The sequence below is a fragment of the Cherax quadricarinatus genome, chromosome 16 (assembly GCF_038502225.1).
Source record: "Cherax quadricarinatus isolate ZL_2023a chromosome 16, ASM3850222v1, whole genome shotgun sequence".
NCBI lineage: Eukaryota > Metazoa > Arthropoda > Malacostraca > Decapoda > Parastacidae > Cherax > Cherax quadricarinatus.
This window is the reverse complement of record NC_091307.1, coordinates 23,809,522-23,881,610: the sequence shown is the minus strand read 5'-3', so window position 1 is coordinate 23,881,610 and position 72,089 is coordinate 23,809,522. Positions and strand designations below refer to the sequence as shown.

General features: G+C 40.0%; 2 protein-coding genes across 3 annotated transcripts in view; one reads left to right on the top strand and one right to left on the bottom strand.

The window, feature by feature from the left end:
- SmD1 (small ribonucleoprotein particle protein SmD1) overlaps window positions 1-6,049 on the bottom strand; it is a 16,232-nt gene extending 10,183 nt beyond the window's left edge. The window contains exons 1-3 of the mRNA XM_053776893.1: window positions 5,946-6,049; window positions 3,292-3,368; window positions 1,538-1,735 (exon numbers count right to left, since the gene is read on the bottom strand). Coding sequence (XP_053632868.1) covers window positions 1,538-1,735; window positions 3,292-3,368; window positions 5,946-5,959 — 289 coding nt within the window. The 5' untranslated portion in view covers window positions 5,960-6,049. The remainder of the gene's footprint in view (window positions 1-1,537; window positions 1,736-3,291; window positions 3,369-5,945) is intronic.
- Window positions 6,050-13,188: 7,139 nt separating this feature from the next.
- On the top strand, window positions 13,189-70,759 carry LOC128688878 (RING-type E3 ubiquitin-protein ligase PPIL2). Of its 2 annotated transcripts, XM_070085479.1 has the most exons (12): window positions 13,189-13,343; window positions 15,289-15,508; window positions 15,635-15,778; window positions 17,582-17,747; window positions 42,162-42,310; window positions 46,533-46,656; window positions 51,300-51,448; window positions 51,830-51,981; window positions 57,894-58,083; window positions 69,262-69,413; window positions 70,235-70,326; window positions 70,735-70,759. In XM_070085479.1, the coding sequence occupies exons 1-11, from the start codon at window positions 13,312-13,314 to the stop codon at window positions 70,317-70,319; spliced, it is 1,563 nt and encodes a 520-aa protein (XP_069941580.1). In that variant the 5' UTR covers window positions 13,189-13,311; the 3' UTR covers window positions 70,320-70,326; window positions 70,735-70,759. The 2 variants fall into 2 exon arrangements, with proteins under 2 accessions (XP_069941580.1, XP_069941579.1); XM_070085478.1 differs by lacking the exon at window positions 70,735-70,759 and having other exon boundaries at window positions 70,235-70,416.
- Window positions 70,760-72,089: the final 1,330 nt, after the last annotated feature.

Genomic DNA, 72,089 nt, shown 5'->3' with positions numbered 1-72,089 from the left:
ATAGCACTTTGTCTGGATTTTTTTGGGTTATCCTAGGTAATTTATAATATGTATAACTTGACTTACGTGTACAAGTGAGAGAGAGAGAGAGATACAGAGACAGCCATATTCGGTCAGCCAGTCAGCCAACTACCCACCCACCCATCCAGCCACCCGCCCGCCCGCCCATCCAGCCACCCGCCTGCCCGCCCATCCAGCCACCCGCCTGCCCACCCATCCAGCCACCCGCCTGCCCACCCATCCAGCCACCCACCCATTATCCAGCCACCCAACCACCCATCCAGCCAGACACCCACTCACCCAGCCAACCACAGACCCGGCCACCCAGCCAGATATGTATTACACATGTTCCAGAGTTGCTTCTCTTTACTTAGGGTATAGGGTATACTACATTCTGGCAGGACAACACTACCAGTGGTATTCTCCCATTCCACTGTGTCGACAATACATAAAGATAATAGTAACATATGATACTGTATGCGATGTAAAATTTACAATACATATCACTACCATGTATACATTATATACAGTACATAAATAATTAAAATACAACAATAGAAGTAAATTATGGTATAAAGAATGAAATAATTATTGTACATTACATTACAGTATTATGTAGGTAGTTTATATAGGAAAGTTTTGACATTATGCCCTACCCAATATGTCGGCAATTTTCAAAGGTTCAACTTACGTCCATTTCGACTTACGACCGGTTGGTCGGAACCAAGCTTGATCGTAAGTCGGATGGTAGGTGTAGATGATGTGAATAATGAAGAATAAAAATTCAACCAAATTCAATTATTATGAATTTGAAATGTTCTTTAAAATTCAAAATTTCCCATTCCAAAAAATTCTTTAATATTTTAATGCAGATTTTAGACATGCTTGAAATGCTTTCTAGTAAGTAAATACTTCCCAAATATTTAAATTCAGGATGTTAGCCAACATTTGCATAGTTTTCCAATGTTCAACAAAAATTATACGAGCTGATTCGCGTTTTCGAGCAGCCTGACATTTTTTTATGAATATGAGAGAAAGCTTCCTGAATGCATGGAACCTAAAAATTACTTTCCATGGCCAGTGGAACTGTAACTGCCACTATTTCACAAGGCAAATATTACTATTATTATTCTCTGAACCAATTTATATATGCAACTGACCATTTGTTATTTGCAACCTATATTATACTTGTGATTGTAGTTAACTGCACAAGAAGTCTTACATAATATGCTATGTCTAGTTTTTAATAGCAAGTAAGTCTTATGATTAGTTGCCCAAAATGCCCTGCATATTTAGTGACTTTCTTTGTGCCCACTTTTGTCCTAATTCATGTATACCTACTGCATTCCTTGTTTGGCTCTAAGAAATAAAAATTATCACTTTCATTATTATTAATGGTATAATTAATCTAAGAGCTAAACCCTAAGGGTCATACAGCACTGATAAATACTAATACCGTGTCACAAATGGAGCTAATGCACTATGAATCATATTATTATTACAAAATAATGAAATCCTGAGATAACGATGAGCTTACCACGTCCACGATCTGACCGACCCCTCCTTGCTCTGGGACCATCATCAATCAGCAGATTTTCCAGTGGGAGAGACTCTGGTAAGATGAAGTAACGGATGTTGTTGCCTCGTATGGTTAGTGTATCATAACTAACTGGGTCATGATTCTTTAGTGTCATTTTTACACTTTTTAAATGAGTGTTCATTGCCACATCCACACCTGTTGGAAGTGTAAGCTTAGTTAGTAAAATAAAGTAACAGTATTTTATCCTCATTAATGTCTTTAACTAGTGAGGTATAATTTGTACACAACACAATTTATAATGTTGTTCTAGCTGCATGCTCCAAATTATAAAAATATAAAGTATTTGTGTTTCTTTTTATTACTGTACTCCAATCATTCCACTACTTTAACTCTTAAACTGTCCAAAGGTAGATCTATGTTTGTACAGCTGGCGCTCCAAACGTAGATCTATGTTTTATTTTTCCTGCCTCCGGACTCACTGATGTCATGTAGTATTAACACTCCCCTTTTCAGAGGTGATGGACGTGGCCACAAGTGGTCAAGGAAATATAAAAAAAAACTCGATAATAACTCACGTGTAACGTTTGCCCAACATCCTTTCATTTTTGATACCACTGGCTGTCTCTCTGTCTGTGTATATCTCTGTCTCTCTCTCACATGTACACATAAGTACAATTATTATATAGTATAAATTACCTAGGATAACCCAAAAATTCCAGGCAAGGCGCTATACAGTGCTTGTAGATATAAGACATAATAAGCATGACTGGCAACCCAGTGGCAAGTAATACGCATATTCACTTCATGAGGAATCAGACGTAACTACTGCATCGTGTGTAATACCTGTTGGTTTACGAGCCGCCCTCTAAGACTAAGAGACAAGCAGACGGAAGCGCAAACACACAGACAGACAGAAAGACCGCGACACATAAGCAGACAGAAAGACCGAGACACACAGGCAGACAAAGACAGATAAGCAGAGCTAGACAGATATACAGACAGACATACATGTTTGTATGTAACAGTCATCACCAAGTGTCACATCACTGCTTACCCTGTCAGCAGTTTAGTGACACTCATCATAAACGCCATGCTTCAAGAAGTTTCATATATACTCCAGCATGTCTAAAACATTGCTGAGACCTATAAATACTTTCTATATATTTCTAGACAATAGTAAATGACCAAGGCAGGTGAAAATGTACACCTGTTGGTGTGATTGTGACTATTTGAGTACCTAATATTAGTGTCAGAACAAAGATTGGCTATGAAATCACAAGAACTATTATAAATTGTAATTATCAGAACATAATGTTGCCGTCAGGTGAGCATCCAGCGCCAACTTCGTGGTCTTATATCTTGGTAATTACTGGTCCTATTTTTTCTTCTTGGTCTTATAACACAGAGAAAATTGCCCTCTTTAATTAAATTTTTTTTTTTCAAAATATTTGGAGCACTGCGCGAGTGAACATAGATCTACGTTTGGACAGTTTAAGGGTTAATACTTAACCAATTATGATATTGTTGATCTTAAAGTTCATAACTACCATTACTGTATTGTACTCCTAAATAAACTTACCCACATGTTATTATAATTATTATTATACTGTACTACTCTGAAGAAATTTTATCTACACATTTTACGGGATCATCACAGACACCTAGTCACAATATGCCAAACTTTTTTTTTTTTTTTTTCCCCATTGAGGCCTCTATCAGAATTTTAAGCAAAAGTTCAACATCACACCCACCTGTGATTGTTCCCTGAACTTGGGTGCCATTCTTTAACTCAATGGTCACCGTCTCATGACTGAGCTTCATAAGAAACCTGTGCAAGGAGAAAATATGTCAGTCTTTCACTTATTTTATCAGGTATACAAGTAATTACATTATGTAATACAAAAACTACTATTACTTATCAACCTGTGTCTTAAGATTTGCCAAGGCACTGGTGCTCTCAGACATCACACACAATTTGTGGTTAAGAATAAATTTTAATTTAATGTAACTTAGCATAACCTAAAATAATAAATAATCTATGCAGGAAATGTTAAAAAAAAAAAAAAAAAAAAAAGTCATGGTTGAACTTGCCGACAAATGTGGTAAAAAAAAAAACAAAAAAAAAACACTATGGGTAGACTTTATGCAGGTAAGTTTGACTTACTAAAGCTCTAATTATAACAAATCATTATCTGTTATTAAAAAACTTGCTCAGAAGTGTCTATTGTGCATTTTATTCAACAAATATTTTATGTGCCTCAAAATATATTATGGTGAGCCCTCGATTTAACTAATAGTTTAATCCTGGGAAAAACTGAGATGCATGAGTACTCTTAACACCTGCTTCCCATTTACTTGGCAATAAATTAGTACCAAGGTTAGTTGGTTGTTCTGGGTGAAACCCTTGGGAAGAGGAGTGAAGGACCCCCAATCATCCTTGGGTTATTCTACATTAACAGCACTACTGGGTTAACTATATGAAGAGAGCCTCAAACTACATGAGTGGGTGTGTGTAGGACTTGCATAAGAACATAAGAATATTGGAGCACTAAACTAGGCCTACTGGCCCATGCTAGGCAAAGTCATCTCACGTAGGTCATAATCACATTATTCATGGGGAAGAACTAAACCTACAGGAGTCATACAGCACCTGGGGTATGGACAAACAGGTTATATCTGAGGAAAGGGGGAGGGAAGAATTTTACATGTATTTCTTTCAATAGAGGCACACAAACAACTTTTTTTCTATAAAGTATAAGTAAGTTCATTTGGGTACAGGTACACACAAATACTAAGATAAGATTTTGTTCAGATTTTTAACCCTGAAGGGTTAGCCAAGAAAAGCAGTGCATCATTGAGGGACTATCTGTCTTATTTCCACTGGGGTCCTCAAATTTGTCTCCCAGGACGTAACCCACACCAGTTGACTAACATCCAGGTACCTACTTGCTAGATGAACAGGACAACAGGGGTAAGGAAACATGTCCTAAGTTTCCACCCCTGCCAGGAATCAAATGTGGGCCCTTAGTGTGTGTAGCGAGAGCTTTGCCAGCCAGGCCACAGGACACCGTAAGTCACTGATATGATTTTATATATAGTTCCTTGTTATGCAGAGCATTACAAGCAGCCTTAAAATTAACTAATACCTACTGGGCAATAAAACAATTATGTCAGTTTACCAGAATCCTGTCAGTTGAAAAAAAAAATTAAACAGTATAATGTAACAATTTGGTTTATGATTTGTGAATTATGAAATACAAGGACCCCAATGAAAATACAAGGGCCCCAATGGAAATACAAGGGCCCCAATGGAAATACAAGGACCCCAATGAAAATACAAGGGCCCCAATGGAAATACAAGGGCCCCAATGGAAATACAAGGGCCCCAATGGAAATACAAGGGCCCCAATGGAAATACAAGGGCCCCAATGGAAATACAAGGGCCCCAATGGAAATACAAGGGCCCCAATGAAAATACAAGGGCCCCAATGGAAATACAAGGGCCCCAATGGAAATACAAGGGCCCCAATGGAAATACAAGGGCCCCAATGGAAATACAAGGGCCCCAATGGAAATACAAGGGCCCCAATGGAAATACAAGGGCCCCAATGGAAATACAAGGGCCCCAATGAAAATACAAGGGCCCCAATGGAAATACAAGGGCCCCAATGGAAATACAAGGGCCCCAATGGAAATACAAGGGCCCCAATGGAAATACAAGGGCCCCAATGGAAATACAAGGGCCCCAATGAAAATACAAGGGCCCCAATGGAAATACAAGGGCCCCAATGGAAATACAAGGGCCCCAATGGAAATACAAGGGCCCCAATGGAAATACAAGGGCCCCAATGGAAATAAGTCGCTTGACTTTTTTTTTTATTACCTTAAGTAATTTACACGTTAATACGTATTATTGTACTTATCTGTACCTGTACCTAAATAAACTTACTAACACTTTGGTATAACATTTGCATTGTTGAAAACTTGAGATAGAACTTAGTATCAAGGCAATTTCATTCAAGATGATGGGTCACTAGGCCTACAACATGTTTCATTCAAATTTTAAAATCTACTTTAAAATATAACTTGAGGTAATATTTTATGTTTAATAACTTGAGGTGCCTCCCGCCAAGTTATTAAGTGAGATATATCCACAACCATACTATTTCCTTATATAACAATTAAAATGATGTAGTTATTTAATGCCCTTCTTAATTCATGTACAAAAATATTCAATATTCTTACGTAAAATTAACACACAAATGACGAAGAACAAAACTGCCGGGAAAAAAATTTGTATTAAATACTATTAAGAGAATGTTCTACATCTCCACATGAATTAATCCTAAAATTAGCATTTGCTGACACAAATAAACATTCCAGGCCGTGTGTAAGAAGCACTAACCTTACGAGTTTCATGATGTTTAAGGATAAATACAATACTTTCAAGGTAGGAGAGGCAGCCCGGGTGACGCCAAACGTTCCTTTCAAAACAAACACTTGTCCATAAAATTCATGGTACTTAGAAAATATATACCGTCCTCATATGCACATTAGATTAATTCTCTATTTTCAAAAATATGATATAAAAAAACAAATAATTTTTATTTACTTGCCACAGAAGTGTGGCTTAAAATAATAATTAATGCGTTTTAATTATTTACTCGATTGTTTTTGGATTTCTCAGGAAAAAAAAACAGATATTTTCCCTCAAGGCCTATTTATATATTTCTCCGAGATTATGGGTCCCTAAAATACACTATAGGTGAACTCCATAAAAAAAAAAAATTTTTTTTGGTTGGGGGTGGGGTTATCCTAGGTAATTTACACATATGTTACTACGTAGTATTTATTTATTTATTTATTTTGTCTTTGCAAACAGTACATTGAGATTTTGTATTTACAATAGTGGGTTGCAATACAAAGATCCTCTATTATGCCGAGGCATTATGGGCCAACTTAACATTATTGGCTTACAGACTACTTAACACTAAGAATTATATCATAGTTGTACAGTAGATTATTAATTGTAAGTGAATCAAAATTTGTATAAGACTGTGGAAAATTACATTTATCTGAATGTAACTAATTATGTACATAACAGTAAATGATAACAAAGATAATTATTATTTATCAATGTTACATAGACAAGTAGGAATTTGGGACACCTAGGTCGCAAAAAATGTCCCCCTTCGATACCTACCACTGTCATAACCACAAGTTGCTCTAGACCTATTAATTAAATGAAATATACATACACCAGGAATACTGGTAAATATATAAATTTGTGGACTGTATATTAAAAATAATAAATTGTTATATATATATATATATATATATATATATATATATATATATATATATATATATATATATATATATATATATATATATATATATATATATATATATATATATATATATATATATATAATTTTTTTTTTCAACAAGTCGGCCGTCTCCCACCGAGGCAGGGTGACCCAAAAAAGAAAGAAAATCCCCAAAAAGAAAATACTTTCATCATCATTCAACACTTTCACCACACTCGCACATTATCACTGTTTTTGCAGAGGTGCTCAGAATACAACAGTCTAGAAGCATACACATATAAAGATACACAACATATTCCTCCAAACTGCCAATATCCCAAACCCCTCCTTTAAAGTGCAGGCATTGTACTTCCCATTTCCAGGACTCAAGTCCGACTATATGAAAATAACCGGTTTCCCTGAATCCCTTCACTAAATATTACCCTGCTCACACTCCAACAGATCGTCAGGTCCCAAGTACCATTCGTCTCCATTCACTCCTATCTAACACGCTCACGCACGCTTGCTGGAAGTCCAAGCCCCTTGCCCACAAAACCTCCTTTACCCCCTCTCTCCAACCCTTTCGAGGACGACCCCTACCCCGCCTTCCTTCCCCTATAGATTTATATGCTTTCCATGTCATTCTACTTTGATCCATTCTCTCTAAATGACCAAACCACCTCAACAACCCCTCTTCTGCCCTCTGACTAATACTTTTATTAACTCCACACCTTCTCCTAATTTCCACACTCCGAATTTTCTGCATAATATTTACACCACACATTGCCCTTAAACAGGACATCTCCACTGCCTCCAACCGTCTCCTCGCTGCTGCATTTACCACCCAAGCTTCACACCCATATAAGAGTGTTGGTACTACTATACTTTCATACATTCCCTTCTTTGCCTCCATAGATAACGTTTTTTGACTCCACATATACCTCAACGCACCACTCACCTTTTTTCCCTCATCAATTCTATGATTAACCTCATCCTTCATAAATCCATCCGCCGACACGTCAACTCCCAAGTATCTGAAAACATTCACTTCTTCCATACTCCTCCTCCCCAATTTGATATCCAATTTTTCTTTATCTAAATCATTTGACACCCTCATCACCTTACTCTTTTCTATGTTCACTTTCAACTTTCTACCTTTACACACATTCCCAAACTCATCCACTAACCTTTGCAATTTTTCTTTAGAATCTCCCATAAGCACAGTATCATCAGCAAAAAGTAACTGTGTCAATTCCCATTTTGAATTTGATTCCCCAAAATTTATATATATATATATATATATATATATATATATATATATATAATATATATATATATATATATATATATATATATATATATATATATATATATATATATATATATATATATACACACAATTACGTAACAGAAGGAAAATATATCTTAATATCACTCACCAATTTGACTGGAAATTAATGTGTATCATACTCAGAAAACCTCACTCTAACTAAATCTATGAAAATAATGCTGGCCAGAATTACACACAAATCTAGAGAGCTTATGTGAGGTTCCTGGAGCTGTCTTGTCCAGTCGTCTGATATCTCAAGTTATGCAGGAATGCACATCCACCAATTTCGCCTCCTATTTGAGAGGTGTCAACACAATTTTAACCTCTAGAGCACGAAAAATTCTTCCCCATTACACCAACGTTTGTACAAAATTCAAAACCAAGATGGCGAGTCTCGTCTGCGCAGACATAAATATTATTAAATACAGTATGGCCATCTATTTACATATAAATACTGAATTTCTGGAAAATATATACAGTATTTTCCACAAAGACAAAAGATATATTTATATATTAAAAAATGCTTTTTGTGAAAACAATGATTCAATTATATTGCTCTCAACAATGGATAAAAGGTTCAAAGTGATTGTTGGTTATGATGTGAGTGTACATAGGTGAGTGTGTACTGAGTATTTAGCATTTAGTCTACGGTGATTAAGTGACTTTTGAGAAGAGTCTTAAACTGATTTTCAGACTGGGTTACTTTAATTTCTTTTGGTAATGAACTCCATATTTTGGGGCCGTTTGTATGCATAGAATTTTTACACAGTGTGATATGGACACGAGGTATATCAAAAAGAGATCTGTGTCTTGTGTTGTGGTCATGTGTCCTGTTTAGGTTGGTTAGGAGAAGTTTGAGTGGGGGGCTTATATTTGTATTGTTCTGTGTATGTAGTAGGCACATGAATAAGTATGGATGTTCTTAATGGTGAGCAGATTCAGACTTTTGAAAATTGGTGGAGTATGCTGGCGGGAGTGGGAATTTGTTATCATTCTGACTGCTGCCTTTTGCTGGGTTATTAGAGGTTTTACGTGACTGAATGTTGTTGATCCCCATGCACAAATTCCATATATAAGATAAGGGTATAATCACGAACGAGCGAAAAAAAAAGATGCAAATTAGCCACAGGGGGAGCTGAATGATAGCTCTAGGTCTTTCGTGTTGCAATCAACACATCAGTAGCTTGCAATGTTGCAGAAATTAGTAGGAAGCGCAGAGATTGCAACACGAAAGGTCTAGAGCTGTCATTCAACTCCCCATGTGATTATTTTGCATGTATTAGTATGTATGACATTTTGATGTTCATCTTGTCAGACACTGCAACACATGGCATCTTGGTACAGAAAACACCTTGGATAACCTTTTCAAGTGAGAATTGTTGGATCTGAGAGGGACATGACCTCTCAGTGGCTACATTCTCACTACTACTACTACTACTCTGCACCTCTCCTTCCGACAGTATTTAAGTCTCCGCACTGTCGCTTGATCTTCAGATAGTTCCTGACTATGGAGCTGAACTTCTCCAGGCTGAGGGACTGACAACCTCAAATTCTACGACTTCAAGGGTGATGGACTGATTACATCGTCTTCACATCTCTACTGTTCCTGCTACTTTCTGTATTCGACTGAAGAAGCCTACTGTGTAGGCGAAACGTTTCGGAATAAAGTTGCCTAACTGTTGCCTATGTGTCTTACCTACCATTCCTCAATAAGGAGGGGCGTCACGAGTACACTGAGAGACAACACAAGATTTTTAGATTTTGCCATCGAAGTGGCTAGTTTATTGTGCACCCCATATCCATCCTGTGGACGGTAGCGCCAGAGCATATGGATACACAAAAGGCCTAGGAACTAGGCCCCAAAGGGTTAACAGGAATACATATGGATTTATATCTACATATCTATAGTTCACTTATCTGTTACAAGCAAATTTGGGAAATTTGCTTAGTATATCTGGTATCTTATTTTCATTAATAAGATATCTTGACATGTCACATAGGTTATTATACTGTCTGTCTCTGTATTCAGGGGCCCAAAACTATTCAACTGCCTCCCAGCATACATAAGGGGGATTACCAATAGACCCCTGGCTGTCTTCAAGAAGGCATTGGACAGGCACCTAAAGTCAGTACCTGACCAGCCTGCCTGTGGTTCGTACGTCGGTTTGCGTGCTGCCAGCTGTAACAGACTGGTTGATCAGACCCTGATCCACCACGAGGCCTAGTCTGAGACCGAGCTGCGGGCGGGGGCGTTGACCCCCGAAACCCTGTCCAGGTAAACCTGTATCTGAATAAACTTACTGACCTGTACCTGAATAAACTTACTTTACGGTGGTCCGTGGCTTGTGGCAAAAGCTCTCGCTGTACATTAACATCTCCATTCAAAGCAGGTGAAATCGCAGATCTAGAGAGTGTACAGTGATCCTTTACTGCACGTATAAGCACTGTCAAGCACCTTAACTACTGGGAACGCTTGGAAGCACTTGACTTGTACTTGTTGGAACGCAGTTTTAGTTTAATATGTTTATTATGCACCCCATACCCATCCTGTGGGCGGTAGTCAAACGATTACAGAGGTACATAATGGGTCCAGGGACTGGGCCTCAAAGTTTTGATAGCTGAGCAAGTTACAGAGGTAATGAATTCACAATTTACAAAGGTAATGAACTCACAATTTACAAAGGTAATGAACTCCAGGTAGGTCTAGTCACAATCATGACAAGTTACAAAGGTATTTACAGATTACAGAGGTACATAATGGGTCCAGGGACTGGGCCCCAAAGTTTTGATGGCTGAACTAGGTACAAGGTAATGAACTCACAAGTTACAAAGGTAATGAATACTGTAAGAATGGTTACTTACGTTTATACATGGCTACAATCATGAACAAATTATAGAGTAATGAGCAATTCACACTTCCACACCCGGTCACAACTGTAGTGAGTTATTGGTGCAAATATTGATTGTTGAGTCACACACACACACACACACACACACACACACACACACACACACACACACACACACACACACACACACACACACACACACACACACACACACACACACACACAAACACACACACCCAGAGCTAAGAGGTATGTCCTACGAGGAGAGGTTAAGGGAAATCAACCTGACGACACTGGAGGACAGGAGAGATAGGGGGGACATGATAACGACATACAAAATACTGAGAGGAATTGACAAGGTGGACAAAGACAGGATGTTCCAGAGATTGGACACAGTAACAAGGGGACACAGTTGGAAGCTGAAGACACAGATGAATCACAGGGATGTTAGGAAGTATTTCTTCAGCCACAGAGTAGTCAGTAAGTGGAATAGTTTGGGAAGCGATGTAGTGGAGGCAGGATCCATACATAGCTTTAAGCAGAGGTATGATAAAGCTCAAGGCTCAGGGAGAGTGACCTAGTAGCGATCAGTGAAGAGGCGGGGCCAGGAGCTCGGACTCGACCCCCGCAACCTCAACTAGGTGAGTACAACTAGGTGAGTACACACACACACAGCACCAGTCTGGAACCCACACCTGGTCAAGCACGTCAAGAAGTTAGAGAAAGTACAAAGGTTTGCAACAAGGCTAGTCCCAGAGCTCAAGGAAATGTCGTACGAGGAAAGGTTAAGGGAAATCGGACTGACGACACTGGAGGACAGAAGGGTCAGGGGAGACATGATAATGACATACAAGATACTGCGGGGAATAGACAAGGTGGACAGAGATAGGATGTTCCAGAGAGGGGACACAGGGACAAGGGGTCACAACTGGAAGCTGAAGACTCAGACGAGTCACAGGGACTTTAGGAAGTATTTCTTCAGTCATAGAGTTGTCAGCAAGTGGAATAGCCTAGCAAGTGAAGTAGTGGAGGCAGGAACTATACATAGTTTTAAGAAGAGGTATGACAAAGCTCAGGAAGCAGAGAGAGGACCCAGTAGCGATCAGTGAAGAGGCGGGGCCAGGAGCTGAGTCTCGACCCCTGCAACCACAATTAGGTGAGTACACACACACACACACACACACACACACATACACAAACTCATACACACACACGCACACACACTCATACACACACACACACGGGAACGCAGGAGGGAGAGATATATCATAATCTACACTTGGAAAATCCTGGAAGGAATGGTCCCAAATCTGCACACAGATATCACTCCCTATGAAAGTAAAAGACTGGGCAGGCGATGCAAAATACCCCCAATTAAAAGTAGGGGCGTCATTGGTACACTAAGGGAAAACACCATAAGTGCCCGGGGCCCAAGACTGTTCAACAGCCTCCCATCAAGCATTAGGGGAATTACCAATAAACCCCTGGCTGCCTTCAAGAGAGAGCTGGACAGATACCTAAAGTCAGTGCCGGATCAGCCAGGCTGTGGCTCGTACGTTGGACTGCGTGCGGCCAGCAGTAACAGCTTGGTTGATCAGGCACTGATCCACCGGGAGGCCTGGTCATGGACCGGGCCGCGGGGGCGTTGATCCCCGGAATAACCTCCAGGTAAACTCCAGGTACCCGGTGAGTGTCTGGGTTCGATTCCCAGCGAGGGTAGAAACACTGGGTGTGTTTCCTTACACCGGTTGTCTATGTTCACCCATCAATAAAACGGGTACCTGGGTATCAGTCGACTGGTGTGGATCACATCCTGGGACAAAATTGACTTAATTCGCCCGAAATGCCCTGCATAACAAGCAGCTTTATGTTAAATTAGACACATGTGCAACTCTTGGGTATCTTTATTGAGGAAACGTTTCGCCACACAGTGGCTTCATCAGTCCATACAAAGGATAAACTTGAAGAACAGGAGGAGAATGAGGTAATCAGTCCCTCAGCCTTGAGTCGATGTGGTCAGTCCATCAATCTATTCAAGATTGATGGACTGACCACATTGACTCAAGGCCTACTTTTTGTATTCGACTGAAGAAGCCTACTGTGTAGGCGAAACGTTTCGGAATAAAGTTGCCTAACTGTTGGCTATGTGTCTTACCTACCAACCTGAATAAAGGTACGTAACAAGAGGTGGACACAGCGTAAGCCGTCATTGTACCTTACAAACCCAACAACAACAACAAGAGGAGGCAATAATACATAACAGGTTTTCTCTCAGTCATCAAAATGGGGAAAAGACAGCATCAGAAGGATAAAATGTATGTGTAATTACTAGTTCGTTTTATATTGTTATATGTGCTGCTAAATTCTCGTGAATATTTATGTGGCTAGCTTGTTGTAAGTTTAATCTGAAATCTGAATTGCTTTGCATAACTCTGGGGGTTTTTCCATGCAAAATAAAAAAATTATTTTTGAAAAACTTGTGTAATACCATGGAAAAAATGAAAAATAAACTTTATTTGCTTGTGATTATTAAACATTAAATTGGCATCAACGACCCCAGCGGAAATAAGTCACTTTGATTTTATTGGGTTATTCTAGGTTAACTTCGATATAATTTGCTATATAAAATCATGAAAAAATCATATAATTATGTATGAGCCCTAAATAAAAACTAGACTAGACGAAAGTCTCTGTAATGTATGAAATACTCTAAATGTAATATAATTTTTAATAATTTTTAACCTTTTTGTAAATACAGTTTATTTATTCATTATTACTCACGTCTAATCACGTCTCATTCATGAAGCATTATGTGACACTTACTGCTTTGATGCTTCCAAGTCAATATATAATGATAATAATTATAATAGCCACTAATGCTATTTATACTGTGTCTCTGCAATAATTATAATAAAATCGAATTGTTAAAGTATCTGGAAATTTATTCTGAATAAAGAGGCACAAAAGAAAAAAAGTTTTATTGGAAAAAAGAAAGACAAGAGGGGGACATAAGTTTTATTTAATAAGATATAAATAAAAATTGCATATAAAGAGAATGAGGTACTAGGTACGTACTAGTATACTGAATAATAATAATAATAATAATAATATCTTTGTTTCTACAAGTACATGTACAATGTATACAGGCCTAGCTGACATCAATGACATACTACTCTATAGACAGCCCCTTGTTATAGGGTAATACACTATCAAATACGTACAGGAAAATTGAAGGAAATGAGAATTTTTAATGCCAAACTATGCAAAGAGGTAAGACTAGACATAGATTCAACTTAGGTAAACCTCAAGCAGTATTTGGAATGTCAGAAGCAGCCATCAAGTTAACAGATGGTACTGATTTACTGTATAGATTAATTTTTGACAAAGTAATTGTACTGTGTTATGTTTGATTGTTTATGTACTGTATTTAATTTAATTTCAAAAGATTTTATTTATGGAATAATTGAAAATGTAAATGAAAATGTTTATTTCCTTGCAAAGCTTACAATGTGTAGTTTACATATTATAAAATATTAATTACAAGGAAGGCCTCTAGCATGCCTAGGCATTTTGGGGAGACTAATCCTAATTTTTACTCTCTATTGACACAGGTTATGGAGCAGTACATTTTAATATACCTTATTGCATATTAGGTAACTGAAGTGATTAATTAGGTTTATAATAATGAGGTAGTACAAAACATATAACAATATTACAGTTAGTAAATTTAGTAATGTATGCACAGTGGATTGTATGTATTCATATATCCCATTTGTGTGTATATACAATACTGTACATGTATATATGTTGGTGTCTCAACCTATCGAGGCATCTTAGAGCTCAGTGGTGGTATTTTTATTGCCTTACACTTGCTGTGACTGTTCACCTAGCAGGAAGTAGGCGGATTGCATCCTGGGCATGAGGACTAGAGGACTCTTTTTTGGGTTATCCTAGGTAATTTAAACATGTGGTACTTATGTATGATATTTTGTGTAACTGTATTTATATGTACCTATGCCTAAATAAACTTACTTATCCACTGATTGTCTTTCTAGGGTTACTAATTCTTCAGAGCTAATAATCTTAATACAGTCTTGTTATGTATGTATGTATGTTCAGTTGTTTCTTAGTCAGAATCACTACCAATAAGCTATGAGGCCCTGGGGCCATGCCTATCAGAGATATTGCATAATTCTTCACAAACTGTGTTTGCTAATTTATTGTAAAAATACTTGGGTAGCAATTTGTTAAAAATTCCAGGTATCTGACCTCCACTGAGTGGTCAACATTATACGGTGGGTATAAGGCCTCCTCCCACTCAGGATCAAAAGCAGACTTCCGAAGACTTCCCCTCACCCATTGTGCGGTCTCTTTATTGCCATTCAGTCATCCATACATTGATCCAGAGGGAAATGTTTATGATCTTGAAGCTATTCTTCCATTTTTGCACAAGTTCAAGGTGAATCCTGTTACTGGCAAGGTAAGTTTTCTGATTTGGTTGAAATGTGTTAAATTTTGTCTGATCTGAGAAAACATGTAATATATATACATGCTACAAATATTAAGTTCAACAATAATACAGTATATCTTTACATTTTATTTTCAGCCTCTAAGTGAAAAACAATTGATAAAGTTAACTTTTCACCGTGCCAGCACAGGAGAGTATCATTGTCCTGTGTTGTACAAACCTCTCACCAACACTTCTCATGTTGTTGCTCTCAAAACTACTGGCAATGTTTTTTCATATGAGGTATGTTGAAAACATATTTTCAAAATGCATGCATGCACTAGATTTCACATCACTTGAGAAAGGCAAATCAAGAGGAGACAAATGAGGACATTATAAATACTGTACTCTGGAGTGTAGACAGGGTAGGCAAGGTGAGAGACTTAAATATGGGAGAGTCAAGAATTAGTAGACACATGAAAACTGTACTATACTCAAATAAACTAAAACATGTTAAAAAACACTTATATAGTACAAAAGTAGCATAGAAATAAAATTAGTAGACAAATACTATGTGGTAAAAATAGGAATAAATATGGATAGACTGCACATGGATTATGAAATATTATATGTAATATAGTACTGTACTGTATTAAATTGGCCATAGAAGGAAAAAATACTGAGGTGCATATAAGCAGAATAACTTGACTCACGAAATCGTAATGACACGATTGCAAACAAACCATACCATGGGCGGGGATAGATCCCGCGATCAGAGAGCCTCAAAACTCCAGACCGTCGCGTTAGCCACTGGACCAGCTAGCCACAATAAGATTCGTCCAACTAGGTATATTTCTACACCATAGGAAGGTTAGCATAGGCACCACTGTGACCACAAACGCAAGTTTTTACAGACGAATCTCCAGCTAGCGTGGCTGTGGCGAACTCTAGCTCAAGTCCCCTCAAAGCCGTTAACATGACTCACGAAATCGTAATGACACGATTGCAAACAAACCATACCACAGGCTAGCTGGTCCAGTGGCTAACGCGACGGTCTGGAGTTTTGAGGCTCTCTGATCGCGGGTTCTATCCCCGCCCGTGGTATGGTTTTTTTAAGCGGAATAACATCAGTAGGAGAGGCTGAGCTTTCAAACATTAGAGCAGTGTTTAGGAATCTACGCAAAATCTTGTTCAAAACGCATTTTTATATCTCGTACACGTGATCCATTTTTTATTTTTTAGCACTGGTGTGGTACCCCTAGCTTAGTAGAACAAAGTGAAATATGAAAGAGCACATAGGAGAGACTCAAGACCCGTGTTTGAGCTATCAGAGCAACCGCAAAGGATGTATATTAGAATTAGGCCTTATGTCACTGGATTAGCTAATTACAAAAGGGAATATGACCATGGCATGCAAATACTATGGGATATAGAGAGCACAGACAAGGATAGATTCTTTACCAGAGAAGCAACAAGAACAAACAAGCCATAGCTGCATTAGAAAGTTTCTTTAGTGTAATAGTGGTAAATAAGTAAAATAAGCTGAGGAATAATACAGTGGAATCAAACTATCCAAAGTGTTCCAAAATAGTTATACTATAAGCATTCATTCAGGTCAGTCACTTGAAAGCTAATGGGATGGGCCAGGCACTGATGCTCAACCCCCTTTAAGCTCTAATAGGTAGTTACACAAGCAGTAATTATGTGGATGTTCACACAAATGGTTTACATATTGCATTTAAGTCATTATTGCTGGTGCAGTTATAAAAATTAACAACTGAATGATATTGAATTTACAAAAGGAATCTTGTTTGCAATATAGTGTATTGTACTCCTGATCGAATTGACTGTACAGCATTTTAGATTGAACAGAAATTTATTTGAGACTTAATAATTATCTTGTATTATCAAAATGTGGGCTTGTCAATAGATTGACTCATTTGCAACTTTCATATTTTACATCATTTTAGGTTATACTCAATAAATACATTAAATTATGCTCTACATAAGGACATCATAGATATTAACTATTAAAAACAAAGTAATATAAGAAATTATTAACTTACAAATATTTTCCTGTTGCATAGTTGTCTTCTTTATTAACAGGCAGTGGAGCAGTTGAATATTAAGGTGAACAACTGGAGAGATCTTCTTACTGACAAGGAATTCACCCGAGCAGATCTTATCATCATTCAGGACCCACAAGACCTAAGCAAGTATAACATCAGCAGATTTCATCACATCAGAAACAACCTTAAGGTAGAGAGTGAGGGTAAGTTAAACCTAAAGTAAGAGTAGACCTTAGATAGGCATGTATGATGTCACTGTGCTCTAATATATTGATAGATTGGTCTGTAGAAGTAAATGATAGTGTTGGGGAGAAATGTTGTATTAAAAGATGATGAATCTGATATGAAGTGGGACTAACAGTCTTTTTTTTTTTTTATAAATGACATGGTTCATACTTGTTCTGAAGATAAGTTGCAAAGGTTGGTGGATGAGATTAAGAGGGTGTGTAAAAGAGAAGGAAATTGCAAATATAATCAGAAAATAGTAAAATGACGAGAGTAACAGATCAGGGGGGAGGGAGTTTGGAAGAAGTGAATATATTTATATATTTGGGAGTGGACATTTTAGGAGAGGTGAATCATAGAATAAATAAAGGGAAGGAAAAAGCTAGGTGGTGTGTTGAGGCATCCTTGTAGATGAGGAAATTAATCTATGGAGGCAAAAATGGAGGAATATATCAGAGTATAGGGGTACTAACCTTCTTATATTAGTATAATTTTTTTTTTCAACAAAGAAAGCCATTTTCCACTGAGGAAGGGTGACCCCCCCCCCCCAAAAAAAAAAAGACTTTCCCCATCATTTACTTCAACAAACTTCCTCAGGTGTGGGTTCCATACTGGTGTTGCATATTTCAAGATGGGCCTGACATATGTTGTATAAACTGCTCAGAAAGACAGTTGAGATCCTTTAAGGCCTCTCTTAGAATTACCAGGCAAGCATTGGCTGCAGAGGGTATTCACTTCATATGAGTCTGACAAAATTCTAGGCTCTGTGTTCACCCCTAGGTCTTTCTCATTGAGTGAGGTCTGCATCCTTTGTTTCCCGAAATTATACATTGTGTTGGTTTAGTGTTGGGGTAGGTGCGTCACTGTGTTTGCTGTGCATGTACAGTAGGGCCCCACCTTACAGCATTTTCCTTAGGGCGGTCTGCTAATACAGACGTTTCAAATTATGACCAAAACTCGCTATATGGCTCACCCCACCTGACTTTCTAATACAGTCACTGCACCCCTCCCAGCCAGTTTGTTTACATTCTCCGTCAGCTCTTTGAGCACCGCGTCTCTTCATTATGTCATGAAACTTTCCAAAATTTCAAGTATTTTAAAGTTATTTCATGTTTTATATACATATTTTTTTATAAAACTGGGATGCTTGAATGTGCGTGGATGTAGTGCGGATGACAAGAAACAGATGATTGCTGATGTTATGAATGAAAAGAAGTTGGATGTCCTGGCCCTAAGCGAAACAAAGCTGAAGGGGGTAGGGGAGTTTTGGTGGGGGGAAATAAATGGAATTAAATCTGGAGTATCTGAAAGAGTTAGAGCAAAGGAAGGGGTAGCAGTAATGTTGAAGGATCAGTTATGGAAGGAGAAAAGAGAATATGAATGTGTAAATTCAAGAATTATGTGGATTAAAGTAAAGGTTGGATGCGAAAAGTGGGTCATAATAAGCGTGTATGCACCTGGAGAAGAGAGGAATGTAGAGGAGAGAGAGAGATTTTGGGAGATGTTAAGTGAATGTATAGGAGCCTTTGAACCAAGTGAGAGAGTAATTGTGGTAGGGGACCTGAATGCTAAAGTAGGAGAAACTTTTAGAGAGGGTGTGGTAGGTAAGTTTGGGGTGCCAGGTGTAAATGATAATGGGAGCCCTTTGATTGAACTTTGTATAGAAAGGGGTTTAGTTATAGGTAATACATATTTTAAGAAAAAAAGGATAAATAAGTATACAAGATATGATGTAGGGCGAAATGACAGTACAGTGGACCCCCGGTTAACGATATTTTTTCACTCCAGAAGTATGTTCAGGTGCCAGTACTGACCGAATTTGTTCCCATAAGAAATATTGTGAAGTAGATTAGTCCATTTCAGACCCCCAAACATACACGTACAAACGCACTTACATAAATACACTTACATAATTGGTCACATTCGGAGGTAATCGTTATGCGGGGGTCCACTGTAGTTTGTTGGATTATGTATTGGTAGATAAAAGACTGTTGAGTAGACTTCAGAATGTACATGTTTATAGAGGGGCCACAGATATATCAGATCACTTTCTAGTTGTAGCTACACTGAGAGTAAAAGGTAGATGGGATACAAGGAGAATAGAAGCATCAGGGAAGAGAGAGGTGAAGGTTTATAAACTAAAAGAGGAGGCAGTTAGGGTAAGATATAAACAGGTATTGGAGGATAGATGGGCTAATGAGAGCATAGGCAGTGGGGTCGAAGAGGTATGGGGTAGGTTTAAAAATGTAATGTTAAAGTGTTCAGCAGAAGTTTGTGGTTACAGGAAAGTGGGTGCGGGAGGGAAGAGGAGCGATTGGTGGAATGATGATGTAAAAAGGGTAGTAAGGGAGAAAAAGTTAGCATATGAGAAGTTTTTACAAAGTAGAAGTGATGCAAGGAGGGAAGAGTATATGGAGAAAGAGAGAGAGGTTAAGAGAGTGGTGAAGCAATGTAAAAAGAGAGCAAATGAGAGAGTGGGTGAGATGTTATCAACAAATTTTGTTGAAAATAAGAAAAAGTTTTGGAGTGAGATTAACAAGTTAAGGAAGCCTAGAGAATAAATGGATTTGTCAGTTAAAAATAGGAGAGGAGAGTTATTAAATGGAGAGTTAGAGGTATTGGGAAGATGGAGGGAATATTTTGAGGAATTGTTAAATGTTGATGAAGATAGGGAAGCTGTGATTTCGTGTATAGGGCAAGGAGGAATAACATCTTGTAGGAGTGAGGAAGAGCCAGTTGTGAGTGTGGGGGAAGTTCGTGAGGCAGTAGGTAAAATGAAAGGGGGTAAGGCAGCCGGGATTGATGGGATAAAGATAGAAATGTTAAAAGCAGGTGAGGATATAGTTTTGGAGTGGTTGGTGCAATTATTTAATAAATGCATGGATGAGGGTAAGGTACCTAGGGATTGGCAGAGGGCATGCATAGTTCCTTTGTATAAAGGCAAAGGGGACAAAAGAGAGTGCATAAATTATAGGGGGATAAGTCTGTTGAGTATACCTGGTAAAGTGTATGGTAGAGTTATTATTGAAAGAAATAAGAGTAAGACGGAGAATAGGATAGCAGATGAACAAGGAGGCTTTAGGAAAGGTAGGGGGTGTGTGGACCAGGTGTTTACAGTGAAACATATAAGTGAACAGTATTTAGATAAGGCTAAAGAGGTCTTTGTGGCATTAATGGATTTGGAAAAGGCGTGTGACAGGGTGGATAGGGGGGGCAATGTGGCAGATGTTGCAGGTGTATGGTATAGGAGGTAGGTTACTGAAAGCAGTGAAGAGTTTTTACGAGGATAGTGAGGCTCAAGTTAGAGTATGTAGGAAAGAGGGAAATTATTTCCCAGTAAAAGTAGGCCTTAGACAAGGATGTGTGATGTCACCGTGGTAGTTTAATATATTTATAGATGGGGTTGTAAGAGAAGTAAATGTGAGGGTCTTGGCAAGAGGCGTGGAGTTAAAAGATAAAGAATCACACATAAAGTGGGAGTTGTCACAGTTGCTCTTTGCTGATGACACTGTGCTCTTGGGAGATTCTGAAGAGAAGTTGCAGAGATTGGTGGATGAATTTGGTAGGGTATGCAAAAGAAGAAAATTAAAAGTGAATACAGGAAAGAGTAAGGTTATGAGGATAACAAAAAGATTAGGTGATGAAAGATTGGATATCAGATTGGAAGGAGAGAGTATGGAGGAGGTGAATGTATTCAGATATTTGGGAGTGGACGTGTCAGCGGATGGGTCTATGAAAGATGAGGTGAATCATAGAATTGATGAGGGGAAAAGGGTGAGTGGTGCACTTAGGAGTCTGTGGAGACAAAGAACTTTGTCCTTGGAGGCAAAGAGGGGAATGCATGAGAGTATAGTTTTACCAACACTCTTATATGGGTGTGAAGCATGGGTGATGAATGTTGCAGAGAGGAGAAGGCTGGAGGCAGTGGAGATGTCATGTCTGAGGGCAATGTGTGGTGTGAATATAATGCAGAGAATTCGTAGTTTGGAAGTTAGGAAGAGGTGCGGTATTGCCAAAACTGTTGTCCAGAGGGCTGGGGAAGGGTTGTTGAGGTGGTTCGGACATGTAGAGAGAATGGAGCGAAACAGAGTGACTTCAAGAGTGTATCAGTCTGTAGTGGAAGGAAGGCGGGGTAGGGGTCGGCCTAGGGAAGGTTGGAGGGAGGGGGTAAAGGAGGTTTTGTGTGCGAGGGGCTTGGACTTCCAGCAGGGATGCGTGAGCGTGTTTGATAGGAGTGAATGGAGACAAATGGTTTTTAATACTAGATGTGCTGTTGGAGTGTGAGCAAAGTAACATTTATGAAGGGGTTCAGGGAAACCGGCAGGCCGGACTTGAGTCCTGGAGATGGGAAGTACAGTGCCTGCACTCTGAAGGAGGGGTGTTAATGTTGCAGTTTAAAAACTGTAATGCAAAGCACCCTTCTGGCAAGACAGTGATGGAGTGAATGATGGTGAAAGTTTTTCTTTTTCGGGCCACCCTGCCTTGGTGGGAATCGGCCAGTGTGATAATAATAATAATAATATTCCCAGAAATTTGGCATAAAAAACACGGTTGTAAGTCGAGTGGTCGTAAGTCGAGCAGGTCATAAGTCGGATGGTAGGTGTGTATATATATATATACATATATATTTTTTTTTTTTTCAACAAGTCGGCCGTCTCCTACCGAGGCAGGGTGACCCAAAAAAGAAAGAAAATCCCCAAAAAGAAAATACTTTTATCATCATTCAACACTTTCACCACACTCACACATTATCACTGTTTTTGCAGAGGTGCTCAGGATACAACAGTTTAGAAGCATATACATATAAAGATACACAACATATCCCTCCAAACTGCCAATATCCCAAACCCCTCCTTTAAAGTGCAGGCATTGTACTTCCCATTTCCAGGACTCAAGTCCGACTATATGAAAATAACCGGTTTCCCTGAATTTTTTTTTTTTTTTTTTTTTTTTTTTTTTTTCAACAAGTCGGCCGTCTCCCACCGAGGCAGGGTGACCCAAAAAAGAAAGAAAATCCCCAAAAAGAAAATACTTTCATCATCATTCAACACTTTCACCACACTCGCACATTATCACTGTTTTTGCAGAGGTGCTCAGAATACAACAGTCTAGAAGCATAAACATATAAAGATACACAACATATCCCTCCAAACTGCCAATATCCCAAACCCCTCCTTTAAAGTGCAGGCATTGTACTTCCCATTTCCAGGACTCAAGTCCGACTATATGAAAATAACCGGTTTCCCTGAATCCCTTCACTAAATATTACCCTGCTCACACTCCAACAGATCGTCAGGTCCCAAGTACCATTCGTCTCCATTCACTCCTATCTAACACGCTCACGCACGCTTGCTGGAAGTCCAAGCCCCTTACCCACAAAACCTCCTTTACCCCCTCTCTCCAACCCTTTCGAGGACGACCCCTACCCCGCCTTCCTTCCCCTATAGATTTATATGCTTTCCATGTCATTCTACTGTGATCCATTCTCTCTAAATGACCAAACCACCTCAACAACCCCTCTTCTGCCCTCTGACTAATACTTTTATTAACTCCACACCTTCTCCTAATTTCCACACTCCGAATTTTCTGCATAATATTTACACCACACATTGCCCTTAAACAGGACATCTCCGCTGCCTCCAACCGTCTCCTCGCTGCTGCATTTACCACCCAAGCTTCACACCCATATAAGAGTGTTGGTACTACTATACTTTCATACATTCCCTTCTTTGCCTCCATAGATAACGTTTTTTGACTCCACATATACCTCAACGCACCACTCACCTTTTTTCCCTCATCAATTCTATGATTAACCTCATCCTTCATAAATCCATCCGCCGACACGTCAACTCCCAAGTATCTGAAAACATTCACTTCTTCCATACTCCTCCTCCCCAATTTGATATCCAATTTTTCTTTATCTAAATCATTTGACACCCTCATCACCTTACTCTTTTCTATGTTCACTTTCAACTTTCTACCTTTACACACATTCCCAAACTCATCCACTAACCTTTGCAATTTTTCTTTAGAATCTCCCATAAGCACAGTATCATCAGCAAAAAGTAACTGTGTCAATTCCCATTTTGAATTTGATTCCCCATAATTTAATCCCACCCCTCTCCCAAACACCCTAGCATTTACTTCCTTTACAACCCCATCTATAAATATATTAAACAACCATGGTGACATTACACATCCCTGTCTAAGACCTACTTTTACCGGGAAGTAGTCTCCCTCTCTTCTACACACCCTAACCTGAGCCTCACTATCCTCATAAAAACTCTTTACAGCATTTAATAACTTACCACCTATTCCATATACTTGCAACATCTGCCACATTGCTCCTCTATCCACTCTATCATATGCCTTTTCTAAATCCATAAATGCAATAAAAACTTCCCTATCTTTATCTAAATACTGTTCACATATATGCTTCAATGTAAACACCTGATCTACACATCCCCTACCCACTCTAAAACCTCCTTGCTCATCCGCAATCCTACATTCTGTCTTACCTCTAATTCTTTCAATTATAACCCTACCGTACACTTTTCCTGGTATACTCAGTAAGCTTATTCCTCTATAATTTTTACAGTCTCTTTTGTCCCCTTTCCCTTTATATAAAGGGACTATACATGCTCTCTGCCAATCCCTAGGTACCTTCCCCTCTTTCATACATTTATTAAACAAAAGTACCAACCACTCCAACACTATATCCCCCCCTGCTTTTAACATTTCTGTCATGATCCCATCAGTTCCAGCTGCTTTACCCCCTTTCATTTTACGTAATGCCTCACGTACCTCCCCCACACTTACATTCTGCTCTTCTTCACTCCTAAAAGATGGTATACCTCCCTGACCAGTGCATGAAATTACTGCCTCCCTTTCTTCCTTAACATTTAAAAGTTCCTCAAAATATTCTCGCCATCTACCCAATACCTCCATCTCCCCATCTACTAACTCCCCTACTCTGTTTTTAACTGACAAATCCATATTTTCCCTAGGCTTTCTTAACTTGTTTAACTCACTCCAAAATTTTTTCTTATTTTCATTAAAATTTCTTGACAGTGCCTCTCCCACTCTATCATCTGCTCTCCTTTTGCACTCTCTCACCACTCTCTTTACCTTTCTTTTACTCTCCATATACTCTGCTCTTCTTATAACACTTCTGCTTTGTAAAAACCTCTCATAAGCTACCTTTTTCTCTTTTATCACACCCTTTACTTCATCATTCCACCAATCACTCCTCTTTCCTCCTGCCCCCACCCTCCTATAACCACAAACTTCTGCCCCACATTCTAATACTGCATTTTTAAAACTATTCCAACCCTCTTCAACCCCCCCACTACTCATCTTTGCACTAGCCCACCTTTCTGCCAATAGTCGCTTATATCTCACCCGAACTTCCTCCTCCCTTAGTTTATACACTTTCACTTCCCTCTTACTTGTTGTTGCCACCTTCCTCTTTTCCCATCTACCTCTTACTCTAACTGTAGCTACAACTAAATAATGATCCGATATATCAGTTGCCCCTCTATAAACATGTACATCCTGGAGCCTACCCATCAACCTTTTATCCACCAATACATAATCTAATAAACTACTTTCATTACGTGCTACATCATACCTTGTATATTTATTTATCCTCTTTTTCATAAAATATGTATTACTTATTACCAAATTTCTTTCTACACATAGCTCAATTAAAGGCTCCCCATTTACATTTACCCCTGGCACCCCAAATTTACCTACTACTCCCTCCATAACATTTTTACCCACTTTAGCATTAAAATCCCCAACCACCATTACTCTCACACTTGATTCAAAACTCCCCACGCATTCACTCAACATTTCCCAAAATCTCTCTCTCTCCTCTACACTTCTCTCTTCTCCAGGTGCATACACGCTTATTATAACCCACTTTTCACATCCAATCTTTATTTTACTCCACATAATCCTTGAATTAATACATTTATAGTCCCTCTTTTCCTGCCATAGCTTATCCTTCAACATTATTGCTACTCCTTCTTTAGCTCTAACTCTATTTGAAACCCCTGACCTAATCCCATTTATTCCTCTCCACTGAAACTCTCCCACCCCCTTCAGCTTTGTTTCACTTAAAGCCAGGACATCCAGCTTCTTCTCATTCATAACATCCACAATCATCTCTTTCTTATCATCTGCACAACATCCACGCACATTCAGACTTCCCACTTTGACAATTTTCTTCTTCTTATTCTTTTTAGTAATCTTTACAGGAAAAGGGGTTACTAGCCCATTGTTCCCGGCATTTTAGTTGACTTTTACAACACGCATGGCTTACGGAGGAAAGATTCTTATTCCACTTCCCCATGGATATAAAAGGAAAATTAATAAGACCAAGAACTATTAAGATAAAATCAAAGAAAACTCAGATGAGTGTGTATAAATAAATGTGTACATGTATGTGTAGTGTGACCTAAGTGTAAGTAGAAGTAGCAAGACATGCCTGTAATCTTGCATATTTATGAGACAGACAAAAGACATCAGCAATCCTACCATCATGTAAAACAATCACAGGCTTCGTTTTACACTCACTTGGCAGGACGGTAGTACCTCCCTGGGTGGTTGCTGTCTACCAACCTACTACTGAATCCCTTCACTAAATATTACCCTGCTCACACTCCAACAGATCGTCAGGTCCCAAGTACCATTCGTCTCCATTCACTCCTATCTAACACGCTCATGCACGCTTGCTGGAAGTCCAAGCCCCTCGCCCACAAAACCTCCTTTACCCCCTCTCTCCAACCCTTTCGAGGACGACCCCTACCCCGCCTTCCTTCCCCTATAGATTTATATGCTTTCCATGTCATTCTACTTTGATCCATTCTCTCTAAATGACTAAACCACCTCAACAACACCTCTTCTACCCTCTGACTAATACTTTTATTAACCCTTTGAGGGTTTCGGCCGTACTAGTACGGCTTAATACCCAGGGTTTTTGACATACTAGTACGCCTAAATTCTAGCGCCCTCAAATCTAGTGGGAGAAAGCTGGTAGGCCTACATATGAAAGAATGGGTCTATGTGGTCAGTGTGCACAGTATAAAAAAAATCCTGCAGCACACAGTGCATAATGAGAAAAAAAAAATTTTGACCGTTTTTTTTTAATAAAACAGCGACTTTGCACTGTATTTTCATATGGTATTTATTGTTGTATTCTAGTTTTCTTGGTCTCATTTTATAGAATGGAAGACATATTACAGAAATTGAGATGATTTTGACTGGTTTTACAATGAAAAGTACCTTGAAATTGAGCTCAAAGTAGCAGAAATGTTCGATTTTTACCAAAGTTCAAAAGTAAAGAAATCATGCCAAACGTCCAATACAGGTCAACTGGTGAGTCTCATATTCTTTTGCAAGTGCGCCAATATTATTTATACCATTTTTTACACTAATGCAGTAGTCTGCATAACAGTAAATCTTTTATTTTTTGTGAGAATAAAAATTCAAAGTGGAAAGCAAAAGAATGTAAGAGGGGCCTTGAGACGTGACTAATGAACAGAGGAAATGTCATTTTAGTGCCAGGAATGTCTTTCTTGTTTATTCTGGACCCTATTCGGAAATTGGCATCTTTTGAAATTTGTGTGAAATTGGCAAAATTGCTAAATTCTGACCACTGTACTGGATAGTTGAAATCAGTAAATGGGTGGTTTCTTGCACTCATTCGATAGAAAAAAATGGAGTTCTAGTGAAATATTCATGTTTTTTGTCGACTAGTACAGTGGAATTGGCTGAAAATGGGGCTCAAAGTGGGCAAAATCGCCGATGCGTAAACATCACCGAGACCGCTAACTTCGCGAGAGCATAATTCCGTAAGTTTTCCATCAAATTTTATACTTTTGGTGTCATTGTGATCGGGAAAAGATTCTCTATCTTTTCATAAGAATTTTTTTTTTTTTTTTTTTTTAAATTTGGCTGACCCTGAGAACGAGTCTCGGAGAGGGCCCGTCGGCCCTCAAAGGGTTAACTCCACACCTTTTCCTAATTGCCACACTCCGAATTTTCTGCATAATATTTACACCACACATTGCCCTTAGACAGGACATCTCCACTGCCTCCAACCGTCTCCTCGCTGCTGCATTTACCACCCAAGCTTCACATCCATATAAGAGTGTTGGTACTACTATACTTTCATACATTCCCATCTTTGCCTCCATAGATAACGTTTTTTGATTCCACATATACCTCAACGCACCACTCACCTTTTTTCCCTCATCAATTCTATGATTAACCTCATCCTTCATAAATCCATCCGCCGACACGTCAACTCCCAAGTATCTGAAAACATTCACTTCTTCCATACTCCTCCTCCCCAATTTGATATCCAATTTTTCTTTATATAAATCATTTGATACCCTCATCACCTTACTCTTTTCTATGTTCACTTTCAACTTTCTACCTTTACACACATTCCCAAACTCATCCACTAATCTTTGCAATTTTTCTTTAGAATCTCCCATAAGCACGGTACCATCAGCAAAAAGTAACTGTGTCAATTCCCATTTTGAATTTGATTCCCCATAATTTAATCCCACCCCTCTCCCAAATACCCTAGCATTTACTTCTTTTACAACCCCATCTATAAATATATTAAACAACCATGGTGACATTACACATCCCTGTCTAAGACCTACTTTTACTGGGAAGTACTCTCTCTCTCTTCTACACACCCTAACCTGAGCCTCACTATCCTCATAAAAACTCTTTACAGCATTTACTAACTTACCACCTATTCCATATACTTGCAACATCTGCCACATTGCTCCTCTATCCACTCTATCATATGCCTTTTCTAAATCCATAAATGCAATAAAAACTTCCCTACCTTTATCTAAATACTGTTCACATATATGCTTCAATGTAAACACTTGATCTACACATCCCCTACCCACTCTGAAACCTCCTTGCTCATCCGCAATCCTACATTCAGTCTTACCTCTAATTCTTTCAATTATAACCCTACCATACACTTTTCCTGGTATACTCAGTAAACTTATTCCTCTATAATTTTTACAATCTCTCTTGTCCCCTTTCCCTTTATATAAAGGGACTATACATGCTCTCTGCCAATCCCTAGGTACCTTCCCCTCTTTCATACATTTATTAAACAGAAGTACCAACCAGTAAAACACTATATCCCCCCCTGCTTTTAACATTTCTGTCATGATCCCATCAGTTCCAGCTGCTTTACCCCCTTTCATTCTACGTAATGCCTCACGTACCTCCCCCACACTTACATTCTGCTCTTCTTCACTCCTAAAAGATGGTATACCTCCCTGGTCAGTGCATGAAATTACTGCCTCCCTTCCTTCCTCGACATTTAAAAGTTCCTCAAAATATTCTCGCCATCTACCTAATACCTCCCTCTCCCCATCTACTAACTCCCCTACTCTGTTTTTAACTGACAAATCCATACTTTCCCTAGGCTTTCTTAACTTCTTTAACTCACTCCAAAATTTTTTCATATTTTCATTAAAATTTCTTGACAGTGCCTCTCCCACTCTATCATCTGCTCTCCTTTTGCACTCTCTCACATCTCATATTTATGTTAATTTATTCTACTGTGGGGTGTAATTAGATGGATTAAGCAAAATGTCTATATTAACATTTTATACGATATTTAATGCTCCTTATTATTGTGTTATTATTATTATTAATATGGCATCTTCAAGACTAATAAGACACTCTTAGTGATTTTAGTGTGTACCTGCATGCTAGCACAGTGTGTAAGTTTACTTAGGTACAGGTACACATAATTGTCAGTTATAATAATAATGTAGGCATGTAGTCTGCCTGGGCTACATACCTACACCTAGCTACATAGCTACACAATATTTAATGTGGCCCAGAGCCATATTATTACCATTGCCATACCACGTTCACTGAGTTTAATTGTTTCTATCAACTACCTTTAGATGCCATCATAAACAAATGGAGAGGTAATGAATAATTCATGCCGAGAATTGTAAACAAAAGCGTTATGTATTAAGGGGAGTGACGTAATGTTTTTCCTCTGCCCGGCTACCACACCTCCTTAGTATATAAACATAAAATGTTTATATGTTATGTAACGTTTTTCTTATATAATTTTGAAGAAAATATAATAGATGAATTACTGAAAATGTCTATATTAGCGTAAAATAAGACATTTAATGTGCCTGAGAGTGATTATTATTAGTATTTATTTATTTATTTATTTATTTATTTACAATTTGAGCTTTCCTTCCACCTGGCACCCACACCTCCATAGCATTAAAACAGCATGTTTATATACTATGTAATGTGTTTCTTATATAATTTTGAAGAAAATATCATAGATGGATTAATGAAAATGTCTATACAGTGGACCCTCGCCTAACGCTATTAATCCGTTCCTGAGAGCTCTACGTTAGGCGAAATTCTTGTTAGGCGAATTAATTTTCCCCATAAGAAATAATGGAAATCAAATTAATCCGTTCCTGACACCCCAAAGTATGCACAAAAAAAAACTTTTACCACACGAAATATTAATTTTAATACACACAAACTGAAGAAGACATGCACAGTTACATGACACTTACCTTTATTGAAGATCTGGTGATGATTGATGGGATGGAAGGAGGGGAGAGTGTTGATGGTGTTAGTGTTTAGAAGGGGAATCCCCTTCCATTAGGACTTGAGGTGGCAAGTCCTTTTCCGGGGTTACTTCCCTTCTTCTTTTAATGCCACTAGGACCAGCTGGACCTCTGTCGCACAACATATCTGTCCATAGAGGCCTGTACCTCCCGTTCCTTTATGACATTCCTAAAGTGTTTCACAACATTGTCAGTGTACAGGTTGCCAACATGGCTTGCAATAGCTGTGTGAGGGTGATTTTCATCAAAAAAGGTTTGCACTTTAAGCCACATTGCACACATTTCCTTAATCTTTGAAGTAGGTAACTTCCTCAATTTCTCTATCCCCTCCTCCGAAGCAGTTTCCTCAGGTGTGGCCTCTTGCTGTTGAAGATGATCTAGCAGCTCATCAGTGGTTAGTTCTTCATTGTCCTCCTCCACCAACTCTTCCACACCCTCCCCACTAACCTCCAACCCCAAGGACTTCCCCAATGCCACAATGGATTCCTCAACTGGCATAGGATTCCCAGGGTTAGCCTCAAACCCTTCAAAATCCCTTTTGTCTACACATTCTGGCCACAGTTTCTTTCAAGCAGAGTTCAAGGTCCTCTTAGTCACTTCCTCCTAAGCCTTACCTATAATGTTTACACAATTGAGGATGCTAAAGTGATCTCTCCAAAACTCTCTTAGAGTCAATTGAGTTTCTGAGGTCACTACAAAGCACCTTTCAAACATAGCTTTTGTGTACAGTTTCTTGAAGTTGGAAATGACCTGCTGGTCCATGGGCTGCAGGAGAGGAGTGGTATTAGGAGGCAAAAACTTGGCCTTCATGAAGCTCATTTCGGCAGAAAGTCGCTCTGCCACGTCTGAAGGATGACAAGGAGCATTGTCTAGTACCAGGAGGCACTTAAGGTCTAATTTCTTTTCAATTAGGTAATTTTTCACAGTTGGGGCAAATGCATGGTGTAACCAGTCATAGAAAAAGTCCCTAGTGACCCATGCCTTACTGTTTGCCCTCCACAGCACACGCAAATTAGCCTTGAGGACAAATTTTTTTCCTGAACACTCTGGGAGTTTCAGAGTGATACACCAATAAAGGCTTCACTTTGTAATCACCACTAGGATTGGCACACATCAACAGAGTAAGCCTGTCTTTCATAGGCTTATGTCCTGGGAGTGCCTTTTCCTCCTGAGTAATGTAGGTCCTGCTTGGCATTTTCTTCCAAAACAGGCCTGTTTCGTCACAATTAAACACTTGTTCAGATTTCAGTCCTTCACTGTCTATGTACTCCTTGAATTCCTGCACATATTAGGAGTCTGTGGAGACAAAGAACTTTGTCCTTGGAGGCAAAGAGGGGAATGTATGAGAGTATAGTTTTACCAACGCTCTTATATGTGTGTGAAGCATGGGTGATGGATGTTGCAGTGAGGAGAAGGCTGGAGGCAGTGGAAATTTCATGTCTGAGGGCAATGTGTGGTGTGAATATAATGCAGAGAATTCGTAGTTTGGAAGTTAGGAGGAGGTGCGGGATTACCAAAACTGTTGTCCAGAGGGCTGAGGAAGGGTTGTTGAGGTGGTTCGGACATGTAGAGAGAATGGAGCGAAACAGAGTGACTTCAAGAGTGTATCAGTCTCTAGTGGAAGGAAGGCGGGGTAGGGGTCGGCCTAGGAAAGGTTGGAGGGAGGGGGTAAAGGAGGTTTTGTGTGCGAGGGGCTTGGACTTCCAGCAGGCATGCGTGAGCGTGTTTGATAGGAGTGAATGGAGACAAATGGTTTTTAATACTTGACGTGCTGTTGGAGTGTGAGCAAAGTGACATTTATGAAGGGGTTCAGGGAAACCGGCAGGCCGGACTTGAGTCCTGGAGATGGGAAGTACAGTGCCTGCACTCTGAAGGAGGGGTGTTAATGTTGCAGTTTAAAAACTGTAGTGTAAAGCACCCTTCTGGCAAGACAGTGATGGAGTGAATGATGGTGAAAGTTTTTCTTTTTCGGGCCACCCTGCCTTGGTGGGAATCGGACAGTGTGATAATAAAAAAAAAAAAATTCAGCCGCTTTGTGGTCCGAACTGGCAGCCTCACCATGCCTTATCACACTATGTATGCCACTACGATTCTTAAATCTCTCAAACCAACCTTTGGTGGCCTTAAGTTCACTCACATCATCACTAGTTGCAGGCATTTTTCTAATTTTAATCGTCATGCAACTTCCTAGCCTTTTCACATATGATCGCTTGAGAGATGCTATCTCACTCTTTTTGCTGTAGGGTTGGCACTAGAAGCTTTCTTGGGGCCCATGGTGACTAATTTTGCAGGTGCAATCACTAAAAAGGCTAAGATAATATGAAATGTTCCAATTGCATGCTTGGAAGCGACCGCGGTGGCTGGCTTGTAAACACTGGCACCCATGGAACAAGTGAGGCGGGCTCAGGACGCACGTGGACGCGTCTCGAATGAACCGCGTTGAGTGAGTTTTTTAGCGCTAGCCGAGGCAAAATTTTTGCGTTAAAATGTATCGCTAGCTGGATTTAACGTTATGTGATGTGTTCGTTAGGCGAGGTTCCACTGTATTAACATAAAATTAGACATTTAATGTACCCAAGAGTGATTATTATTACATAATAGAGAGATGTGCTCAAGGAGAATGTAAGCAAATCGTGTGGCGTGCACCGTATTTGAAAGACCACTTGCCATATAGAAAGTTTTGGTCATAATTTGAGATCGCCGTATTAGTGGAACACCATAAGGTGAAACACTGAAAAGTGGGGCCCTACTGTATATATGTACAGTGGAACCTCAAATGTCAAACTGCTCCCAACTCAACCAATTATGTAAGTGTATTTTTGTAAGTACTTTTTTAAGTGTATTTTTGAGGGTCTGAAATGAACTAATCTAATTTACATTATTCCTGATGGGAATAAATTCATTCGGTAATAGCACTCGAACAACCGTCTGGAATGACGAAAGTTCAATATTTGAGGTTCCACTGTATATTTTTAACACATTGGCCGTTTTCCACCGAGGCAGGGTGACCCAGAAAGAAAGAAAAACCCAAAAAGAAGGAAAAATACTTTCATCATCATTCAGCACTTTCACCATCACTCATACATAATCACTATCTTTGAAGAGGCGCTCAGATACGACAGTTTAGAAGTCCCTCCAAACTGCCAATATCCCAAACCTCTCCTTTAAAGTGCAGGCATTGTACTTCCCATTTCCAGGACTCAAGTCCAGCTAACCGGTTTCCCTGAATCCCTTCACAAAATATTACCCTGCTCACACTCCAATCTCGTCAGGTCCCAATAACCATTCGTCTCCGTTCACTCCTATCTAACACACTCATGCATGCTTGCTGGAAGTCCAAGCCTCTTGCCCACAAAACCTCCTTTACCCCCTCCCTCCAACCTTTTCGAGGACGTTAATATAATCATTTATATTAATTCATCAATGATATTTTTTAAAAATTATATAAGAAACATACTACATAACATATAAACATGATTAACCCTTTGACTGTCGCGGCCGTATATATACGTTTTACGAGGTGCCGTGTTTGACGTATATATACTCATAAATTCTAGCGGCTTCAAATCAAGCAGGAGAAATCTGGTAGGCCCACATGTGAGAGAATGGGTCTGTGTGGTCAGTGTGCACCATATAAAAAAAATCCTGGAGCACGCAGTGCATAATGAGAAAAAAAAAACTCCGACCGTTTTTTTTAATTAAAATGCCGACTTTGTGGTCTATTTTCGTATAGTATTTATGGTTGTATTCTCGTTTTCTTGGTCTCATTTGATAGAGTGGAAAACATATTACAGAAATAGAGATGTTTTTGATTGATTTTACTATAAAAAGAACCTAGAAATGGAGCTCAAAGTAGGGGAAATGTTTGATTTTTGCCAATGTTCAAAAGTAAACAAATGATGCCATTGTCCAATAAATGTCCAACTAGCCATTCTAATATGCAGTCATGAATGGGTTGATGTTATTTATACAGTTATTACAGTATTGCAGTAGTTTGCATAATAGTAAGTCTAATATTTTTTGTTTGAATAAAAATTCAAAATAGAAAGCAAGAGTAATATCAGAGGGGCCTGGAGACGTGACTGATGAACAAAGAAAACGTTATTTTAGAGCCTGGAATGTCTGCATTGTTCATTCTGGACCTTATTTTGAAATTGTCATATTTTTTAGTTTTCGTGAAATTGGCCAAATTGCAAATTTCTGACCACATTATTAGGTAGTTGAAATCAGTAAATGGGCAGTTTCTTGTACTCAATCGATAGAAAAAATGGAGTTCTAAAGAAATAGCTATGAGTTTGGGCGACTAGAACAATGGAATTAGCCAAAAATAGGGCTCAAAGTGGGCGAAATCGCCGATTTGTAAACAGCGCCGAGGTCGCTAACTTCGCGAGAGCATAATTCCGTCAGTTTTCCATCAAATTTCGTTTTTTTTGGTGTCATTACAATCGGGAAAAGATTCTCTATCATTTCATAAGAAAAAATAATTTTTTTTTTAAATTTTGCGACACCAGGAGACACCTCAGGATTAGGGGTTGTGACAGTCAAAGGGTTAATACACCCCACAGTAAAATAAATTAACATAAATATGTTATGTGTGCATGCGAGTGCATGCATGTTTGTGTGTGTGTGTGTGTGTGCATGTACTCATCTAATTGTACTCGCCTAATTGTGGTTGCAGGGGTTGAGACTCAGCTCCTGGCCCCGCCTCTTCACTGACCGCTACTAGGTCCTCCCTCTCCCTGTTTCATGAGTTTTATCATACCTCGTCTTAAAACTATGTATGGTTCCTGCCTCCACTACATTGCTTGCCAGACTATTCCACTTCCTAACAACTCTATGGCTGAAGAAATACTTCCTAACATCCCTCTGACTCATCTGAGTCTTCAGGTTCCAATTGTGACCCCTTGTTTCTGTGTCCCATCCCTGGAACATCCTGTCTCTGTCCACCTTGTCTATTCCACGCAATATTTTGTATGTCGTTATCATGTCTCCCCTTGTCATGTGGGGGTTCGAAACATGGATTGGGTAATCAACACACGTTGGATGTTCTAGTATATTGGGTGAAATATATGAGGAACACCAGGCCTGACCTACGTCTCTCTGCTGTCTATCCTTATGACTGACTCACGAATGATGCCTAGGGGTGAGCGGCGTTCAAAAACATGCTATGGTCAGCTGCAAAATGAATAACAAGTGATTCACACAGACGGTTGGTAGTGAGTCATATGGCTGGTAACTGGTTACTGGTAACTGATACTACTGAGAGCTCGGTGACGCTAACGTATGTCGTCCCAACATTCAGCTAATACAAACTAGAGATGGCAGGCATACGGCTTGGGCTGATTCTATGCCACAGCAGTTATCTGGTTAATGTGTGCTTCTGGCCATGTACTCGGTATTATACTCACTCCTAGATCTTTCTTCTTGAGTGAGGTTTGCAGTCTTTAGCCTCCTAGCCTATACTTTGTCTGCAGTCTTCTTTGCCCTTCTCCTATCTTCATGACTTTGCATTTGGCGGGGCTAAATTCTAAAAGCCAGTTGCTTGACTCCGCATCCACCCTGTCCAGGTCTCTTTGTGGATCTGTCTGGTCCGCATCTGATTTAATTCTCCTCATTAACTTCACATCATCTGCAAACGGGCACTTCTGAGTCTATCTCTTCCGTCATGTCGTTCACATATACCAAAAATAGCACTGGTCCCAGGACTGACCCCTGTGGGACACTGCTCGTCACAGGCACCCACTGTGATACCTCATCACGGACCATGACTCGCTGTTGCCTCGCTGTTAGGTATTTTCTGTTATATGTGCCTGATCCTCTAGCTTCTGTACTTATCTCTTGTGAGGAGCTGTGTCGAAGGCCTTCTTGTCCAAGAAAATGCAATCAGCCCACCCCTCCCACTCATTTCTTACTTCAGTTACCTTGTCATAAAACTCTAGTAGGTTTGTGACACAGGATTTGCCTTCCATGAATCCATGCTGGCTGTCATTTATAATCTTGTTCCGCTCCAGGTTCTCCACCACTCTCCTTCTGAAAATATTCTCCATGACTTTGCATACTATACACGTCAGTGACACTGGTCTATAGTTTAGTGCTTCATTTCTGTCTCCTTTCTTAAAGATGGGGACTACATTTGCCTTTTTCCATACTTCAGGTAGTTGCCTAGTTTCAAGGGAAGTGTTGAAGATGTGTGCTTTTTTTTTTGGTGTGTGTGTGTGTGTGTGTGTGTGTGTGTGTGTGTGTGTGTGTGTGTGTGTGTGTGTGTGTGTGTGTGTGTGTGTGTGTGTGTGTGTGTGTACTCGCCTATTTGTGGTTGCAGGGGTCGAGTCTTAGCTCCTGGCCCCGCCTCTTCACCGGTTGCTACTGGGCCCTCTCTCTCCCCGCTCCATGAGCTTTTTCAAACCTCGTCTTAAAACTGTGTATGGTTCCTGCCTCCACTACGTCATTTTCTAGGCTATTCCACTGCCTGACAACTCTATGACTGAAGAAATACTTCCTAATATCTCTCTGACTCATTTGTGTCTTCAACTTCCAATTGTGGCCTCTTGTTTCTGTGTCCCCTCCCTGGAACATCCTGTCTTTGTCCACCTTGTCTATTCCACGCAGTATTTTATATGTCGTTATCATGTCTCCCCTGACCCTCCTGTCCTCCAGTGTCGTCAGGCCGATTTCCCTTAATCTTTCTTCATAGGACATTCCCCTTGGCTCTGGAACTAACCTTGTCGCAAACCTTTGTACCTTCTCTAGTTTCTTGACGCGCTTTATCAAGCGCGGGTTTGCCAGGCGCCCATATGCTGCAGCAGTTATCTGGTTGATGTGTGCTTCTGAAGACATGCTCATTGTTATACTCACCCCAAGATCTTTCTCCTTGAGTGAGGTTTGCAGTCTTTGGCCACCTAGCCTATACTCTGTCTGTGGTCTTCTGTGCCCTTCCCCTATTTTCATGACTTTGCATTTGGCAGGATTAAATTCGAAAAGCCATTTGCTGGACCAGGTGTCCGGTCTGTCCAGGTCTCTTTGAAGTCCTGCCTGGTCCTCATCTGATTTAATTCTCCTCATTAACTTCACATCATCTGCAAACAGGGACACTTCTGAGTCTAACCCTTCCATCATGTCGTTCACATATACCAAAAATAGCACTGGTCCTAGGACCGACCCCTGTGGGACCCCGCTTGTCACAGGTGCCCACTGTGATACATCATTATGTACCATGACTCGTTGTTGCCTCCCTGTCAGGTATTCTCTGATCCATTGCAGAGCCCTTCCTGTTATATGCGCCTGATGCTCTAGCTTCTGCACTAGTCTTTTGTGAGGAACTGTGTCAAAGGCCTTCTTGCAGTCCAAGAAGATGCAATCAACCCACCCCTCTCTCTCGTGTCTTACTTCTGTTATTTTATCATAAAACTCCAGAAGGTTTGTGACAGGATTTGCCTTCCATGAATCCGTGCTGGTTGGCATTTATACTCTTGTTCCGTTCCAGGTGCTCCACCACTCTCCTCCTGATAATCTTCTCCATAACTTTGCATACTATACACATCAATGACACAGGTCTATAGTTTAGTGCCTCTTTTCTGTCTCCTTTTTTAAAAATGGGAACTACATTTGCCGTCTTCCATACCTCAGGTAGTTGCCCCATTTCCAGGGACGTGTTGAAGATTGTGGTAAGTGGCACGCACAACATATCTGCTCCCTCTTTAAGGACCCACGGGGAGATGTTGTCCGGTCCCATTGCCTTTGAGGTATCGATGTCCCTTAGCAGTTTCTTCACCTCCTCCTCATCTGTATGTATGTCGTCCAACACTTGTTGGTGTATTCCTTGCTGGTATCCCCATCTGGTCTGTCCCCCCAGAGGCCTTCCTGTCTCTACTGTAAATACTTCCTTAAATCTCGTGTTGAGCTCCTCACATACCTCTTGATCGTTTCTTGTGAGTTCTCCACCTTCTTTCCTCAGCCTTATCACCTGGTCCTTGACTGTTGTCTTCCTCCTAATGTGGCTATACAGCAATTTCGTGTCAGATTTGACTTTCGATGCTATGTCGTTTTCATACTGTCGCTGGGCCTCCCTCCTTATCTGTGCATACTCATTTCTGGCTCTTCTACTAATCTCCTTGTTTTCCTGGGTCCTATGCCTCCTGTACCTTTTCCATTCTCTGTTACACTTAGTTTTTGCCTCCCTACACCTTCGGGTAAACCAAGGACTCGTTTTGGTCTTCCTATTATTTCTGTTTCCCTTGGGAACGAACCTTTCCTCTGCCTCCTTGCACTTTGTTGCCACATATTCCATCATCTCGTTTACTGATTTTCCTACCATTTCTCTGTCCCACTGAACCTCCTGGAGGAAGTTCCTCATACCTTTTATAGTTTGGCCTGTCCCCTTCAGTTCCTGTTACCTTCTCCACTTGTAACTCTACTATATAATCAAAACTCAGAACCACGTGATCGCTAGCTCCAAGGGGCCTCTCGTAAGTGATGTCCTCAATGTCTGAACTGCTCAGGGTGAACACAAGATCCAGTCTTGCTGGCTCATCCTCCCCTCTCTCTCTGGTAGTGTCCCTGACATGTTGATGCATGAGGTTTTCAAGTACCACATCCATCATCTTGGCTCTCCATGTTTCGGGACCCCCATGTGGCTCCAGGTTTTCCCAGTCGATCTCCCTGTGGTTGAAATCGCCCATTACCAGTAACTTTGCTCTGCTCGAGTGAGCTCTTCTTGCCACCTCAGCCAGTGTGTCCACCATCACCCTGTTGTTTTCTTCGTACTCCTCTCTTGGCCTCCTGCAGTTCTGTGGTGGGTTATACAGTGGACCCCCGGTTAACGATATTTTTTCTCTCCAGAAGTATGTTCAGGGGCCAGTACTGACCGAATTTGTTCCCATAAGGAATATTGTGAAGTAGATTAGTCCATTTCAGACCCCCAAACATACACGTACAAACGCACTTACATAAATACACTTACATAATTGGTCGCATTCGGAGGTGATCGTTATGCGGGGGTCCACTGTACATCACTCCAATGACTACTTTATGTTCTCCGGACTGAATTGTACCTACAATGTAGTCTCTTTCTCCAATCATGTCCATGCCTTCCATTTCCTCAAATCCCCATCGGTGTTTTATGAGCAGTGCAACCGCTCCTCCCCCTCTACTCCTCCTATCTTTCCTCAGGATCTGATATCCCATTGGGAAGATTGTGTCTGTTATTGTCTCAGCGAGTTTTGTTTCTGTGACTGCTATGATGTCTGGGGATTTCTCACTGATTCTTTTGTTCCACTCCTCATGTTTATTCGTTATTCCATCCGCGTTTGTGTACCAAACTTTCAGTTTCTTTTTTATTATTTTGGTCATGCAAGAATATTGGGGTTGGGGGAGCGAGAGCCTTGGTGGGGGCCTATATGGGGCTGTGGTGTAGGTGGGGTTTGTGATGATGGGGGTGGGGTCAGAATGCCCATAAGGGAAGCTGTTGGGGTGAGGTTTGTGATATGGGGGTTGGAGGCAGAGGGAACAGTGAGTGGGTTGTAATATAGGTTGCTCACTTGCATTGGGAATGTTGTGGTTGGAGTCTTTTGGTGGGAGATTCTGTGGGGTGTGTTTGCCCTTCCTCCTGTGTCTGGGTCCTGCTCATCTTCGTCAGTGCCTCTCATTCCTCCTTGCGTCTCTGTACCCTCTCTTTCAGTGTAGTCCTTTCTTCTTGTGTTCTGTTGCGGTCGAGGTATACTCTCTGGTACCCCTGTTTGTCCCTCAGTCTTGCTTTCTCTTGCAGAATCCTGGTTCGAACTGATTCTTCCTTGAAAATTACTTTGACAGGCCGTATCCTTCCACTCGCAAACCACCCAATTCTCTGAAAATTTGTCACCTGGGTCATATTGCCCTCACCTATTGTTTTCATGATGCCTTCAATCATTTTTTTCTCCTCCTGTTTTATTTCTTCGAAGTTGTCCCCCTTGGCTTCTTGGAGCCCGTACACAAAAACTGGCCTCGCCCTTTCCTCCTCCCACTGAGTCTCCATCTGCTTCCTCTGAGGCATTTTATTTCCTTCCATTGACATGTTCTTGCCTTCAGTCCCTGCCATATCTGAAACTTCTATTCTCAGTGAACTGTCTTTCATGACCAGCTGTCCCTTGCTACTGCAGTTGGCTGTTAGAGTCTCTGCATATAGCATACCTTCATTGTCTTTGGACCTGTCATTTGATCTTAGTGTGCTCCTCGTCTTTTCCCTGGCCCCACGTGGGTCTGATAGGGCCTTCGCATACGACGTGTCTCCTTTGTTGCTTACCGTCCCCTTGTCTGCGCCTGACATTGAATTTTCTGATGTCACATCTGAATTGTCATTTGTCTCTCTAATCTGTTTCAGGCTTTGCAGTTTCTCTTCTAAGCACTGCATCCTAGCTTCTGCTGCTAAGACCTGTACTTCCCACTTCCTGCACTCTTCAGCTATCCGCTCCTCCATTTTCTTACCAAGCTCTACTATCTTCCTTCCCCACTCTTCCTCCCTTTTTTGGAGCTCTAGCTCCCAGTCTTTCCTCCCTGGTTCGTCCACCAGATCTCTGGTTTTCCGTCCTCTAGGGCCACCCATTTTTTTTTTACCACAGTGTGTGTGTGTGTGAGTGTGTGTGTGTGTATGTGTATGTGTGTGTGTGTGTGTGTGTGTGTGTGTGTGTGTGTGTGTGTGTGTGTGTGTGTGTGTGTGTGTGTGTGTGTGTGTGTGTGTGTGTGTGTGTACGTGTGTGTGTGTGTACTCACCTAGTTGAGGTTGCAGGGATTGAGTCACAGCTCCTGGACCCTGTGTGTGTGTATGTGTGTGTGTGTACATGAGTGTGTACATGTGTGTGTATGTATGTGTACTCACCTAATTGTACTCGCCTAATTGTGGATGCAGGGGTCGAGACTCAGCTCCATGCCCCGCCTCTTCACTGAATGCTACTAGGTCCTCTCTCTCCCTGCTCCATGACCTTTATCATACCTCATCTTAAAGTTATATATGGTTCCTGCCTGGCTAGGCTATTCCACTTCCTGACTTCTCTATGACTGTGTGTACTCACCTATTTGTGGTTGCAGGGGTCGAGTCTTAGCTCCTGGCCCTGCCTGTGTGTGTGTGTGTGTGTGTGTGTGCATGCCTGGAGACAAGTGGTTTTAGGGATTTGGCATGCTGTTGGAATGTAAGCAAGATAAAGATTTTTGGAAAGATTTAGGGAAACCTGGTTATCAAGACTTGAGTCCTGGAGGTGGGAAGTACAGTGCCTGCACTCTGAAGGAGGGGTAGAGATTATAGAGTTTGGAGGGTCATTTGGATTGCTATGTATGCATATTTCTCATAAGATTATGAATGTTTTTTTTTTTTTTTTTTTACCCACCTTGGTGGGAGATGGCACATGGTTAAAAAAAAAAAAAAGCAACTACAAGAATCAATCTGGTTTTTATATTCTGTTACCTGTGCTTGCAATTTTTAATGTACATTTTAAATTGATTGTCAGAGCACTGAAGCAAGAAAAATTCATGGTATTTTAGAATTTCAGATTTGAATACATTGTTGCTGAATTTGGATGTATAGGTAAGGTTTCAGGCACAAAATTGTTTTTCTAGTTCCTGTAATAAATGCTCAGCACCTCCTTACAGTTGTTTGATTAAATTACTGCAGAGGCTTTTCCACAGCTTTAGCAGGTAGAGAAAACAGATTGGAATAAAATGAAAAATGCTTTATGTCATATTTTTAAAAGATATAAATTATTTTTACAGAGACTGTTCAAGCTCGCTCAGATGCATCAATGCGCTTAAAGAATGTATCACAGGACACCAAGCAGATTTTGGAGGAATTTAACCAAACATATAAGGAGACAGACAAGAAAGAAGAGACTGAAGAACGAGTTGCAGATAAATTTAATGCAGTAAGGAATGGTTATGTACTAGTTTAAACTATAAAAGTTTTGATGTGGAATTAAAATTTTACATGCAAATACATGTACCTTTATCTAACTCACAAACTTAATATGTTCTGTCTTTTGTTTTTACTGCATATTTGAAAACTGAATTTTGAGTACTTCATTAATTAATACAAACTGGTTATTTTTTGCTAACAACTTAAGTTTTAGATTGTTTTTGAAAATAAAGCACTCTCCACACACTGTGTTAAGCTGACCTGTGGCAGTGTCCTCTACCATGCATGGTGTGTTTTGGTTTCCTGAGTGAGAGAAAATCGCTGTACAGTGAACCCCTGCCGTTCGGCACCCGTGACTTTCGTGAAATCCGACTTTTGGCAAGTTTTTTCGGCAAAATTTAGCTTCGTGGTTCGTGATTGGACTCATGATTCGGCGCCCTTCTGGTACGCGTCTGCCCGTCAGCGTGCACACAAAGCCAGTCTCCCACACTATTCACACTCAGTGTGCCATTGTTTACCAGCATGTGACCATCATCCCACAGGTTCATACAACACATTTCATAATAATTCATTGTTTTTTGTGCTTGCAACTGCTAAATAAGCCACCATGGGCCCAAAGAAAGCTCCTAGTGCCAGCCCTTTGGTTAACAAGGTGAGAAACACGATAGAATTCAAGAAAAAACTCATAGCAAAGTACTAAAGTAGAGGAGGACGAGAGAGGGGAGAATGTGCCTTCTGCAGCGATTCAGTGATTCTGCAATATGTATGATACTAAAGCAGCAGGTATCGATAAAGGCTATAGCTCCAGCCAGCGATAAAGTGTAGAATTAACAGTATAGCAAGTAAGTTAAGCGAGTAAGTGATAGAAAAACAACACGAGAGTAACTCTCCAATGTTGTTGGATGTGTATAGGACCGCTGAACATACACCGCCCTGCTATCTTCCACCACCCTAAACCTCTGCCAACATCTCCTTCATCAAACTAACTAATTAAACTAACATCTCCTCCAAGGTAAGTGTAAATATAAAAGGACACCAATGGAAATATGTCACTCTTGAATTTTTTGGGTTATCCTGGGTACTTTACATATATGCTGCTATGTATGATAATCTATGTATGTAACTGTATTTGTGTATACCCGAATAAACTTAGTTATTTATAAATTAAAATGTAAATATTTCTTATTTATAAATTACATTGTTTAAGTGTGATGGTGGTGGTGGCCAAAGCCTCCACTGCCACCAACACGGCTTCTCTCAGTGGCGGCCCTTAAACCCAACAACAAGACTTACACCGTTTACTCCTTTTATACATTATGACTATTTTATTCATTCTAGAGTATATATCATGTTTCTATGTTATTAATATTGTTTATAATGTCATATTAGATGAATTGTGATAGATAAATAAGCTGTAGAGATGATATTAGCATCATATTGAAGCATAATAAACTCGCCTTCCTCTTGCCTCCTGCCTACCTCCTATACCAACAAGAATCAATAAAGATTAAGTGTGATGTTAAATGTTCATTTATCCATTTTATTAGTGCTTTATATTTATTTGTCATTGTTTTCTGTATGTAAATCTATATTCAATCTTTAAAAAAATTATTTTTTGTTAATACTTTTGGCTGTCTGAAACGGATTAATTGGGTTTCCATTATTTCTTATGGAGGAAATAGATTCACCAGTCGTGAATTTCGCCAGTCGGCAGACTCTCTGGAACGGATTAATGACGAAACTCGGGGGTCCACTGTATTTCGAATGTTTATGATGTACGTATATCTATTATCTGTTAATGGTTCTTGGGATCATTTACCCTACAACCCTGTCTCATCAGGCTTCTTCAGTTAAAAATAAAATATTATAGGCAGTGGCAGCTCGTCCATAGGAGCTGCAGTTCCCCCAGGTGTTCACTGCCGGATGCATGACTTCATCAACCTTATGCTAAAATAATTTCCAACTGACAAATACATTATAGGAAAAATCAGTTGTTGTTGTTTTCAATGTATTTATAAATGAATTTTTATTTTTTGTTGAAACAAGATAAATGATTAAAAATAGAAGTTTGATGCGGTATGATAGTATAGGTATTACTGGCGCTACGAGCCGCCACTGATTGTGGGAATAAGAACTGTTGGAAATGCAAAGGAAATTTAAAATATAGGTGAAGACATGAGCACAGGTCTTTGAATATTTTATTATGAAATGATTTGGTTCTGGGACCATGGGGCCATGAGAAACAGGTTTGTATAGGCAAGGTACATTTGAAGGTCATGTAAGCTGAGCTCTTAATTGGGTCACCTGATGTCTGTATCCTGAGGTGGGCAGGGCAAAGCTTATTCACGTGACCTCACTACAGTTCAGCTGGCCTGACCTTCATGTATACCAGCCTATCTATACCTATGTTTTTACAAGTTCAGCATATAAGATGTATATTGGAGTGAACAAGTTCTCAGGAAATGTCACAAATTGTTTGTACTATATCATATACTAGGTTTTCACCAAATAAGTAGAAGTTTGTTAGATTTACCTACTATCTTATATGTTCATGAAACAAGAAGAAAAGACCAGCAGTTCTGCCAGTGTGTAAAATATTTTATACTTCCCACTTTGCACTCATATGCCAGTATGGTAATATCTTTCTGGAATGATTCTAACAAAATACTGCTATACATTTTGTTGGACTTCTACATTCTGTATCATAGCATCCGAACACCGTTGATACACCTGCCAAGAAGTGAGTTTTTTGTTAGAGCAAGATTAATGTATTTCCAGTGTGGTTTGGAGCTGTAAATGTGAGCAAGCCCACTTAAAGCTCCATAAGGAAAAAATGCTAATAAGATTAAGAAAGCTGTGCATCTATGTCACGCTAAGCAAAGTCTTCGAAACATTCATGAAATTAATTGATTGGAAAAATAAGAAGCTTACCAAACTTGCTCATTGATTAAGATTCCTCATCAATACTCCCATCACTCATCAGAAGACCTGATAGCTCCACCAACATGTGGAAGTGACTACCGGATCCTCATTGACCACAAAGCAAATTTGAGCAAGTGAAAGTTGGTTTGACAGATGTAATAAATGTCATTATTTTGAAGGGAGAGGTTGCCAGTACTGATCAACCTGCAGTGTTTGTCACTGCTGCATTGTTCACCCAGATTGTTTTGTTGATTCCTTATTGAAGTTGTTGAAATTACTGTTTGCAGATTACACAGTGCAAGTGGGGGATTCAGAAGAGAAAAAGCATGAGTGTATGAAGGATGAGAGAAATTATAGAATAAAATTATTTAAAAAACCACACCTCTATTTATTTACATTTATTTACTATTTATTTACATATGCCGTATTCAGATATTTGGGAGTGGACGTGTCAGCGGATGGGTCTATGAAAGATGAGGTGAATCATAGAATTGATGAGGGAAAAAGAGTGAGTGGTGCACTTAGGAGTCTGTGGAGACAAAGAACTTTGTCCTTGGAGGCAAAGAGGGGAATGTATGAGAGTATAGTTTTACCAACGCTCCTATATGGGTGTGAAGCATGGGTGATGAATGTTGCAGCGAGGAGAAGGCTGGAGGCAGTGGAGATGTCATGTCTGAGGGCAATGTGTGGTGTGAATATAATGCAGAGAATTCGTAGTTTGGAAGTTAGGAGGAGGTGCGGGATTACCAAAACTGTTGTCCAGAGGGCTGAGGAAGGGTTGTTGAGGTGGTTCGGACATGTAGAGAGAATGGAGCGAAACAGAATGACTTCAAGAGTGTATCAGTCTGTAGTGGAAGGAAGGCGGGGTAGGGGTCAGCTTAGGAAAGGTTGGAGGGAGGGGGTAAAGGAGGTTTTGTGCGAGGGGCTTGGACTTCCAGCAGGCATGCGTGAGCGTGTTTGATAGGAGTGAATGGAGACAAATGGTTTTTAATACTTGACGTGCTGTTGGAGTGTGAGCAAAGTAACATTTATGAAGGGGTTCAGGGAAACCAGCAGGCCGGACTTAGAGTCCTGGAGATGGGAAGTACAGTGCCTGCACTCTGAAGGAGGGGTGTAAATGTTGCAGTTTAAAAACTGTAGTGTAAAGCACCCTTCTGGCAAGACAGTGATGGAGTGAATGATGGTGAAAGTTTTTCTTTTTCGGGCCACCCTGCCTTGGTGGGAATCGGCCAGTGTGATAATAAAAAAAAAAATGCTGTACAGGTTTGTGTATGTTACCACATGCTTCAGTGAACTCTTTATAATTGCAGGCACACTACTCGACAGGGAAAGTATCTGCTAGCTTTACATCAACTTCCGTTGATGTGGAGACCAAACATGAAGCTGCAGTACTGGAAGATGATGTTGTAAGGTATCAACGAGTGAAGAAAAAAGGTAGCTATTTGTATGTAGTATTAAATAACTTAGTACTCACCCTGCCTCAGTGGAAGATGGCTGGCTTGTTGAAATTTTTCTTTTATTGTAACAGTTCCTAATAGCATGAGGGATCATGTAATATACTATAATAAATTCCTCTCATAACACATAGGTTATGTTCCTGAAGTATCAGTGCCTAACATAAAATAGCATTATGTGAAGTGAAGAATATTAGGGAAAATAGGGATACGTTCTAGATGCCTCCAAATTTGTCAATTCATTTTTTTTAATTTTACAATATAAAAATTACTATAATATAACTTGCCTTACATTTTGGTAGTGATTTCTTCTATATATGGATAAGTATGAAGAGGGTTGATGTGGGCCTACTGGGCTGAAGTGGATGGCTGTTTTTTGTATTGATATGGATGCAGAGTTGTTGGTAGTTGATGTATTATAGTACAGGTACTATACTTTCTGTAATATTTCTCTGGTATGTTTTATCCTACAGCAGTTTATAGAGCTGACCAGAAAGCTAAACATATACTGTTGTGAAAACACCTTCCTTCTCATGCAGAGTTTTATAGTGTGATAGGGCTTTGTGCCTTATTATTTGTCTACTAAGTGGGGGTTCCTTTCTTGAATTTTTTCATCCACCCACATATTCAGTAGCTTTTTCATCAAATTTAGCAGTAGTAACCTCTTTGACATTCTTTTGTGGAGTTGACACCCTGTACTACTTAATGCAAATGCTTTTATTTTTTCTTGTTACAGTGGACTCTCGACTAATGCTGGCATCGTCTAATGATAAAATCGCCTAACGATGCGTTTCTGCGTAAAAATATTGGCTCGACCAACAGTGAAAAACTCAGGTAACAACATTTGTCCCGAACACATCGGCCTGTCCGTCCAGCCTGAGCGCCTCAGCTGCCCTGCCTTCAGCTAGTGTGCCATTGTTTACAAGCCAGGGCAGACGGTTCCATGCATATATGCTATACTTTTGTATTCCATTGTTTTTAGTGCTTGTGACTGCTAAATAAGCCACCATGGGCCCAAAGAAAGCTTCTAGTGCCAACCCTGTGGTAAAAAGGGTGAGAAATACTATCGAAATACTGTTGTACCACGGTCAGCTGCTGCTGCACCACCATCAGCTGTTGCTGCACCACCATCAGCTGTTGCTGCACCACCATCAGTTTCTACTGTACCACGGTCAGCTGCTGCTGCACCACTGTCATCTGTTGCTGCACCACTGTCAGCTGCTGCTGCACCACCATCAGTTGCTGCTGTACCACAGTCAGCTGCCCCTGCTGCTGCACCACTGTCAGCTGTTGCTGCACCACCGTCAGCTGCTGCTGTACCATCGTCAGCTACTGCTGTACCACGGTCAGCTGCTTCTGGACCACCGTCAGCTGTACCACTCGAAGATGTGGAGAGAGTGTTGTTGGTGTGGCTTAACGAGAAACAATTACCGAGAAACAATTAACCCCATAGGGTTAGCCACCCAGGATGACCCAAGAAAGTCAATGCATCATTGAGAACTGTCTAACTTATTTCCATTGGGGTCCTTAATCTTGTCCCCCATGATGCGACCCACACCAGTCGACTAACATCCAGGTGAACAGGAAAAAATGCCTGGGACTAGTGCTCATATTGGTGAATTTAAGGCCAGAAAAAGTTGATTTGAGAGATTTAAGAATCGTAGTGGCATACACAGTGTGATAAGGCATGGCGAAGCTGAAAAATTCCAACCCCAACAAGTGTTCAATTGTGATGAAACAGGCCTGTTCTGGAAGAAAATGCCAAACAGGACCTACATTACTCAGGAATAATAGCCACTCCCAGGACACAAGCCTATGAAAGATGCTAACTCTCATGTTTTGTTGTAATGCTAGTGGGGATTGCAAAGTGAAGCCTTTACTCATGTATCACTGAAAATCCCAGTGTTCAAGAAAAACAGTCTCATCACTCTTCAATATTCATCAATGTAGTTATTATGCATGTCTCATTGTTTTTTTTGTAGGGGAATGTATATTTCATGAAAAAAATTATTTTTTTTAATACTTTTGGCTGTCTGGAACGAATTAATTGGATTTCCATTATTTCTTATGGGGAAAATTAATTTGGCTAACGATAAATTTGGCTAAGGACAAGCTCTCTGGAACAGATTAATGTCATTGGTCGAGGGTCCACTGTACTTCTATTTGTATGAGTGGTTAATTGATTCACAGAAAACTTGGCACCACCTAGAAGCATACCTAACACTTAAATTTTTTCAGATGCATCTAACACTTTAATTTTTTCAGCAAAGTAATAGATTCATACTTGTTCTACCTGGTACCTCCAACATCATTAGTATTCCTCATGGGTGCTATGGTTAATATCCAGAGACCAGATATAGTGATGAAATATCCAAAATAGCTTGAGTGAGGCACAGGACACTCAGAATGTAACTGTAGGTGGTGTTGGTTGTCAGTGAGTGGGAAGGAGATGTGTACAATGGTGTGTGGTAACCAAATTTTGCACACAGTGCAGCATTTGTGTGTGTAGTACCAATATTTTCAATGCTAAGCTATTCTTCAATGCTTTATGATGCCTGATATCAAAGTTATTGTGGGATCCAGATTTTTAGTTGCACTTTTTTAATCAAAATGCAAGAAAACCATGTGTTGTCACATTATTAAAGGTTTTCTCCACATGCAGAAATGTTCTGATTATGGTCAGAATACATCTTCAAATATAAACTTTGCCTTCACAAGTCTAGTAATGAGAAATTTTCTTGAGGCATTGTCAGTCTGATTTTCTGAAAAATTCAGTTTTTGCTATTTTGATGTGATTTTATTCACCTTTGTGGTAAAGAGGTTTTGGTAAGCTAATAACTGAGTCTCATGTTAGCTTATAACTCTGAAGGGAAGAGTGCATGGGTGCACTCTTCCCTTCAGAGTTAGTTTTTACTAATGTTTTTGATGAAATATTAGTAAAAACTTGTATGGTTTTAGCTCTTTGTTTTAAATATAATAATACAACCTCTCCTCACTAGCAATGTACTTGTTTACCAACGCCTTGGACTTACGACAGGCTCTCTGACCATTATTTATGCCTAAATAATGTATATTAGAGCTGATTTCCTCTATTCTGTTTATTTCATTATGCAGTACACTTCTGCATAAACATTTAAAAATATACCAGAAATATTATAAATGGTGCAGAAGTGACATTAAAACAATATCAAAGATGGTTGACACAAACCCACTTCCATTATAGTATGCTCCTCACTTAGCGACAAATTCGTTTAACGATGTGGTCTTAGGAACGGAACTCTGTTGTTAAGTGTGGAGAGGCTGTAATAATAATACAGTGGACCCCTGACTTATGGTATTAATCCGTTCTAGAGCACATCATAAGACGAAATTATTGTAAGTCAGATTAATTTTCCCCATAAGAAATAATGGAAATCAAATTATTCCATTTGACACCCAAAAGTATGAAAAAATTTTTTACTGTTTATGCCACTATGATTCTTAAATTTCTGAAACCAACCTTTACTGGCCTTAAATTTACCAATATGAGCACTAGTTCCAGGCATTTTTCATGTTCACCTGGGTGTTAGTTGACTGGTGTGGGTCGCATCCTGGGGGACAAGATTAAGGGCCCCAATGGAAATAAGTTAGACAATCCTCGATGACACACTGACTTTCTTGGGTTATTCTGGGTGGCTAACCCTCTGGGGTTAATTGTTTCTCGGTATTCTCGATAAGCCACACCAATAACAGTCTCTCCACTTCTTCGAGTAGTACAGCTGACTGGTGCAGCAGCAGCTGACCGTGGTACAGTAGCAGCAGCAGCAGCAGCAGCTGATGGTGGTACAGCAGCAGCAGCAGCTGACGGTGGTACAGCAGCAGCAGCAGCTGACCGCGGTACAGCAGTAGCATTAGGCGACAGTGCTACAGCAGCAGCTGACCGTGGTGCAGCAGCAGCTGACCGTGGTGCAGCAGCAGCAGCTGACCGTGGTGCAGCAGCAGCAGCTGACCGTGGTACAATAGTATTTCGATAGCATTTCTCACCCTTTTTACCACAGGGTTGGCACTAGAAGCTTGCTTTGGGCCCGTGGTGGCTTATTTAGCAGTTACAAGCACTAAAAACACTGGAATAATACAAAATTTATCGATTGTATGTGTGCAACCATCCGCCCTGGCTTGTAAACAATGTCACACTAGCTCAGTTGAGGCGCTCAGGCCAGATGGACCAGACAGTCGCATTTGGGACAAATGATGTAAGTTGAGTTTTTCAACGTAGGTCAGGGTCAAATTTTTATGCTGACAAGCATCGTAAGTCGGTTTTATCGTAGGTTGAGGCCATTGTAAGTCGGGGGTCCACTGTAATAATAAATTGTTGTATCTGAGCACCTCTGTAAAGACAGTGATTATGCATGAGTGATGGTGAAAACGTTGAATGATGATGAAAGTTTCTTTTTTCTTTTTGGGTCACCCTACCTCTGTGGGAAACGACCGACATGTTAAAAAAAAAATAATAATAGTAATTAATAATAATAATAATAATAAAAATTCCCATTAAAGATTAAAATTAGAAATCAGTATGTAATAGAAAGAGAAATACAGTATGTTCTAAAATCACTAGTTCAAAATCTTTTATCATGATTACAGGATATGTGTCATTGAAAACTAATCTTGGCGTACTGAACTTGGAAATATACTGTGACATTCTGCCGAAAACATCAGAGAACTTCATAAGACACTGTGACCGTGGATACTATAATGGCACCAAGTTTCATCGCTCCATTCGTCACTTTATGGTAACAGATCTGATTGTAACTTAGTTGTTGGACATTGTGACTAAGTTTATTGATTTTTTCCTAATTTGTTTGTTTTCCTAAACATTTAAATGGTAGAATGATTTACATAAAAAATTTTAAGAGCAGTTTATTGATGAGTTTTCTGTCTTACCAAATAAAGTAGCTAGAAGGATGATTTACATATACTGTATATCAAATAAGGGATTTATTTTGTAGCTGTGAAATATAAGTATGAAAGAAACTTATGCAACTTATTTATGAGCATAAATAAGTTTCAAAAGGACAACTTGAGGCTTATTTGTTCCATTCAGTTAATAAAAAGACTCCATACATGTTAATTAATTTTTAATACATTAATCATACTATATGTCATTATTTTAGATACAAGGGGGAGATCCTGAAGGCACTGGTAAAGGTGGAGAGTCTATATGGGGAAAGGCCTTTAAGGATGAGTTTCGCCCTAACCTGTCTCATAAGGGACGAGGAGTTCTATCAATGGCTAACTCAGGACCTAATACCAACAAAAGTCAATTGTGAGTCAAATGTTTTAAGAGTTGATTGTGTGAGACACAGAGGATGAGTTATTAGTACAGCTCCTATGTGACTAGTTATTTTAATGTGGTGTAACAGTACATTATTTATTTTTGTTGTGTGTGTTCTTGCAAGTGGTTTATATTTTTTGTTGGTTAGTTGTACCTTAGGTGTTTATTTGTTTATTTGTATTTAACTTGCTAAGTGTGCCAAGTGACCTCACAGGTCAGAGTGCTCTGTAAATCACACAATTGCCATCCCTAAATGACTGTGAAATATGTTTGCTGTGAGCATCATGTCATTTACTTGTTGACAAACGAACAAAATATGCAGTTTATATTAAAATTGTATATTTTTCACTTTTCCAGTAAGGGGACACTTTTAACCCTTTGACTGTCGCGGTCGTATATGTACGTCATAGGAGATACTGTTTGACGTATCTATACGCATAAATTCTAGCGGCTTCAAATCAAGCAGGAGAAAGCTGGTAGGCCCACATGCGAGAGAATGGGTCTCCATGGTCAGTGTGCACCATATAAAAAAAATCGGGGAGCCAGTGGTGCATTGTGGGAATACCATTTCAGTCGTCCTTTTTCAGCATGTCTAGCGGTAAGAAATATGTGACTTCCCTTCAAATCTGGGACTCTTCTCTTCCCAAGTGATGCTCTAACACCATGGAAGTGTCAATGAAGATCAATTTCATGATTTCGAGGAGTTTGAGACCAAAAGCAATGGAGGAGGAGGAAGAGGAGGAGGAGGAAGGAGGGAGGAGGAAGAAGGAGGGAGGAGGAAGGAGGTGGGAGGGAGGAGGAGGAAGGAGGTGGGAGGGAGGAAGAAGGAGGGAGGAGGAGGAAGGAGGGAGGGAGGAGGAAGGAAGGAGGGAGGGAGGAGGAAGGAAGGAGGGAGGGAGGAGGAGGGAGGGAGGAGGAGGAAGGTGGAAGGTGGAAGGAGGAGGAAGAAGAAGAAGAAGAAGAAGAAGAATAAGAATAAGAATAATAATAATACCTAATACCTAATAATAATAATAATATGTAATAATATGTTCCTTTGAGGCATGAAAACAGTTCACCCCATGACAGTGACAAGATAAGGGGAGATAACATCTGATAAGAGCTGACCTTTGATGAGCGTAAACAAGGGAGGAGGAGGAGGAGGAGGAGGAGAGGAGGAGGAGGAGGAGGAGGAGGAGGAGGAGGAGGAGGAGGAGGAGGAGGAGGAGGAGGAGGAGGAGGAGGAGGAGGAGGAGGAGGAGGAGGAGGAGGAGGAGGAGGAGGAGGAGGAGGAGGAGGAGGAGGAGGAGGAGGAGGAGGAGGAGGAGGAGGAGGAGGGAGGAGGAGGAGGAGGAGGAGGAGGAGGAGGAGGAGGAGGAGGAGGAGGAGGAGGAGGAGAGGAGGAGGAGGAGGAGGAGGAGGAGGAGGAGGAGGAGGAGGAGGAGGAGGAGGGAGGAGGAGGAGGAGGGAGGTGAGAGGAGGAGGAGGAGGAGGAGGGAGGTGAGAGGAGGAGGAGGAGGAGGGAGGTGAGAGGAGGAGGAGGAGGGAGGTGAGAGGAGGAGGAGGAGGGAGGAGGAGGAGGAGGAGGAGGAGGAGGAGGAGGAGGAGGAGGAGGAGGGAGGAGGAGGGAGGGAGGAGGAGGAGGAGGAGGAGGAGGAGGAGGAGGAGGAGGAGGAGGAGGAGGAGGAGGAGGAGGAGGAGGAGGAGGGGAGGAGGAGGAGGAGAGGAGGAGGAGGAGGGTGGTGAGAGGAGGAGGAGGAGGAGGGTGGTGAGAGGAGGAGGAGGAGGGTGGTGAGAGGAGGAGGAGGAGGGAGGTGAGAGGAGGAGGAGGAGGGAGGAGGAGGAGGAGGAGGGAGGGAGGAGGAGGAGGAGGAGAGGAGGAGGAGGAGGAGGGAGGGAGGAGGAGGAGGTGGAGAGGAGGAGGAGAGGAGGAGGTGGAGAGGAGGAGGAGGAGGAGGAGGAGGAGGAGGAGGAGGAGGAGGAGGAGGAGGAGGAGGGAGGGAGGAGGAGGAGGAGGAGGAGGAGGAGGAGGAGGAGGAGGAGGAGGAGGAGGAGGAGGAGGAGGAGGAGGAGGAGGAGGAGGAGGAGGAGGAGGAGGAGGAGGAGGAGGAGGAGGAGGAGGAGGAGGAGGAGGAGGAGGAGGAGGAGGAGGAGGAGGAGGAGGAGGGAGGAGGAGGAGGAGGAGGAGGAGGAGGAGGAGGAGGAGGAGGAGGAGGAGGAGGAGGAGGAGGAGGAGGAGGAGGAGGAGGAGGAGGAGGAGGAGGAGGAGGAGGAGGAGGAGGAGGAGGGAGGAGGAGGAGGAGGAGGAGGAGGAGGAGGAGGAGGAGGAGGAGGAGGAGGAGGAGGAGGAAGGAGGAGGAGGAGGAGGAGGAGGAGGAGGAGGAGGAGGAGGAGAGGAGGGAGGAGGAGGAGGAGGAAGGAGGAGGAGAAGGAGAAGGAGAAGAAGGAGGAGGAGGAGGAGGAGAGGAAGAAGGAGGAGAAGAAGGAGAAGGAGAAGAAGAAAGAGAAGGAGAAGAAGGAGAGGAAGAATGAGAAGAACAAGGAGGAGAAAGAGAAGAAAAAGGAGGAGGAGAAGGAGAAGAAGGAGGAGAAGAAGAAGAAGGAGAAGGAGGAGGACGAGAAGAAGAAGAAGAAGAAGAAGGAGGAGGATAAGGAGAAGAAGAAAAGAAGAGGAAGGAGGAGAAGAAGAAAGGGAAGGAGAAGGAGAAGTAGAAGAAGAAGAAGAAGAAGAAGAAGAAGAAGGAGAAGAAGAAGAAGAAGAAGAACAATATTTGTCTGTCTGTCTATTTGTCTGTCTGCCAAACTCCCTGTCTATCCGTCTAGCTCTGTCTCAGAGAGAGCCACAAGACTGTGTCATCATCACCTTTACTCACATCTTCAAGCAGAGTATAGCACTTTGTCTGGATTTTTGGGGTTATCCTAGGTAATTTACACTATGTATAGTTGTATTTATGTGTACCTGTGAGACAGAGATAGACAGAGAGAGAGAAAGAGAGACAGATTGAAAGAGATAGAATGAGGGAGAAAGATAATTAGATAGAATGGAGGGGGAAGCAGCATCCGACCCCATTGTTTTGACAGGCGGTAGGGGCAGTGACTAATGAGACAATATGTCATTTTGACAGCTGCCCACTCCTGACTCAAAACAATTATAAGCCACACACTCGCACACAAGACAAGCTTGCTGAAGGGTGATAATAGCAGTTTTATGAAAGTATCTAGTGACTATATATGTGTATATATATTATAGAAACCAGAAGCAAGAAGGGAAGGCAGGAATGAAGGAAGGACTAGATGAAAGGAAGGAAAAAAGTAATGAAGGACAGATGAAGGAATGTAGGAAGAGAGGTGGAATGCCCTCCAGGTAGCCTCCAGGAAGGAAAGGAATGAAGGAAATTAGGAAGGAAGGATGACACACGACCATTTACCTAGGATAACTACATAACACAACTGCCTGCTAATACTTTGAAGAAAACTGCTCAGACGAGGTGTTTTGTCTTTGCACATAAAAAAAAAATTCAACAAAAATGCACACACACTGATTTTATGTGTGAGAGTGTAAAACACCACTGTGTATGACACCATGTTTTATGTGTGAGAGTGTAAAACACCACTGTGTATGACACCATGTTTTATGTGTGAGAGTGTAAAACACCACTGTGTATGACACCATGTTTTATGTGTGAGAGTGTAAAACACCACTGTGTATGACACCATGTTTTATGTGTGAGGAGTGTAAAACACCATTGTGTATGACACCATGTTTTATGTGTGAGAGTGTAAAACACCACTGTGTATGACACCATGTTTTATGTGTGAGGAGTGTAAAACACCATTGTGTATGACACCATGTTTTATGTGTGAGAGTGTAAAACACCACTGTGTATGACACCATGTTTTATGTGTGAGGAGTGTAAAACACCATTGTGTATGACACCATGTTTTATGTGTGAGGAGTGTAAAACACCACTGTGTATGACACCATGTTTTATGTGTGAGGAGTGTAAAACACCACTGTGTATGACACCATGTTTTATGTGTGAGGAGTGTAAAACACCACTGTGTATGACACCATGTTTTATGTGTGAGGAGTGTAAAACACCACTGTGTATGACACCATGTTTTATGTGTGAGGAGTGTAAAACACCACTGTGTATGACACCATGTTTTATGTGTGAGAGTGTAAAACACCACTGTATGACACCATGTTTTATGTGTAAGAGTGTAAAACACCACTGTGTATGACACCATGTTTTATGTGTAAGAGTGTAAAACACCACTGTGTATGACACCATGTTTCACAGAGTTCCACAAGCTGCAGAACTTCTAGGAGTATGTTCAGTGACTGTATATTGGTATATATATTATAGAACATTAGTAATAAAAAATTTTTTGTATTGTTTGTTTTTGTAAACAAGTTTTGTAAACAATATATTGATAATTATGTTTGTGTGCTTATTGTGTTGTATACAACGAGTGTATATATGTACATTGCACCTTACTTTGGTCTCACAGGCCACATAAGTTATGTAAAAAAATAAAATAGTGAAAAAAACAACAAACCTTCAAATACAAGTAAACCAAAGTTTACCGGGTGAGCGGCAGTCGCCGCTGTTGCCATACGCGGCTCATTTTCTGCAAACTTCATGCCTCTATATCTCGGTAAGTACTGATGGGAAAAATTTTTTTTTGGGACTAAAACAATCAGAAAAATAATCTTAACATTTTCATAAAAAATAATTTTTTTTTTTCGAATATTTTGCGACACCAGGAGCAACTTCAGGATTGGGCCCTTCGACAGTCAAAGGGTTAATAAAACTTTAATGTCTTGTAGATTTATATGAATACCTTTTATATGTTGTTAGTTGACTGGATTATTTTTAACTTTGTATTTTATATCCATGTATTATTTGTCTCCTTAAAAACATGTATTATATCTTGTACAGTGGTACCACGAATATCAGCCAAAATTTGTTCCAGAAGGCTGTTCAAGTGCCGTTACCAAACAAATTTGTTCCCATAAGGAATAATGTTAATTAGATTAGTCCATTTCAGACCCCCAAAAATACACTTACAAAAGCACTTACAAAAATACACTTACATAATTGTTCGAGTTGGGAGCTGTTCGAAATTCAAGGTACCACTGTATTTTAATTGTTAGTATACTATAGTGTCATAAAATAATTCTTATGTGGTGAAATAAGCTTGTGTTAATAAATTTGTGCATGTTATAAAAAAGAAAATATATTCACCAAAATAAGTAGTTTACCTAAAAAGTGTAATTTTTAAAAACATTGCTAAGAAGAGCTAATGGTCATGAAATGTTTGAAGAGTCTTTTAGGAGATAAATTTTGTAAATATTTTGGTTGGTTGCAAGTTATATAATATTTGGAGTAGTTTACATTGCAAGGGTATGTAATTGTGAAACTGTTATAATTCACAAGAAAAGTTTCAGAAAGGCAGGCTGTAACATTGGCAGTCTTGTGTGTAATGCATGGACAAGACTACAGCCAAACTATTATATGAATAACAGCAGCAGTATAAGATATTTGCTTTAATATAAAAAGATTTTTTGTTCCAAAAATAAAATTATTTTCCAGATTTGGAAGAATATCAGATAACAGAGTTTTGTGTAAATGTGATTATTGTAATGGTATATAGTAATGCAAACCAGTTAGCTGGACTTGAGTCCTGGAGGTGGGAAGAGCAGTGCCTGCACTGTGAAGGAGGGATGAGGATGTTGCAGTCAGAGGATAATCTGATTGTAATGTCAGCACACTTCTTGAAAGATGGCAATTGAGAAATGCTGGTGAATGTATTTTTCTTTTTAGACCACCCTGCCTTGGCAGGAGATGGCTGTTGAGTTAAAAAAAAAAAAGCTATTGCACATAAGCAAAAATATAAATGCACCTATGTTTCTTCAGTTTTATTACATATCGTTCGTGCACTCACCTTGATGGCAAGCACACGATATTTGGACGTGTTGTAGGAGGCTTAGCAACACTCTCTGCCATGGAAGCCATTGAAACTGACAATAAGGATACTCCTATCGAAGATATCATAATTGAAGAGGCTTCAATTTTTGTGGATCCATTCAAGGAAGCTGATGAGCAGGTTGGTTTACTAAACAAAATCATTAATGTGGAACTGTAGGAATTTTTATATTTTAAATAAAATATCCCTGTATGGAAAGCAAAATGTTTAGGTTTTCTTGGTGGCAATTTTTTATTATTATTATTCTTCATGGGGGAGTGGAACAGAATTCGTCCTCCATAAGCCATGCATGTCATAAGAGGCGACTAAAATGCTGGGAGCGAGGGGCTGGTAACCTTGTCTCCTGTATAAATTACTAAATCTAAAAAGAAATTTTTTTTTTGTTTAGGTCACTCTGCCTTGGTGGGATATGGCCAGTTTGTTGAAAAATTATTATTATTATTATTATTATAACATCTTGTAGGAGTGAGGAAGAGCCAGTTGTGAGTGTGGGGGAAGTTCGTGAGGCAGTAGGTAAAATGAAAGGGGGTAAGGCAGCCGGGATTGATGGGATAAAGATAGAAATGTTAAAAGCAGGTGGGGATATAGTTTTGGAGTGGTTGGTGCAATTATTTAATAAATGTATGGAAGAGGGTAAGGTACCTAGGGATTGGCAGAGAGCATGCATAGTTCCTTTGTATAAAGGCAAAGGGGACAAAAGAGAGTGCAAAAATTATAGGGGGATAAGTCTGTTGAGTATACCTGGTAAAGTGTATGGTAGAGTTATTATTGAAAGAATTAAGAGTAAGACGGAGAATAGGATAGCAGATGAACAAGGAGGCTTTAGGAAAGGTAGGGGGTGTGTGGACCAGGTGTTTACAGTGAAACATATAAGTGAACAGTATTTAGATAAGGCTAAAGAGGTTTCTGTGGCATTTATGGATTTGGAAAAGGCATATGACAGGGTGGATAGGGGGGCAATTTGGCAGTTGTTGCAGGTGTATTGTGTAGGAGGTAGGTTACTGAAAGCAGTGAAGAGTTTTTACGAGGATAGTGAGGCTCAAGTTAGAGTATGTAGGAAAGAGGGAACTTATTTCCCAGTAAAAGTAGGCCTTAGACAAGGATGTGTGATGTCACCATGGTTGTTTAATATATTTATAGATGGGGTTGTAAGAGAAGTAAATGCGAGGGTCTTGGCAAAAGGCGTGGAGTTAAAAGATAAAGAATCACACATAAAGTGGGAGTTGTCACAGTTGCTCTTTGCTGATGACACTGTGCTCTTGGGAGATTCTGAAGAGAAGTTGCAGAGATTGGTGGATGAATTTGGTAGGGTGTGCAAAAGAAGAAAATTAAAAGTGAATACAGGAAAGAGTAAGGTTATGAGGATAACAAAAAGATTAGGTGATAAAAGATTGGATATCAGATTGGAGGGAGAGAGTATGGAGGAGGTGAATGTATTCAGATATTTGGGAGTGGACGTGTCAGCGGATGGGTCTATGAAAGATGAGGTGAATCATAGAATTGATGAGGGGAAAAGGGTGAGTGGTGCACTTAGGAGTCTGTGGAGACAAAGAACTTTGTCCTTGGAGGCAAAGAGGGGAATGTATGAGAGTATAGTTTTACCAATGCTCTTATATGGGTGTGAAGCATGGGTGATGAATTGCAATGAGGAGAAGGCTGGAGGCAGTGGAGATGTCATGTCTGAGGGCAATGTGTGGTGTGAATATAATGCAGAGAATTCGTAGTTTGGAAGTTAGGAGGAGGTGCGGGATTACCAAAACTGTTGTCCAGAGGGCTGAGGAAGGGTTGTTGAGGTGGTTCGGACATATAGAGAGAATGGAGTGAAACAGAGTGACTTCAAGAGTGTATCAGTCTGTAGTGGAAGGAAGGTGGGGTAGGGGTCGGCCTAGGAAAGGTTGGAGGGAGGGGGTAAAGGAGGTTTTATGTGCGAGGGGCTTGGACTTCCAGCAGGCATGCGTGAGCGTGTTTGATAGGAGTGAATGGAGACAAATGGTTTTTAATACTTGACGTGCTGTTGGAGTGTGAGCAAAGTAACATTTATGAAGGGGTTCAGGGAAACCGGCAGGCCGGACTTGAGTCCTGGAGATGGGAAGTACAGTGCCTGCACTCTGAAGGAGGGGTGTTAATGTTGCAGTTTAAAAACTGTAGTGTAAAGCACCCTTCTGGCAAGACAGTGATGGAGTGAATGATGGTGAAAGTTTTTCTTTTTCGGGCCACCCTGCCTTGGTGGGAATCGGTCAGTGTGATAATAATAAAATAAAAAAAATATTTATTTATTTATTTATTTATTTATTTATTTATTTATTTATTTCAACAAGTCGGCCATCTCCCACAGAGGCAGGGTGACCCAAAAAAGAAAGAAAATCCCCAAAAAGAGAATACTTTCATCATCATTCAACACTTTCACCTCACTCATACATAATCACTATTTTTGCAGAGGTGCCCAGAACACAACAGTTTAGTAGAATAAACAGTGGAACCTCTACTTGCGAGTTTAATCCATTCAGTGACCTTGCTCGCAACTGGATTTGCTCGTTTGCAGTCAATTTTCCTCATTTAAATTAATTGAAATGCAATTAATCCGTTCCAGTAGAATTCTATACTTCAATAATTTCACTAATATCAGCTCTATGGCTTATTTATCTCTCTCACTTCATCTAATATGACATAATAAACAATATAAATAACATAGAAACATGATATATACTCTAGAATGAATAAAATATCTCATTAAGTAACAGGTGGAGGCGGCCACAACCACTCCCTCTTTGTTGTGGTAAACACTGCTGTCTAGTGACGGCCTTTTGAAGCCGTCTATTATTATAATTATTATATGTAGTACATTATTATTATGTCTGTATTATTATTATACATATATTATTATTATTATTGTATTATATTATTATAGTATTATTATTATACGTATTATTATTATACATATTATTATTCTTTCTTCTTCTTTCAACACACCGGCCATATCCCACCGAGGTGGGGTGGCTCAAAAAGAAAAACCAAAGTTTCTCTTTTTAAATTTAGTAATTTATACGGGAGAAGGGGTTACTAGCCGCTTGCTCCCGGCATTATAGTCGCCTCTTACAACACGCATGGCTTATGGAGGAAGAATTCTGTTTCACTTCCCCATGCAGAACATTTTATTTTTATTATTATTGTTATTATTAACATACATAATTTGTAATTTTTATTCACACAAAAAATATAAGATTTACTGTTATTCCTTATTGCAATAATTGTATAAATAATGTCAGCCCATTCATGACTGCATATAGGAATGGACATTGTTTACTCTGAAACAGCCGAGCAATGGACCATTTCTGCTAGGTTGAGCTCAATTTCAAGGTACTTTTCGTCGTGAAAGCAATCAAAATCATATCTATTTCTGTAATTTATCTTCCATTCTATCAAATGAGACCAAAAAAACGAGAATACAACCATAAAAACCATTCGAAATTACCACTAAGGGATGGCTAATTGCTGAGAACTGAACTCCATTATTTATGCTTAGATTTCTTTCATTTTTGGTGTACGTTAAGAAGCATCTTTCCATCATACATTGCCCAAGTTTCAATAAGATACTCCAACGAACAAATGAGATACAATTCCCGAGATCAAGAGCAAAAGCCCCTCACCAGTGTTAAGGAGGTCTACTCGCTTGTGGAAATTTTGCTCGCGTATGGAAGCAAAAAATCGGCCCATCGATTGCTTGTATTTCGAAAAACTCGCACGTGGACACGCTCGCAAGTAGAGGTTCCATTGTACATATAAAGATATACAACATATCCCTCCAAACTGCCAATATCAGAAACCCCTCCTTTAAAGTGCAGGCATTGTACTTCCCATGTCCGGCTATATAAATATAACCGGTTTCCCTGAATCCCTTCACTAAATGTTACCCTGCTCACACTCGAACAGGTCATCAGGTCCCAAAAACCATTCGTCTCCATTCACTCCTACCTAACACGCTCATGCACACTTGCTGGAAGTCCAAGCCTCTCGCCCACAAAACCTCCTTTACCCTGTCCCACCAACCTTTTCGAGAATGAACCCTACCCTGCTTTGCTTCCCTACAGATTTGTATGCTCTCCATGTCATTCTACTTTGATCCATTCTCTCTAAATGACCAAACCACCTCAATAACTCCTCTTCAGCCCTCTGACTAATACATACTTGTATTACCTCTGCACCTTCTCCTAATTTCCACACTCCCAATTCTCCGCATAATATTTACACCACACATTGCCCTTAGACAGGACATCTCCACTGCCTCCAATTGCCTTCTTACTGCAGCATTTACAACCTAAGCTTCACACCCATATAAGAGTGTTGGTACTACTATGCTTTCATACATTCCCTTCTTTGCCTTCATAGATAACATTTTTTGTCTCCTCATATACCGCAACACACCACTCGCCTTTTTTCCTTCATCAATTCTATGGTTAACCTCATCCCTCATAAACCCATGTGCTGACATGTCAACTCCCAAATATCTGAAAACATTCACTTCTTCCATACTCCCTCTCTTCAATGTGATATCCAATTTTTCTTTATCTAAATCGTTTGATACCCTCATCACCTTACTCTTTTCTAAGTTCACTTTCAGCTTTCTACCTATACACACCCTCCCAAACTCGTCCACTAACCTTTGCAACTTTCCTTTAGAATCTCCCATAAGCACAGTATCATTAGTAAAAAGTAACAGTGTCAACTCCCATTTTGTACTTGATTCCCCATAATTTAATCCCACCCGTCTCCCCAACACCCTAGCATTTACCTCCTTCACAACCCCATCTATAAATATATTAAACAACCTTGGTGACATTACACATCCCTGTCTAAGACCTACTTTTACTGGGAAGTAGTCTCCCTCTCTCCGACACACCCTAACCTGAGCCTCACTATCCTCATAAAAACTCTTTACAGCATTTAATAACTTAATACCTATTCTATACACTTGCAACATCTGCCACATTGTTCCCCTATCCACTCTATCATATGCCTTTTCTAAATCCATAAAATCAATTAAAACTTCCCTACCTTTATCTAAATACTGTTCACATATATGCTTCAATGTAAACACTTGATCTACACATCCCCTACCAACTCTAAAGCCTTCTAGGTTAGGTAAGGTTTGTCAGGAAACAGGACAAGTGTTTCCTGACGCTGGTCTTAGTCAGATGATGACCCGCTGTTGGAGGTTTTGGTCATCAGACTGAGGTCTTCTGCTGGCTTACCAGTCCACCCCTTTAAAAATTGTGGTCACAATTATAACCATTTAGTTTTTATAGTTGTTTTTTCTTAATGAAAGATGTTAGTATGGATGGATTTCTTGACTTTCACGAATGGCATTATAGCGGCATTGTATAGTATATCTTATAAATGTATAAATAATACTGTATACAGTACAGGTACCATCCAACTTACGACCAAGCTTGGTTCCGACCAAGCGGTCGTAAGTGAAAATGGACGTAAGTCGAACCTTTGAAAATTGCCGATATACTGGGTAGGGCATAATGTCAAACCTTTCCTATATAAACTACCTACATAATACTGTAATGTAATGTACAATCATTATTTAATTCTTTTTACCATAATTTACTTCTTTGTTGTTACCAGCCCGGACACAAATGGTTTTTGTTCACTCTGTCAAGCCGACCAGAAAAACTTCTCATATTTGTTAATTTATATGTTAATATGTTATGTGAGGTGAAAGTGTTGAATGATGAAAGTATTTTCTTTTTGGGGATTTTCTTTCTTTTTGGGTCACCCTGCCTCGGTGGGAGACAGCCGACTTTAAAAAAAAAAAAAGTGTTATGTAGCATGTTTATTATATAATTTTGAAAAAAAAATCATAGATGGATTAAGCAAAATGTCTATATTAACGTTTTATACACATTTAATGCGCCTCAGTGATTATTATTGTGCTATTATCATTATTAACCCTTTCAGAGTCCGTCCCGTAGATCTACGGCTTCATGTTGAGTGTCCAAACCGTAGATCTACGCCAAAATTCTAGCGCCGTCAAATTTAGCTCGAAAACGCTCAAAGGCCTACATGTGAGAGAACGGGTCTGCGTGGTGGGTGTGCGCCATAAACAAAAAATCTAGGCGCCCGCATAGCATTGTGGGAACGCCGGCTCAGCTACTCTTGTTCACCATGCCTCGTCGCAAGGCAGCTCTCACTCCAAGGAAAATTGGGACTTTCCTGTTCCTATCTGATAGTTCTGACAGTGATGGAAGTGGAAATGAAGACGAATTCTTTGGCTTTGATCAGTTAATGGCCGAAAGGAATGACCAGGATATTGATAATAGTGCAGAAAACCCTGACTATCCTCATCCTTCTACCTCTGGTGTGGGCACTCGTCAGTCACGGTCGGTTGTACCTCAACGCAAGAGAAAACTATTATTTTCGCGTGGCCAGGCCTCTGACTTCAGTAGTGATGATGATAGTGACGTGGATTGTGATTTTATTGCTCTTGACGATCATTTGAGTAGTGATAGTGAGGAATAATATTCACCAGTGAAGCGTCGGTATGTACGCCACCGCATGCACTCGGGTAGTGTACCTTATGCCATGCCCAGGGGATGGAGTACATCCCGGAGTACATCCCGTGGCCCTACACCAGGTATAGATAGTGATAGTGAGGATGATGTGGCTACACTTGGCATGGATAGACCACAGGCATCAGTAGATGGTGGTAGTGGTGATGGTAGTGCCACGGCCATGCGTGACTCACCAGTCCAGGCTGGGACCCACGCTGCTGACTCCTCAGTTCAAGGACAAAGCGGAGCGTCAGCCACCAGCCCACCACAAAAAAAAAAAAAAAAAAAAACCACAACTACCCGCACAACCAGCCTCTGATGTCAGTATCCACCAGCAAACCGTATCTGGGATTGGCAGCAAAATCCCAATTTTGTTCCCAAGCCCCACCGCTTTGATGACTATGAAAGTGGAATTCTACCAACTTGTCCCCTTGGAAACACTGCAAATGAGCTGGAATTCTTTGAATTATTCTTTGACCAGCCATTGATGGAAACTATTGTCAGGGAAAGTAATAAGTATTTTGAGTACACCATGGCAAATACGATCATATCACCACAGTCAAGACTACACTGGTGGAAAGAGATGACTGTTGCAGAAATGTATTTGCTTTTTGCAACAATAATGCTTATGCCTCACGTCTATAAGCACGATATAAAAGCATACTGGTCCACAGATCGGCTAATTTCTACCCCGGTCTTCAGTGAAATCATCCCAGTGAACAGGTTTATCTTACTGTTACGTATGTTGCACTTCTCTGACAAAACCAGGCCTGACAGAAGTGACAGGTTATACAAGATTAGAAATGTTTTTATATATCTCAAACAAAAGTTCAGCATATACTTTTATCCATTCAAGAATCTTGTAATTGACGAGTCTTTGATTTTGTTCAAAGGTAGGCTGTCATTCAAGCAGTATATACCGAGCAAGAGGAAACGCTTTGGTATAAAACTGTTTGTACTCTGTGACTGTGACAGTGGCCTGGTATTGGATATTGTTGTATACACGGGAAGTAAAACATTGAAAGATACCAAGATGTTATTGGGTATCTCAGGCGACGTAGTGAGAAGCATGATGGCACCTTATCTTGGTAAGGGGCATACATTATATACCGATAACTGGTACACAAGCTTATTACTCAGTGATTTCTTGTGAGTGAACAAGACAGATGTGTGTGGCACAGTGCGTTCTAATCGTAAACATATGCCCAGGCTCAACGCAGGTGCTCGTGGTGATGACGTGCAGGTGTTTACTGCCAATGACACCATGGCATTACGGTGGCATGACAAACGAGATGTCACATTGTTGACAACCATTCACCGTAATGAAATGCAAGACAGTGGCAAAGTTGATCGAGTGACTAATGAATGTATTCAAAAACCAGTGAGTGTGATTGATTATACACAAATCATGCGCTTGGTTGACAAATGTGACATGCAGATTGGCTTTGTTGATTGTGTTCGTAAAAGTTACAAGTGGTACATGAAACTTTTCTTCCATCTCATGGACATTTCAATGCTCAATGCATATATGTACCAAATGAAGACTGGCAACAGACCACCGTATGGTGAATTTTGTTTGTCTGTTGTTAGACAGCTCATAATGAAGTACCAGGTAAGAACACCTGCTATACAACAAGGTCCTCGAACTCCTCAGGATATACCCAAGCGTTTGAGGAGGGAAGGTGATCATTTCATAATACAGCTTCCTTCAACTCAAGAAATTTGCTCAGAAGAGATGCATCGTCTGTGCACAAACAAAACGACGGCAACAAAGATGCAAAGACACTCGGTTTATGTGTGAGGAATGTAAGGTGCCTCTGTGCATGGTGCCTTGTTTCAAGGAGTTTCACAAGCTCCAGCAGTTCTAAAACCATGTCCAGTGATTGTAAATATGTAAATATATGATAGAACATTAGTATTATACAAGATTTGTGCATGTTTATTGTAATAAACAACAGTGGTAAACAATAATATGATAATAACTTTAGTGCGGTTATTGTGTTCAATACAGTGAGTTTATATATATACATTATATACAGTATTGGTCTCTCAGGCCCCAAATGTTAGTAGGAAAAGAAAAAAATTGGAAAAGAGAAGAAAAAACTACAAAAACTGCTAAATAAAGTAATGCGCGTATGTGGAAATTGTCGATGGTGCTGCCACCAGGTCATTTTGGACAAACTTCTCGGCACTGTATCTCGGTAAGTACTGGTCAGAATATTTTTTTTGTCTTATTACCTTCACAAAAATATGCTCTTTAATTCTGTAAGAAAAAATTTTTTTTTTTTTTTTTTTTTTTCAAAATTTCTTGGACACTGGAGCACCACTTCAGATTTTGGTCTTGGACCCTGAAGGGGTTAATATGGCATCTTCAAGACAAATTACACTCTTAATGAGTGGCTCTGAGACAGATAAGCAGACATAAAGACAGACACACAAGTAGACAGACACACACACAGGTAGACATAAAGACAGACACACAAGTAGACAGAAAGACAGACACATAGGTAGAAAGACAGACACACAGGTAGACAGACAGACACACAGGTAGACAGAAAGACACACACACAGGTAGACAGACAGATAAACAGACACACAGAGACACAGACTGTTGAGAAATGGCATTACCAGCTAAGTTTAAACAGTGAAAACTTAAGGACAACTCATCGCCTGCACAGCCGCCCCTGCAGACGAGGTCTAGAAGCTGTCGAAACCATCTCACAACGGGCTGTCAAGAAATATAATTTGTAAGATTATAAATTACCCCTAGGGGGTGTTATGTCAGTATATTTCATTCACTGATGGCTGATAATTTACGTACTTGTTTGGACTCAAAAGTCCACACCTTACTGCCGACTATAGGTTGATTACAAAATCCTTGCGACTCAAGAACTGCGCAGTCCCCCGTACTACAAGAAATTCGTAACCTACCTTGCTCTTGTAACGTGAGCTATGGTGTTCTTCACACCTTCGACAGATATCGGTGACTTGATAGAAGCTGAAGTGTCCTTGGATGTCCACGTCTTCCATTGTCTAGGAAACGCACACTGGTACACTATGTTCCACACGATTTTTGTCTATTGTTCACAATGTTATCACTGAAGAAGCTGATCACACTTCTCTTAAGTGTTTATTGTGTTTTATGAGACACTTTGTTCACACTAACGCACAGATCAGTGTTCTTTGCTGGTTATCCTGGCGTCAGTGTCACTCTCAGTAGAGTCAAAAGTAATCTGAAGACGCCACAGCGCCTCATGCCGTCACTGCCCCCAGCACAAAAAAAAAGCTGACCTAGTACTTTTGCTTCCTTGCCACTTCCTCGATGAAGCAAAGCAGAATGTTTGATTCTTGCTGTCTTATGCATAGACAACAATGTCCACTATCTTTACTATGGTAACGAAGTGGGAGCAGGATTTTTCTTAATTGTCCTGCTAAAGTAAGAGATGTACTGTCTCTTATTAAAATACACTCTGCAGCACTGGACTGCAAGGAGCAATGGTCGGTTGACCACAGGTCGCATACTCGTACGGCATCTGTGATCAATTACTCACTGTAGCAGTAAACAAGACACTTGCCCCTTCTGAGAGGTCTGGGCCCCTCAGGGCTGAAAGGGGCTGAAGGGGCTGAAGGGGGCTGATACCCCCCTCCTGGAGAAAATTTCTCCACACAGACAGACACAGATATACAGGCAGACAGATACAGACAGGTTTATGTGCAACAGTGAAAACAAATGGAGAGTTCGAGAGTAAGAGCCTTTCTTGCCACAATCTCCAGTGCAAGATTCAGACTTCATCTTAGGGGCCATGGTTAGTACAGTTAATACAGTATGATGCTGCTGATAGGGCAGGGTTACTCAAACTGATGTTGCCTGCATGACGCATTGCCGCCGCGAGTATTGTCAAATATTGTACAGCGATGTGCATCAGCCGGCCCAGCCCAGCTGCCAGATGCACAGCCGTAAGTCGAGTGGACGTATGTCGAGCAGGTCGTATGTCGGATGGTAGGTGTATATGGAAGAGGAGAACTATAGTACTGTACTGTATTTTGGGGTATGGTAAATGTTCTACTATTTTTAATTTGTAGTATGTTTTATATGTCTACTGTCAGTTTCATCAGATTGTGATCTAGTTAAATTTGTAATATTTTCTATACCTATACAGTAAATTTTATCAAAGTATGCTCTATAGGTCATTCAGAAATCTACGTAATATGCATAACTGCTAACCCTGAGAGGCCTGAATTTATGGAGTTGGGCACCTTATGTTTAACATATTTATGTGTTTCATCTTAACAATGCAGCAGGCTTGAGGATAATGCTACAGTTTAAGTAGACAGTGATGGTATCCTGTGGTTATATCCTTATAGCTTTGATAAAAGTGCACCAAATATCTTGTTCATGACTAAAAGAAGATAAATGTCATAAGGGGCACCAAGTCAGACATGCCACTTAGAATAGATGATTCAGTTTTACTGGGTTTTATAATTTATTTCCTTCAAAGGGGGGCTTTTGAGGTTAAGAGGCTCTTGATCCAAAGTAGTGATGTTGCTTAAGGTAATACCTACCACTTTCAAAATAATAAATAAGCAATAATTATTTATTATATATTGTGTTTCTTCATGATAGTAAACTTTGTAAATGAAAGTCAGGCATTGAACTATAAAAGTTATACTCTTCACATTCTGTAGTTAAAATTTTTAAGTAATATATAGTATAAGAGTTAATTTTGAGTTTGTCCCATAGCTTGCAGAAGAAAGAAGACTGGAACTTGAAAAACGAAAAGTTGAAGATGATGAGCTGAAAAATCGAAAACGTTCAAAGCCTAAAGATGATCATCTAAAAGTTTTTCGCTCTGGAGTAGGAAAATTCTTAGATCTATCTGTCGCATCCGTGTCGTAAGTACTATCTTCAGAATGTGAGAAATTATATGAATGCATTTTGTGTGTTTAACCCTTAAACTGTCCAAACTTAGATATAAGTTCACTCGCCTAGTGCTCCAAACGTCGATCTACACTTTTTTAACATGCTTTCTTATGGAGAAAATCAAGGTTGGAGCACTACACGTGAAAACGTAGATCTACGTTTGGACAGTTTAAAGGTTAAGAATTGGTTTTTCCCTATATAATTGTTATCAGTTAGTTCTTGGGTACATTGTGTGGATAAGAAGATTGTCCTGATAAAAGTTGAGCTTTAAAACAAAGTGAGGAAACCACTTGGACAGAAATATAAAACACAGTTAAGAGATATCTGTATATTTCTACTGTAGTTGGAAACCATTGTCAGTAATAACTTGAAGAACTGAACTTTGAGCATTAACATTTACAGGAAAGAATTTTGTTTATTTTCTTAATTTCTGATAATAATTTAGTTTACCTCCACTACCTTTCTGACAGTCAAATTTTGCAAGTTGCAATAAATGACTTGAAGAATTCTGCATTAGTATAAATTAAAGATTTATTATTTACATGAGGCTGTGTTGCATAATATTTTGTATCCATTCTTATTCTTTAAAGTAATATAATAGTCACTTGTGTTGATGAACATAGAGTATGTAGAGAAAAATATTTGCCGTATTTGAATTTTTTTTACATTTTTAAAGTTTTTTCATAAAATTTCTTTAGTATTTCTTTAATTTGTTTTTTTTAGTTAACCACTGGTATTAGTAATATTAACAATTGTTTTAGCAAGTGTGTCATTAGTGTTTTTTTTTCTTTAGGAAAGAGGAGGCCCAGGTAGGAGCAAGTCAGCAGAAGAAGAAGAGGGACACTACCTATGGATTCAAGGATTTTAGTATTTTTTGAAATAGAGGTCAGTATCAGTGTTATTTTGGGCAAAGACTACTGGTAAGCTCTATGAGAGAATACTTGTTATGTAGTAAAAATAAATATTTGTACATCTTATGAATTTTTCATTCCTTGGTGTACTATCAGTTGTTTCTGATTATTGATACAACATTTGACTGAAGTTATGTGAACGTATAAACCTAAAATGCTGGCATATTATTTATCAACATGATAAATTGTTGATATAAAATCATTAAAATATTTGGTGTAATACACTGTATATAAAAAAATGCTGATTTTGGTACAGTACATTTTTGGGACAAAGTATATAGGTATTGTGATATTTTATTCTAGAAATGTAGCATGCATAACCTGTTGAGAGTGGATTATTACTATAGTCATGGAAAGCACTAAACTCATTGGTGTCATTCAGCACATCATAAAAGGAAGAGGACCTGGCACAAGAGTGAAAAAGCACAAGTGTGTCACCAAATGTGAGTACAAGGACAGAATGAGGAACTGAGACTCAAGGCTGTAAATCACCTGCTGATAAAACATAGAATCTGCATCAAAGGTAGAACTGTGAGATGAGGACAGACGGTAGGTATGTCAGGGCATTGAAAGTGAAAAAAGTCAGCATGCTCTTTGTTAAATGGCATATAGTAATTTATCAAAACATGTTGGACTGTTAGCTTGACCTGGCAAGTTTTGTAGAGGGATTAGGGTGCCAGGGTAATATAGAAAGGCAGTGTATACAGTACCATGTTCTCTCTCACAAGGATTGTTATTATATTCATGGAAATATAATAATGTAAACACAATGGCAAAAGGAGGGACTCAGTCAATTTAGTAAATAAACTTCAGTTAGAGATCACAGATCTGCACTAGAAGTGGGACTGTCTGAGAGGAGGGTAGAGTACATCAGAACCATGATGGAGAGGTAAGAAATTAACAGCGTAATATTTTAGGTGTGTCTGTTTTTGCTAATAACTTTTCATTCTGTTCACATTTGAATTTTATTTATATATATTATAGTTTCTTTTAATTAATGTCAGCATATGGAATCAATTATTTTTAAAACACACATTGAAAATGCTGAGCTTACAGTGGGCAGTAGTTTTATTCTAATGAGTATCGTAAGCACATTTCTAGTGCCATATGTTTATCTTTGCAAGGGAAAGTGCTTTAGTGCTGCTTTAGTGATCAAAGATACTGTAGTTATTGTAACCTTCCTCAGATCATATGTAATTACCTATCTTTTCCAGGCACTGTATGACCCTTACAGGTTTAGCTCTTTCCATTAATTATAAAATAATAATAACAATGACTGATGTGTGTCTACAGTTGTCCTGTCATTAGCAACATATCTCAGTCTGTAATTACTGTCTGTTGCTTCTTGCTGCAATTGTGCCTTAGGGGGCCACCATAACCACTGATCACACACCACTATCCAATCCCATTCCACAGGGCCAACAGAACTATAAACCTTTACAGCTCCTGCAAGGAGCCATCGAGCTGGTCAGTTGATTAAACCCACTTCAGGAGACATTTTTATATATTAATCATAGGGAATCTCTGAACCCAGAAAGGTCATGTAGTGCTAGAGAATGGGAGGCATTCAAGTTTACTCCAAGGAAGGGGAGGATAAGCTCAGTTTCTTGGATCAAGAGTCCTTCACTGGCATTAAGGCACCTCCCTTCAGGGGTAACAGCTCCTTGACGAAGACCAACAGCTTGTATGTTTTTTTATTTTTTCCTTTCCCCCTTCCCTGCCCCACATTATGCTACC

Excerpts from the sequence above, each read along its gene's own strand:
- LOC128688878 (XM_070085479.1), top strand. The coding sequence starts at position 13,312 with ATGGGGAAAAGACAGCATCAGAAGGATAAAAT. Across the intron at positions 13,344-15,288 it reads CAGCATCAGAAGGATAAAAT|GTATCTGACCTCCACTGAGT; the intron begins GTATGTGTAATT and ends TAAAAATTCCAG. Across the intron at positions 51,449-51,829 it reads GCTCCATTCGTCACTTTATG|ATACAAGGGGGAGATCCTGA; the intron begins GTAACAGATCTG and ends TCATTATTTTAG.